The sequence below is a fragment of the Cupressus sempervirens genome, chromosome 3, assembly GCF_028749045.1.
Source record: "Cupressus sempervirens isolate cs-2001-9-10 chromosome 3, ASM2874904v1, whole genome shotgun sequence".
Classification (NCBI taxonomy): Eukaryota; Viridiplantae; Streptophyta; class Pinopsida; order Cupressales; family Cupressaceae; genus Cupressus; species Cupressus sempervirens.
In genome coordinates this window covers 819,520,425-819,592,513 of record NC_143120.1, presented here as the reverse complement: position 1 = coordinate 819,592,513, position 72,089 = coordinate 819,520,425, and positions in this window count along the sequence as shown.

The following is a 72,089-nucleotide window of genomic DNA, read 5'->3' as shown; positions in this document are numbered from 1 at the left end:
TTCTGCTATGCAAATGAAGCAAAGTTTTAGTAAGGGATGTTTGATATTTTCTATTATGGTAAATGATCTTGATGAGGAAGATCCTACGAGGAAGACTTTAGATCACTCAATTTTATAGAAGTACTTAGATGTCTTTTCAAGTGAGGTTCCAGGCATGCCTCCAAAGAGGGACATTGACTTTAGTATTGATCTGATTCTTGGAGCGGAGCCTATCTCTAAAGCTCCTTATCACATGACTACATAGGAATTGGGTGAGCTACATCTTCATCTTGAGGAACTTTTGGCCAAAGGGAGCATTTGACCTAGCCTATCACCATGGGGAGCTCTAGTGCTCTTTGTGAAGAAGAAAGATGGTTCTTTGTGCCTTTGTATCGACTACAGACAGTTGAATAAGGTGACTATTAAGAACAGGTATCCCCTGCCTAGGATTGATGACTTATTTGACCAGATCAAGGGAGCTATATATTCTCCAAGATTGACCTTAAGTTAGGATACGACCAGCTTCGTATTAAGGAAGCTGATATTCACAAGACCACTTTTTGAACTCGCTATGGGCATTATGAGTTAACAGTGGTACCTTTTGGATTGACTAATGCTCCATCAATTTTTATGAGTTTAATGAATGATGTGTTGTTATCTTATTTGGAAAGGTTTGTACTTGTGTTTCTTGATGACATATTGATATATTCTAAGACTGAGAAGGAGCATGAGGAACACCTGCAGTTGGTATTGCAGTGTTTGAGAGACAATAAGCTTTATGCCAATGCAACTAAGTGTGAATTCTTCAAATCAGAGATTTAGTATTTAGGGCATGTCATTTTAGGTGATTGTATTTTAGTGGATCCTACAAAGTTTAGGTGATAATAGATTGGCCTACATCGACTAATGTGTCAAAGATTTGTAATTTCATGGTTTTAGCTAGTTATTATTGCAGATTTGTCTAGAACTTCTCTAGGATAGCACATCCTATCACTTCTCTTTAGAGGAAAGGAAAGAAAACCTAATCTAAAGGGTGATTTCATGGTGTGTACAGATGCTTCTCTTCAAGGGATTGGGGCAGTGTTGATGCAGAATGGACGAGTGATTGCATATGAATCATGCAAACTCAAGGATCATGAGTTAAATTATCCTATGCATGATCTTGAGTTAGCAGTAGTAGTTCATGCTTTGACAAGGTGGAGACACTTATTTATGGGGCATAGATTTGAGCTACACAGCGATCATCACAGTCTTTAGTATATTTTCACTCAGCCTAATTTGAATGCTCGCCAGAGATGATGGATGGAATTTCTATGCGAGTATGATTTTGAGGTTCAGTACATTTAGGGTAAGGAGAATGTGGTGGCAGATGCTTTGAGTCACAGGAGACATGTGGTATCATCTATGATTCTTAGTGTCGATTTGAGGAGTCAAATTCTTTAGGCACTTCCTACAAACTTTTGGTATCAGGAAGTGTGTAGAGAAATGGATTCAGGAAGACCATTGGAAGGTAAGTTTGCAGGTTACATTCGAGAATCAGATGCTCTATTGAGACATTTGGGAAGAATTTATGTGCCATTACTGGATGAGCTTCGCACCTTGATTCTAGTAGAAGCCCATCATACACCTTACTTAGCACATCCAAGTGTCAAGAAGATGCATGCTGATTTGAGACATTTATTCTTTTTGTCTGGGATGAAGTGAGATATTGTTTATTTTGTGGCTAGGTGTCTTGAGTGTCAGAGAGTTAAGGTAGAACACTAGCATTTAGCTAGACTTTTGTAGCCAAATCTCATTCCTTCTTAGAAGTGGGATTACCTATGACAGTTTGACGTCATGATGCTATCATGGTCACCATTGATCGGTTGACTAAGGTGGCACATTTCTCACCGATCAACTCTTCCTACACAACAACTTCTATAGCTAATGTCTTCATGCATGACATTGTGAGATTGCATGGTATTCCTAGAAAGATCATTCCTAACAAGGATCCTATATTCACATCTGCATTTTGGACATCATTGCAGAATGAGCTTGGAGCACAATTAAACTTCAGTTCGGCATATCATCCAAAGACTAATGGTCAGACAGAGAGGGTGAATAAGGTTTTGGAGGATATGTTACAGATGTATGTGATGGATAGGCAGACACATTAGGAGGACTATCTCTACCTAGTGGAGTTTTCTTACAACAACAGGTATCATAGTTCTATTAGCATGGCACCATTTCAGACATTATATGGACATCCTTGTCATACACCCTTGAGTTGGGATAGTCTTGAGGATTGCATCTTGTTGGGTCCTAAGATGCTTCGTGATATGGAGCAATAGGTAGTGTGTATCTGTGAGCACTTGACTACAGCATAGGATAGGTAGAATAAGTATGTTGATGCTCATAGGACTGATAAGCAGTTTGTTGTGGGTGATAAGGTTTTCTTGAGAGTACATCCACAAAAGAGTCTGATCTGATATGGAAAGGGTTCTAAGCTAGTACCTTTCTTTGTGGGACCATTAGAGATTTTGGAGAGGATTGGCCTAGTTGCTTACCACCTTGTTCTACCGCCCAACCTAGCTCGCATTCATGATGTTTTCCATGTTTCAGTGCTTCAGCAATATATTCTTGATATTGCACATGTTCTTGATTTGAATGCATTGTAGGTAGAGGTGGGTAGCTAGCTTTGGAGCCAGTTTGTATTCTGGAGCAGCGAGAGTTGCCCCTCAGGGGTCAATCTATTGAGCAGGTAAGGGTCCAATGGGACCCTACTAATGATTCTTCAGCTACATGGGAGGATGCAACTAGATTATGGGAGTTATATCCTTACTTTTTTGTAGGCTTCCATGAGTAAACCTAACCCAAGGGGGGGTGGATGTAGTGCCTACCCTCGTTCACATCTTTTCTGGACATTGTTGTTGTTATTATTAGACTATGATAGACTAGTTTTATGTTGATGGATTAGTGGTATTGTTTTGAGACTATCACACATTATGTTATAGATTCAGTGGTTACATGATGAGATCATTCAGACTTTACATTTCATGTATGTCTGATGATCATTATATTGCTTTTAGTTATTGTTGATGATTAGTTAGATGATTTATTATCTCATGTGTTTTATTATGGATACTTACCCCATACTTGCATGTGTATGGTGTGCATGTTTTCTTATTGTATGGCATTTTTGATATGGTTAAGGAAGGGAGTCATAGTCACCTACTTAGTCAGGATCTACACGATGCACCACTTCCTGCCATTACCTATTTAACTTAGCATTATATATATTATATGTACATGCATGGTTTTTATGTAGGTTGCAAGTACCGGATATCAACTTTTATGAATTGCCAAGATGAGCGTACCCTATTATACTATCTCAATGATAAGAGAAGGGAGATAAATTCTCAAGTCCAAATCCCAAACCCTTAAACCAATTGTCTTAGTGAGGTAGGACAAGTATCTAGATATTTTACCCACCGAATGTGTCGGATGACATATTTCGTGATTTTTAACCCTTTAGACTGATTTTGTGTGAATTTCTCTATGATGGGTTTTCATATTTTATCTTGGAGGTCTATGGTGAATTTTCAATTAATTAAGTCTTAATAAATAGATTTAATTAATTAATTAATTATTTTGGAGAAAATTAATATAAAATATCATGATATTTGATATTTTGATTATAATTAATTAAATGTGAATTAATTGAGGAAAAAGGATTAAATAAAAGAAAATTAGAAATTAAAATTAATAATAATTATAAATAATAATAAAAGTAATAAATAAATAATAATAATAAAAGTTATAAAAATTAAATTGAAAGTTATAAAAATTTAAATAAAAATTATATAAAAAGTAAATTGGAGTTATAAGCTTGCCTAGGAGTTAACACACCTTTCTATTTCTCTTGTGTCAACAAAACAGAGGTTAGTGCATCAATTAAGCACATGGTGTCTACAACCTTATGATTGATCTAGAAGGTTGGAAAAGACACATGCTTAGTTGGCGATACCTTCTAGCTATTTCTAGAAGCATTCTAGGTGTTTCCTGAGAGCTCTTTATATTCAGGCATTCTTAGAAGCTTAGACATAGCGTTTGGAGAGAAATTGGAGCATTGGAGGACTCGAGAAATCTGAAGAAGGGAGGAGCTTGCTGTACGGGTATTCTGAGGAAGAGCGAATTAGCATCAGAATCCGAGTGGATTCTTGTGATTTTACTTGTGCTATTTCTGCATCTTGCATTCCCTATCGTCTTCGTGTCTTCCATATGTTTTCTGAGGATATTTCTAGTTAATTGTAAGCATTCTCAATATGGGTAGTTATATTTATTTGAGAATCTTATGTGTATAGATTGAAAAGAACATGGGGCTAGGGTTTAAATTGTAGCCAAGCTATTAGAAAAATTATTGGATAAATTTGAGATCAAAAGTTTATAGGAAAATTCTGAAAATTGGAATTTATAAATAAACTGTGTATATACATGTTTATATGATGTGATGTTAAAAAAAAAACTCTGCATGTATATATATACACACACACACATATATATATACATATATATACCTTTATATATACATACATATGTATATATAGATATATATTTATTTAATTAAAAATTAAATATCATACCATTGATTGAATACATCTTAAAAATGTTAAACTTTGTTAAAATCGCTTATGTGATTTAAAAAAATGTAATATGCATAAAATGGGGGGGGGGGGGGGGGGGGGGCGAGACTCGCACCCCCATGCCCACTGTAGTCACAGTGTACTGGCTATCATAGGTATTGCGATGGCAGGGGTACACAGTACCCACTAATGTCGCAGGCCTTGTGACCGCAGGGTCCTACGTACCGCCAGTGGTACATACTTATATATATGTGTTATAACAGTCATTTCGTATGAAATCGATTTTCATTGTTATTAAATTTTCATATGCTATATTGTATCAATCAAAATTATTAATTTGATTTTATAAAATGCAATAATAATAATTATTTATATATTTATATATGTATGTATATATATATATATGTGTGTGTGTGTGTAAAAATGTTATTAATAATTTTGAATTATTATTATATAATTGATAAATGATTTATATCAAAGGTTCATTTTTATAATGGTGAACTCTTGTATAATTTTCAACTATTAAGATTTAATTAATTGTTTTAAATTATTAAATAAAGTATATGAAATTTAATTGATAGTTTGGTGGGGGACGTTTTCAAACAAATATTATAAATGTAAAATAGATTTTAGTCCTATTAAGGAAAACTTTTATCCATCCAAAACAATACATGTGTTAGGAAAAAAAAATGTACAAAATGTTCCTCCATTCATTCTCCAAACTTGGAAACATAAACTGAGACCTCTACATTTAAATTCAAGTTTTTAAATTTAGCAAAACCAAAACATGTGTTTGCATTGTGTATTTAAAAAAATGTAATATGCATAAAATGGGGGGGGGCGAGACTCGCACCCCCATGCCCATTGTAGTCACAGTGTACTGGCTATCATAGGTATTGCGATGGCAGGGGTACACAGTACCCACTAATGTCGCAGGCCTTGTGACCGCAGGGGTCCTGCGTACCCACTAATGAAATCGCTTATGTGATTTTAAAAAATGTAATATGCATAAAATGGGGTGGGGGGGGGGGGCAAGACTCGCACCCCCATGCCCATTGTAGTCACAGTGTACTGGCTATCATAGGTATTGCGATGGCAGGGGTACACAGTACCCACTAATGTCGCAGGCCTTGTGACCGCAGGGTCCAGTGGTACATACTTATATATATGTGTTATAACAGTCATTTCGTATGAAATCGATTTTCATTGTTATTAAATTTTCATATGTTATATTGTATCAATCAAAATTATTAATTTGATTTTATAAAATGCAATAATAATAATTATTTATATATTTATATATGTATGTATATATATATGTGTGTGTGTGTGTGTGTGTGTGTGTGTGTGTAAAAATGTTATTAATAATTTTGAATTATTATTATATAATTGATAAATGATTTATATCAAAGGTTCATTTTTATAATGGTGAACTCTTGTATAATTTTCAACTATTAAGATTTAATTAATTGTTTTAAATTATTAAATAAAGTATATGAAATTTAATTGATAGTTTGGTGGGGGACGTTTTCAAACAAATATTATAAATGTAAAATAGATTTTAGTCCTATTAAGGAAAACTTTTATCCATCCAAAACAATACATGTGTTAGGAAAAAAAAATGTACAAAATGTTCCTCCATTCATTCTCCAAACTTGGAAACATAAACTGAGACCTCTACATTTAAATTCAAGTTTTTAAATTTAGCAAAACCAAAACATGTGTTTGCATTGTGTATTCCTTATGCTAATGTTTTGGGTTTTTGGGTTTACTAGTGTTGACTAGTTATAGGACGTCTACAAGAGGCTTGGGGGTTATGTGATTGTGATGTCATGATGATGTTTTAATCTCAATCTTTATGAACCCAACCATGGTTATCTGATAGAATGCTTGATGAAATATGTGTAATTACTGATTTGTATAGTTGAGATTCTTATGTATCAAACACTTGACTTAACCATTTTTGGTTCTTCGATTAGTTATCCTTGGTTATTTTCTAGTCGCCATGATGGGACTGTAATGTGGATTTATTCTTAATGATGTCATGTTGTGACATGTTTTGACTCAACCATTTTGGAGTCTTCGATCAGTATGATTGAGATATATTTTGGTTATTGAGAACCACTAGATATTTTTTATTATCAGTGATACTTCAGTTGCCAATAGAGAGCTGTTGTGATCATGATTTTCTATGGATGCTTGCTCATGGAGATTTGATGCTTTTATGCATATTTGATGATTTTATTATGGATTATCTTTTGTGATTTTGAGATTTATGATTCCATGAGCTTAGGTTAGGATATTTGCATGTAGTGTCGAGAAGTGGCTTGCAATGGGGGCCAGGGCCCTAAGAGGCTACCAGGGTAACTCATTGTAAGTAGCATTAATAAGTGAAAACATTCACTCCTAATACTAACTGAATGAACCTAAAAAGATAAGTGTTTTGGTTCTCGCCCATGCCTTGAGTTATTGTATAGACTAGGATGGGAGTAGAGAGAATGCATGGTTATGACCTTGCATTCCATAGTATGCCTTGTCAGTATGAGAGGGTACTAGTGGCCGCATGAGATCAGTATGGACCCATGGAGTTTAGCTAACTGCCAAGGTAACTTGTACATGATAAATGCAATGACACTTTCTCAATTGCATAGTAGGTTCCTACATGTCTTTATGTGCCTCTGTGATTAGATGTCAGTTTTGTGATTGGAACCTTTGAGTTAGTATACTTTTAGGATTCCTGAACTTATTGAGATTTATGCTATGTGTTATTGGATAGCCTGTTTGGGACTTGAGATTATCTCCTTAGCACAGTGGGAGTGGACCACTCAGGTACCACACGGTCGGGTGGTAGTGTTTTTCCACTCTTATCATTTGAGATTTATTGAGACATCGTGGCTGATGTGTCCTTCATGATGGTGGATATGTATCCTTTCATTGATGATTGGTATATGTTAGATGATGTTATCTTATGTTTATATTTACATGTTAGATTACTTTCTGCATATGATATAGTATATGTTAGGAGTGACATTCCTACTATGCTAATACTGATGATTTCTTCGATGATTTGGAAAGTTACACACAGAGGGATGGCTAGGGCCCATGATGGTCTAATGATGCTATTAACGATTGGGAGGAACCGTGCACTTAGTTTATTATGTTTTATTTTTATGATAGATGTATATCTTCTATGATCATGTATCATGTGTATCATGTGATTATCTTTACTTTGATGTATCATGGATTAGAATAGGATGATGTACTTTATTCTACATATGTATATTCTTTTAAGCTTTTCATACTCTATGACATGTATAGTGGATGATTGAGCATTTGGAAATGTAATGTATAAACATTGGACTTATCATTATTATTTCATGTGGTGGTTATATTAGATGGATTCAATAATGTTAGTTGATTTAGATGTAATTCAATGTTAAGGGATCTTAAAGAATGTAATCTATTATCTATGTTATGTTTACTTTCAGATGGACATTGTTATTGCTTCTGTTATTGTGTATAAGTTATATGTGGTATTTATTTCATGTTATTTTAAAAAAAGAATGCTACCAAACTTAGTGAAAGTCTAGGTTAATTCTTTGGATCCCTTGGCGGGGCATTACACCAGTTGTATCATTGTTGCTTCAAGCTTTTTCTTTGATAGGATTAATTAGGCCATTTTTATTGCATCCAATAGGGCCAGTTCCCTTGTAACCGAAATGCTTCATAAGCCTAAGACTAGGTCCATATTTCTTAGGAGTTATTTCTCAAGCTTGTTCTGTTAGGTCCACTGGAGCCTCTTCTCTGTAAAGTCATGTAGCAATGACTCTATTTTCACTTTCATCTTCTAAGGGAACTGTAGCCTTGAAAAAAGTGCCATTATACTTGGTCTAAGGTGTCAACACGACTGGATTCTTTGCTTCTAAGGGTCTCCCATAATGTCAAGGAGACTCTAGGAGAGACATTAATGACAACACTGGTTCAATGTGGTACTCTCCCATACAAGTTTCTTTTAGTTTGAATGACTGCTCAATTTGTTTCAGCTTATTGTCATGATAATCATTAGACTCATAGTTAGCGAGGATGAAAGTTTCAGCAACTTTGAGCATATTGCAAGTGTAGCTAGTAGTGGCAGGAATAGTAACTTCAGGGCCATAAAATGGGAACTTGATGCATTGGTGGTAAGTGGATGGAACAACGCGCATCTCATCTATCCATGGCCATCCCAACAAAATGTTGTAAGCCAAGGGAATGTCAAGCACCTGACAGGTGACATCCCTCTCTACAGGACTGACACGAATGGGTAAAACCATAAGGCCTGGAGACTTTTGTTCCACTTCATCATATGCTTTGATAGTGATCTTTCATTGAGGATCAATAGAGTCCTCAGAATAATTCAATTTTCTAAGAAGAGTAGTAGAGATAATATTTAGGCTAGTGCCATTGTTAATGAGTGCCCGACGAACACATGTCTAGTGGATCATAACCTCAATGTGTAGAGGCTAATTGTGTGGGTGATTCAGTGAGTTTTCATCCTCCTCATAGAAGGTCATAAGATAAGGTGAGGTCAGGTGACCTACCATGGATTCAAATTTCTCAAGATCAAGATCTTGAGGAACATTTGCCTTAGCAAGGGCTTTTTCCAGAATCTGCCTATGAGTAGACGAGATTTTAAGTAGCTCAAAGATGGAAATTTGAGCATTAGTTCATTTTAGTTGATCGAGAATACTATAACTAGTTGCAGTCTAGTTCGTTGTGGGTTTTGCACCTGTACCGAATGGACAAGCAAGGGCTTTGTCTTTGTGTTGTTCAAGATTTGAAATAGGAGGTGCAGGGCCTTTGAGCACCAATGTGGCATGAGAGCGAGTAACAACATTATCACAGTGTTGTGAAGGTGTATTATCCATTTTATCAGAAGTAGGGCCCCTCAAGAAAAATGGTGTCTTGGGTTTGTCATTATCTTGCTTGCCCTTAATGGTAATAATGTCACAATATTCAAAACCCACAAGTTCAACCATGTGAATGACATTGTCATCATTGGAATATGTATAGTTGACCTTGTTGTAGGGTTGTGGTTTCAAAGTCTCTCCTTTTTCATAAGCTAGGAAAGGTCCTTTGAATGCCTTGTGATGCGAGTTTTTGTTATGTCCATCCACCACAAGATCACCAGCATCAATCATGTCCTAGACTTTATGGCACAAGTTTATACAATTGCTAGTTTTGTGTCCCTTATTTTGGTGATACTCAAAAAATGAGGTATCATTCCATCACGGTGGATGTGGTTGTGGATCATAGGGACGAGGGTTGTCCATTGGTGAAATAAGCTTATGTTGTAACAATGTCTTGTAAACCACATCCAAATGTTCTCCCAAAGGTGTATACTCTCATTTGGGACATGTTGTCCAAGAGTTTCTCAATTTTTTCCCATATGTCTTATTGTCAAGAGGAGGTTTCTCAGCATTTTTGGCTACTTTGAGGCCACCTATGAGATTAAATGTAGCTTTAGTAGGTTTAGGTGTGACATTGTCAACAAATCCATCATGTACAACTTCTCAGTTCTTGTTGACATGTTTTGTTTTATCCCTATAGGAAGTGGAACCTTGTTTCGTGTCTCTCTAAAGAGTAAGTTCCCCTTTCTTGACCATAAATTCTTTGATATAGATATCCTATGTAATCATGTCTTCAAAGGTACGTGGACCTTGTAGTTGGACTCTATACTCGAAATCAGGTAAGAGGTTATCAGTGAAAATGTCAAGTTTCTCCATTTCTAGGATTTTACGAGAATACTTAGTGTATAGTTGTCTCCACCTTTGGAGGAAAGTTAGAAAAGGCTCACCAACCTTCTATTTAAGGTTGCATAGATCCCGAATATTGACAGTGTGTTGTATGTTATGAGAATATTACTTAACAAAGAGATTGGTAATTTCGTCAAACATCTTGATACCAGGAGGTAAATGTGAGAACCACTCCAAAGCCTGACCACCTAAGCTTCTAGGGAATAAATGCATGAGGTAGGTTTGATCGTGTATAAACTCCATAGACAAAGCACCAAATTCCTGCAAGTGATCTTGGGGATTAGTAATATCAAAGTACTTGTCGTATTTGGGTAGTTCTATGCCTTGTGGAAAAGGTGACATGTTTATGCTTTTGTCAAATGGAAATGGACAAAGAACGTCTAATGTGTATGTCTTTGTGGGTTTCTGTTTCTCATGCATCATCTGAGCCAATTGGTCTTGCATAATTTTTAGTTATTTTTGGAGTTTAGAGGTCTCAATTTCTTCTTCAAGCATGATAATGGTTTCCACATTAAAATGAGAAGGCAGTTTAGCTCCCTCATGGGCGAGTTTGAGAAAGTACTTTTCTTTCTCTTCGTTGAGTAGGATTCCCATGACCTTTTGGAAGTTTTTGTCTCTTCAACATTTTAGTATGTGTTCAAGGAGTATTTCCACCTCTTCCTATTCTTCATCATTGTCATAGTCTTTGTCTTTCTCTTTGTCATTTTTAGGTGTGTCTTGATGTCGACTATGACTACCATGTTTAGGTTCACGATTAGTCATTAAAGGAACGTGTTCAATTTTAGTGTGTTGTGTTTCAAAAGATCCTTTGAAAAAAGGATCAGACATCATTTTTGGTAATATAAGATATCTACCTATCTCAGTATCCTCTTTGTACAAAGGATTCCTAATTTGTTGTAGGTTTATGGAAAATATTCACTAACTCTGAGGTGACCTGGTAGGTGAGGGGGATCGTGAAGATGCCTCACTAGCTTAACTAGATGCAGATTGTGTAACGAAAGGTAAGTGACCTCTGCCATGATTATGACCCCTGGCATGACCATGTCTAAGTCTAGGAGGATAAAACACGTTGCTACTTCTGGTTGCAATTATCATAGACAAGGATAAGAAGCTAGAACTTGGAAAAGGACTACACTTAAGACTGAGTCTCAAAAATGACAAGACAATAGCAAGAATGTTGTACGCTAAGGCACAAATGGTCTAATTTAAAGGCTAGAATAGCCAGAGATTATGACCAATGTGACACAAAGTGTGACAAGGATCAAGAAGCAAAGACAAAAGGTAACTTAAGAGACGAGACCAGTCAAAGTACAAGACACAAGTCTTTGGCTAACCAATGTGTCACTATTTTAGGACTGTTTGCTGATAGAGAGTGACAAACAGATGTAGAAAAAGATAGTATGCAAGCCACAAATAGCTAAAATATACCCAAATTGGTAATGCTAACACAAAGTCTCATGCAAAAAACTTTACAGGCCATGCGAAGAACTTTTATAGGCCATGCAAAGAAGTTTTTTGGATCGCGTAAAGGTCAGTGACAATGTTTTAATTTCATGCAAGAAAGTTCATAGGGTCGCACAAAGACTCATGACAAAAGTTTAATTTTGCTTCAGGACAGAATGATTTTGCGCAAGGACCAGATGATTCCATGCGAGACTAAAAAAGTTTTCGCGCAAGAAAGCAGACTAGTTTTACAACAGTGACTGAATTTGACAAGGTTTCTAGACTTTTTGGACAGATTGGGAAGATTTATTAGGCAGATTTGATTGGATGGACAATAGGGTTAAACTAGTAAGATGTTTGGACAATGTTTTGAGTTTACAATTTTAGGCAAAGTGTTCAAAGAAGATAGTGGGAAGCAAGCAATAGTCAGAAATAGTCCTGTCGAGGACAAGGCAACTCAATAGGATAGGGGACTCTTGACTTTTGTTTGTTGTAAAAAGGTTTTGACTTTGTTGATGACTCGATAAAAAACATGCTTTATCTCTAGAAAGAAAAATTGGTAGAGAAGGCAAAACCTTTTTCCAACATCTTATGTGAATGCGTGTACCTCACACAGTCGTGTCACCCCCTAGAGGGCGCTCGTGTTTTTGGTATATTCAAAGGACTCAATCATATATGCTAAATGAGTGCCCTTGTGGTAGGGGACGAGCATGTATACCACCTTTGAATGTCTAGTAGCATGCCTATGGTGAGTTCTATAGGAGAGATTCTTCCCCCTCCTTGCACAAAGGTTATGCCTCTTTTCAGAGGTGAACTAGGTAGCTTCTAACTAAGAGGTTTTTACTTGGCTTCCGTTCATATTAATTCTCGGTGGCTTCGCAAGCAGAGTTGAGACCAGCAGCCCAAACCAACATCTAAAAGTGCACACTACTTGCTTAACAAGCAAAGGGTTGGTGCCGACCAGTGCACAGATAGAGCCTCCTCTTGATATGCGATATAAAGAATCAAGGGGAAGAAATTAATCTGGCTTTGTAGTCTTTTTCTCTACAAAGCATCTTAATTATAGTGAGTTGGAATCTTTGGCAAAAGGAGTGTTCTCACTTGGGTCATTCCTGAAGGTTGGATAAGTCTGGCAAGCCCTCTAAAGGATTGACCTAGATTGGTGGTTTAGATCTAAGGGTCTGAGTTTCTGATTTCCCTCAACGGGAAAGAGCATAATCCTCTACCTTATTTCCTCACCCAAACACGCAAGACAAATTAATTATTGACTTGTCTTAATCAATCAAAACTTATTCTTCCCTAAAGATTTTGATTCCCTAAAAGGAAATCATTGTTTTATCATAGAAGAGAATAAGCATTGGAGAACCACCAAGTTGCTTGCCTCCCTCGAAATGTCATCTTTCAAAAGTGTCTAGGTTTCTAATTCACTCTCAGTCATGACCTTCAAGAAGTGAAGAGAATATTCCCCTATTCTTCCATCTTGCATCCTAAGAAGTTCACAAGCACTAGTTAATCTAATTTTGAAAGCAAGAAAGGAAGACACACATTATTTTGTGTGTTTGAAAATATCAATCTTTGACAAGTATATCTTTCATAACATCCTGCAAGAAAAATGTTAGTCTATTTCTGAGTGGATTTTAAAAGGAATCTTCAACAATACATCCTACAAAAAATGGTTAAGCTGCAAGAAATCCAGAAAAATAGATCAAAACAAGTATGTTAACAAAATCAGATAAGCTAAAGATAAAAAATTCTCAAAAAACAAAGTTGTTGTTACAAGATCTCGCACGAGATCTCTAACAGAGCCATGCAAAATTGTTTTAGGCTTGTGTGAAATTCTATTAAGGCCTGCACTAAGAAAATAGGTGTTGCACGAAGTTTTGCGCAGTCAAGCACTTTCTCACATGACACGTAGAGAATCTTTGTGAAAAGATTCAAAATCTTCACCCAAAAATAAACAGTCTCACATGAAGATTCTCGATTCTATACAAAATCATATGAATAGAGAACTTAAAATTTGATTTAAAGAAATGAAAAGAAGCCTTGAGAAATTGATTTTCTCGATCTACACGGTGGGCGCCAGAAATGTATATGTGAAAATGCGGTCTATGCTAACACACACACTTCAACATGGTCCTTACTTGCAGATCCATCCCAAAATGAACATTGGATTGTTCATCCAAAAATCAGTCGGCAAGGCAACCTATTGCCTTCTATCTAGAGGGATTTTGGTTGTTAGATATCCCTAGATTTGAGGTGTTAAGCAACCAGACCCTCTAAGAATGAAGGATTTAAAAGAAGATGTGACTAATCTATATGATATGCAAGTAATCTAGATGAAGTGCAAGCAATTAATCTAAGAAATAGAAGGCATTAATCTAAATGTATGCATTGTTATTTTAAATGAGAATTTAAATGCAATAACAATATGAAAGCTAGAAATTTGAGTACTCAATTCAATAATATTCAAATTCCAACCCCCGTAATGAGGAAATGACTGTCTCTTAAATAGACTTTCCTAGAATCCATCAATGGTTGAGATCGATTTCAATCAATGATCTGGATTGAAAATGAAGTTCAGTCATAAAGGAAGATTCCCAAATCAAAGGGAGTTAACTGGCTCAGATTTGAGTGTAAAAGTCAGTCAACTTAGATAGACTTTAGTGTAAAAGCAAGTGATCCAAGTCATTTCTAATTTGATCAGCAATGAACTAGAAATTTCCCTTTTTTGAACTGAAGAGAGATTATGGAGAGATATTTAATTTAATAAAATGAGATATTCTCTCATAATTAGCTTTTCTTATTAATTAAATAATTCTATTTAATTGATTAGAGACACTTTTCTTATTTAATTAAATAACTTCATTTAATTAATTAGGAATGGCTTCCCATTTAATTAAATAATTTTGCTTAATTAATTATAAATAGCTTCTCCATTTAGTTAAATAATTTTTTTAAATTAATTAAAATAGGCATATTTATTAAATTTAGTAAATTTAATTCCATAGTACATTAGCCTTAGGAAAGAATTTAATTTAATTAAAGTATAAATACTTTAGATTAAATTAAATTGTAATCAGTAGGTTTAATGTGACTAATATGAATCAATACTTTAGGAATTAAATAAAGAGTATGATGAATGCAGATTTAGCTTTTCTGCATTTGACAATTAAATCAAGTAGCGAGTAGTAGAATGAGAGTTGCCTGGTGACATAGGAGCTAAGAATTGATCAGAAATAGACCAGAATTGGTTGAGATGGCAATGAGCCAATTTTGGGGTATTATAGGAACAACACCAAGGTAGGAGATAACATGATTCTTTATTGACTCATTAAGATATCATCATACATGCCTAGGTATAAGGCCTTTTGGGTTATGACCTTTACAAAGAAGAATAGATCTCTAAACTCAAATACAAACTTCTTCCCTTAAGCTACTCCACCTAAGACTCCTCTACCAAAATTATTTCCAAAATATTATGATTAAATCTCTACCCAAGATCCCTATTTATACTAATCTAAGCCACAAGTTGGCCCAGAATGCAAAAAACTAACATTAAATGCTCAAAGAGCCATATGTCGGCCTCCAACAAAAATTAAATGTCTAAAAATTAAGGCCCAAGAAAAATTGTGATATCTCCTAGATCTTATTGAATTAGAACTTATGCTTCAAAATAAAGGTATTAGCTTAGGTCCTCTACAACCACTTAAATTTTCAAGGGCTAATTTTCCAAGGATAAGTGTGCATCCATCCTAGAAGTCACATACAAAAATCCATAGTACAAACTAGCAAAAATTGATACTTCAGGAAAGTTTCCATATCCCCCAATTTATAATAAATTAGTACTTGTTCCTTTGATAAAAAGGAGTACTCTAGGTCCTCTTCTATTGCTAAAAATTTTAGTCTTTAACACATTGCACAAAATTATTTACACAACCCATAATAGGCTTCAAAAAACTAGAATAACACATCTCTAGTAACAAGGTAAAAATGGCTCAAAAATTGAAACTTACAGTATAGCAGTGCAACCCAAGATGCTCCTGTATCAGAAAGCAATGGTTGGAAGAAATTATTCTCCTTAATAATTGAGATGTCACAACCTCAATTGAACTTGAATAAGATTGAGGAATCCATGAAGCATCTTCCATAGGTTTGTTCTTCCACTTCACCACATATTCATAATAATCTTTTCCCCGTGTGCTCTTACCAACTCTCTGATCCAATATCTATTCAAATTCTTCAAACTTATTCTTAGGATAATCCTCTAATACAATAACCTCATCATATGACTCATGATTTCATCAAGTAATTCAATTTCATAAGCGTTTCCACTATCAAAATTATTCAAGATCTTACAAGGTCCAAACTTTTTCATCTTCAACTTACTATATTTTCCAACAGGAAATCTTACTTTCATCAGATGAACCATCACCTCATCACTAACTTAAAAACATGATGTCTTCTATACTAATCAACATTCTCCTTATACTTTTGATTACTTTGGTCTATCCTCAGCTTCACTCCTTCCTTATGTAAACATTTCATACAATCAAAACATTCTTCTCCTACAACATTTCTCTTTTCTTCACCAGTAATATCCCTTAAATCTAATACTCCTCTAGGTTGCATTCTAGTAATAGTCTCAAAAGGTGTCTTCCTTGTACTCCTACTCACAAAATTATTATATACAAATTTAGCTTGTGCCAATACTATTTCCCAATTACTTGGATTATTCCTAACTAAACATCTCATCAAATTACTCAAGCTTCTATTCACAACCTTTGTCTATCCATTTTTCTATGGATTGAATGTAAAACTAAACTTTAACTCAATACCCATCTTCTTCCACAAATTCTTCCAAAAATACCCAACAAAATTATTATTTCTAGTAGAGCTAATACTTCTTGGTAATCCATGCAATCTCACAATCTCTTTAAATAAAAGTTCAGCAACATGCTTAGCATTTGATATCTTCTTACATGGTATGATATGAGCCATCTTGGAAAATCTATCCATAACAAAAAATATGGAATCATAGGCCTTCACTATTTTAGGTAACTCAAGAACAAAATCCATATTGTTGTCACTCCAAGGTTTCTCGGGAATAGTAATAGGTGTATACAAACTAGTATTTTGGCTTACTCTTTTTTTAACTTAAAAAACTCAACAACTCTTTACAAATTTCTAACCATCTTTATACATTTGTGGCCAATAATACTTCTCTTTTAACAAACTCAATGTCTTATCAATTGCAAAAAAATTAGCCAATTCACCACTATGATTTTCCTTAATCAAATCCAACTTCATAGAACTTCTAGGGATACACAATTGAATACCTTTGAAAAAAATACCTTCTTGAATGAAATACTCATCATACTTATTTATGTGATATATCATGTTTGGTGCTCTGTACTCTCTCCACACCTCAGAAAAATTAGGATCAACGTCATAAAACTCTTTCATTTCATCAAAACCAAGAACGTCAACCTTCATTTTAGTCAACAATTCTGTTAGTAACTCCAATCTTATGATTAATTACAAATGTAAAATTCTACAAGTACTCAACCAGCTTTATATGTCTCTCATTTATGTTGACTTCCCAAGTATTATAAAGCTTTATAATTAGTATACAACACAAACTCCTTAAGAATAAAATAATGTCTCCACTTCTTCAATGCTTGGACAATATCATAAAAGTATTGATCATATATAGAATACTTCCTTTTAGCATCATTGAACTTTTCACTAAAGAAAGCAACATGTTTACCTTCTTGACTTAATACAACTATTGCATTACCATTTGTATCACATTCAACTTGAAATACCTTATTGATATTAGGTAAAGCCAATATAGGAAACTCAACAACCTTTTGTTTCAAAGTCTTGAAACTGTTGTTTGTTCCATGTGTCCACTTGAATTCCTTTTTCTCTCCCCTCATTCTCTCAATCATAGCATTATAGATATGACTGAAATTTCTTATGAACTTTATGTAGAAGCTAGCCAAGCCATGCAAAGATCTTACCTAACCCACATTCTTAGGTGTAGGCCATTCCAAAATTACTCTAACCTTCTCAGTATCCATCTTCAAACCATTAGCTAAAATTATAAATCCCAAATACACAATTTCTCTTGCATAAAAGAACACTTTTTCAAATTAATCATCAAGTTTTCATCTTTCAACCTCATCAATACTTGTCTAATATGCTCAAGATGTTCTTCCTTGGTCTTACTAGATATTAGAATGTCATCTAAAGAATCTTTTTAGAATTTTATTCATCAACCTCATGAAAGTACTAGGTGCATTAGCAAACCAAAAGGCATAACCAACCATTCATACAAACCATCTTTTTTCTTGAAAGCAATCTTTCATTCATCACCTTCTTTGATTCTAATTTGATGATAACCACTCTTCAAATCAATCTTGGTAAAATAATTTTCTCCACTCAAACAATCCATTATGGAATTCATCCTTGGCATAGAAAACATATATTTCACTGTGATCTTGTTAATAGCTCTAGAATCAATACACATTCTCCATTCTCCATTATTTTTTTGTGCTAATATAGTAGGGATAACGCATGGACTCAAAATTTCTCTGATTAAACCCTTCTAAAATAACTCATGCGCTTTTCTATTAATTTCCTCATTCTATGTAGGTTTCAATCTATATGGTTCTTTGTTTGGCAAACTAGCTCTAGGAATCATATCCATACAATAACTTATACTTCTTACTAGCTGTAAACCATCAGGAATATCTTCAACAATGATATCTTTATACTCATTCATCAATTCTACAATTTCTTTTGGTACTCAACTACTACTATCTATGATTACTCTATCATTACTAGCTTCTGCAACTCAATCATTATTACCAACACTTGGTACTCTAGGAATAATGGAAAAATAGACTTGATTCTTCTTTACTTCTTTTTCAAATTGTTTTCTATTAACTATGCAAGCTTTTATTGCACTGCTATAAGAGTTTTTTTTAGGGAAAGATTCACCCAGGATCATAGAACTCAAACACAAGCACAAATATAGACCAAAAAAGAGTATGATCAATACATAATAGCATGTCATAATACATCACTATGTATTGTTTGTTATGTAAAAACACACTAAGATTGCTTGCATATAAAGGCCTCTCAAGAAGCACTTAGAATGGTTGTAGAAAGAACCATGAGATAAGATAACCATGACAACTAAGTATGTAAATCTTATCCATCATTGTAGATGAGAAGATAAGAATGACAAGGTGTATCTCAAGTGGAGATGTTTTAGACACCATGTGCTTAATTAGTGTTCTAACTCCTATTTTCTACACACGATGTGCATAAAAGAGGTGCAAACTCATGTATTGTCAACATGACAACTCACAAGAGTATGCATACTCCTAGGTGACTAATAAATAAATAATAAAAATATGCATTAACCTAAGTAAACTTAGGTAAGTGTAAATAGTAAATACTTATTTACACCAACACCCCCCCTTAAGTGCAACTTAGGGGAATGTACTTAAGTGTACAAAAATTCAGATGAAATGGATGATGGGTCCTAGCTACTAGGCCATGTTAGGTACCGATGTACATAATAAAATGTAATCTCTCATAAAGTAGAGAAAGAGGGAAAGGAAAAACCCTCCCCTAAAAAGAGAGATGAAATATTTATGAATGGATGGAGTAATCAAGAACCCCCCATTACAACATACATCGAGTATATACAAGAGAGAAATGGGAGAAGGACAAAACCCCTTAAGAGGAAAACTTCCCCTCCAAAAATGAGAAAGAGACAAGATAGTCCCCCCCCACCAAAGGTAGTGTGTCAATCAGTGAGAAATGCTCCAATATAGAAGCTGGTCCATGACCACTAAATGATGTTCCTCCCCTTTGAAAGAAAAAAATGCAAGGGTACAAAGGAGATGTGTCCCCTGTATGGAGAAAGAATCTTGATGATGTAAGGTATCTCTAAAACTTGTTCAAGTGTCCTTGTGCCGATACTAATGATGGCTCCCTCCAACAGTGCTGAGAAGAAGTGTAGATCGAGCAAGGAGTGATGTTGAACTTTTATTCAAGGAACCAACAGTCTCCTCAACTAATAAAGAGACCTCCAACAATTGTTGTACGTAAGTATACACAATCATATTAGCTTGTAAAGATTGATCATGTAGAGAATGGACATGAGGGTCAGAGCGAGACCTTACAACAAATGTAGAAGGGTCATCCTCATCAAAGAGGTCCTTCAAATCTATTGTGTATGAATCTACAAAAAAACCTAAAATGTTACTCAAGAAGTCATCACCTGAGGTTGGAACTAGAAGAAAAAGTGCACCCTGCTATGCTTAAGTACATGAATCTATCACTATAGAAATAGATGAAGAATTCACCTTAAAGAGAAAATGAATATCAGCTAGGATGTCTCCAACATCTTCAATGTGAGACTCCACGAATAGGCCTACAATGGTAGGAAGGAAGTCATCGCATGAGGGTAAAGTAGGAAGACATGAAGGGTCCTACTACACTAAAACTAAAGCATCTATGGCTAGAACAAGATCAGTAGGAGAAATATGAGCATCTGGAGGTTCAATCTCATCTAGAGAGGATGTAGTTGCAACTAGAGGTATAAGATTCTTTAGGAATGGAGGAAGGTGTGGATATCTATACATCTCTCAAAGATGAATCTAGTGAACATATGGATCAATTTCCTTAAGGTTAATAAGTGAATCCAAAACCTCCATATGTACATGTAGAAAGAGAACACTAAAAATGAAGGAAAAAGTCTCAATATCATATGTAAGTCCTCTCACATATTGTAGTCCATTGTGCAGACTGAGATATTTGATAGCCAATTGACTCCATTCCTAATAGTTTTATAGTGTCAACTAAATTAAATCTTCCTCTTCCATGATGGACTAATCAATGTAACCCCCAAAGAATCAAAGAACCCCCCCTAATGAATGATTTAGTGCTTTATAGGTGGTGCATGTACAATATGCCACTTGTCAAAATGAACAAGATGGACTTTTGATTTTGCTAGTTACAACTGCCTTTTAAGGCCTAAATCTAGAACTTTGCACTGTAGCTTAGATATACAATAATTATGAAAAGTAATATAACGTAGAAAAGGCCCTAATGCTAAAAGTGATATTTTTGTCTGCAAAACCCTATTATCTAAATGCAGATCTAGAAAGTAGACAAAAAATTAGGTACTTTCAAAAAAACATAACCTATTTTTGAGTCCAAGTGAGCTCGTACGGAGCATTTCAAGTTGCAAAATGTAGGATTAGATAGGTATAGCCACGAAAAGATGCAATTTTTGACAAATCCATGCACCAAAACTAGAAAAGAATAGTACCAATGAAGATTTCATGAAATTCTACCCAAAATTTAAAAAATCATACCTAATTTGGAGTCTGCATTGTTGAGTTATGGCCTCTGAAAGTCAGGCTACCAAATCAAAACTAAATTTGAAGAGGAGTCTAGGCAAAAAAATGGGAGCTTAAATTTGATGTTCAAAAAGTCGTTATAGTAGTATACGACTGGCATCAATGAAAAAATAGTTGCTTGGATGATGTGGCATAATAGATTACTAATTGGGTGTGTTCATATAGTACAGTCAATCCATGTGGAAAAATGTATGATCCACATGGTGGGCATACATTTGGTATAAAAGGGTGATTAGGCAGATCTTATGTGGTTGAGTCACTGATGACATGTACAATTAAGCTGGAGGTACCCATAGCTAACTGGCGATCTACATGTAGGTATTTGGAGTTGACATGTTTGTAGATGCCACGTGTCACACAATAGGGCAAGGAGTCGTTATGACTGGGCAAGTGGAGGTGACAATTTATTTGAAAATAATGTCATCATTAAACCTTCACTGGGAGAGGATAGTAAGCCACATATTTAAACATGTTGATATGAACTAGTTTGGCAAGGGCTAGATGTAGTCTAATAGTGGGCTGGACATACTTCATTATGGGCTAGAATAACCAATGCATAGGCTAGAAGAAAGGAATGCAGTGTTGAAAAGTTGATGTTGCCACCAACGGTGTTCAGATTTAATCCCACATTACCTATGTGGCTATCTTTGGAGTAGTTTAAAAAACACAATGATTTTATAATGAATAGCAAGCAAGGCCAACTAGATGTTATGTGTTCAGTCAGATTTGGTAAAACTATCATGTTCCATCATTAAGTGGAAGCTAGACTATAATGTGATGCCCTCTGAATGATGTAAGCTCCCAATTGGTGAGGAATATTCTAATAACTATAAATATTCCTTGTGGGAGCCAGGGTTTCACTGCATGGTTACTACAAAAGTAAATTCTTTGAAGGGCTGCCTAGCCAAAAGAAATTTAAAATTCTATAGGAAAATAACAAATATTGATATGAATAAAATGGAATTGCAGATCTGAAAGATGACCATACGAAGATTGCAAATCGAGCATTCAGGTGCTAATTTGCAAAAAAAAATTCCCCGCGATTGACTTTGGCCTAGGGTAGTTGAATTTATTGTTGACTTTTGCTGAATCAACATTCTAGATGCAATGGTGAGGTCAAATCTAGCTTTAGCCAATCCTAATGATAGTGATAGTCTAGATTCAAGCTACAATGTTGAAGCAAGAAGATGGTCTTGAATGACTATGTGAAGAGAGATTATCCAAGAGCTCTAATACAATGTAAGAATTTTCCTTATGGAAAGATTCACCCAAGATCATAGAACTCAAATACAAGCACAACTATAGAACAAAAAAGAGTATGATCAATATATCATGGCATGTCATGACACATCACTATGTATTGTCTATTATGTACAAGAACACTAAGAGTGCCTATATATAAAGGCCTCTTAGGAAGTACCTAGAATGGTTCTAGAAAGAACCAAGAGATAATATAAGTATGAAAAATAAGTAAACATCTTATCCATCATTCTAGATAAGAGGATAAGAGTGAGAAGGTGTATCTCAAGTGGGGATTTTGTAGACACCATGTGTATAAAAGAGGTGCGAACTCTTGTGTTGTCAACATGAAAACTCACAAGAGTATGCATACTACTAGGTGACTAATAAATAAATAATAAAAATATGGATTAACCTAAGTAAACTTTAGTAAGTTTAAATAGTAAATACTTATTTACACCAACAAGTACAACTAACCTCATCTAGACTTTCAATCAAAGGCAACAATATTTTCTTCTTCCCATTTACCCAAAGAGTATATTGATTCAATCTTCCATTATGTACTATAAATCTATCATATTGCCAAGCTGTAACCAAGAAAATATGACAACAATCCATAGGCATAATATTACAGAAAACTTCATCAAAGTAATGTCCAATCTTGAACTTCATAATACATTGCTCACTTATCAATATCTTATGCTCATCTTTGAGCCATGAAACATGATAAGGTTTGGGATGTTTCTTCCTTTTCAACTGCAACTTGGTAACCAGCTCTTTTGATGCCAAATTTTTAGAACTTCCACTATCAATTATTACTTTGCAACATTTTTGAGCCATCTTACATCTGGTCTTGAAAAGAATTCTTCTTAAAATAGGCGCCTCAACGCTTCCCTTATTACTTAAGGTTCTTCTCATTATCAAATTTTCATTAGCCTCAGGTCCACTTGGTGAACTCTCAATGTCTTCTTGAATCACAAAATTTCTATTATCTTCCCACTTTTAAAATATCTACATTCAAAATATTTATGTCCTTCTTTACAACATCGAAAAAAATTACCATAAAAACCACCTCCAAGATAAGAATTACCTTTTCCTTGGTAAGAACTAGTACCTCCTCAATAAGAACTACCACCTTTCCACTCAGTCTTATCATTTTCATCATTCTTCCATTAATATTTTTCTTTATCTTGCACAAAACTATAAGATCTACCACCTTCTCCATAACATGTACCTTTGCCTCTTTGGATTCTACCACCTTTACCTCTTCTTCTTTTTCCATGCTTCTTTGTCAAGATCTCCTCAGCTTCCAAGGCATAATTATATGTTTCTTCCACACTTTCCAACTTCACAAAACTTATTTCATCTTGAATTCCATATCTAAATCCATTTATGTACCTTTCAATTTTCTCAACATCATCATCCACATGTCTAGATTTGATGTCCAATCTATAGAATTCCTCAGTATACTTTTTCATAGTCATGTCCTTTTTTCTCAAATTTTGCATCTATCTCAACAAGATAACTTGGTAATCACCAGGAAGGAATTTTTTATTTACCTTGTTAACCATCTTCAACCAAGTTCTAATCTTCTCTTTTCCTCTCCTTTGTCTATTAGTTTTCAAATGCTCCCACCATAGTGAAGCATGACCTTTCAACCTAGTAACTACAATCTTCACCTTCCTATTATCAAGAGTAATTCATACTCAAAGAAATTTTCCATATCAGAGATCCAATCCAACATGGCATTGGCATCCAATTTTCCATCATAAGGAACTACTTCTATAGTAGGCTTTGAATTTTCCCTAGACAAGACTTTTAGTAGCCTTACTTCATCTTGATCTTCTTCAAGTTTTGGATTATGGTTTGGTGCTACTACTTCATAATCACTCACATCCTCAAGATTCACTCCTCTCCTCTAGGTTTTCTCCACACCATCTAATCTAGCTATAACTTGTCTTAATTGATCAAATATAGCATTATCGGCATTTCCTCTACCACTAACCATGTTTACAAACTAGGTTCCTACAATATCATAACCCTTTGCAAGTTATAGGTCAAATCTATAGATCTACAACCCTAAAACCAAATCTTAAAAAAAATTCTACATGATCCAATTACCACAAGGATGAACCTCAAGCTCTAGTACAACCTACTGTAGGGAGAGAAAGGAGAACAATGGCCAAAGTCACACCCAACTATCCAATCCACCCTCCAAGAGTTAACACAGTGGAAAAAAACAATAAGGAATAGCACCAAGCAGGGAGAGAACAAAATTATTTATTGATTCATGAAAATATCACCATACATGCCTAGCTATAAGGTCTTCTAGGTTATGACCTTTACAAAGAAGAATAGATCTCCAAACTCAAATATGAATTTCTACCTCCAAGGTGCTCCACCTAAGACTCCTCTACCAAAATTATTTCCCAAATATTATGATTAAGAATCTACCCAAGATCCCTACTTATACTAATCTAAGCCAAAATTCAGCCTAGACTACTAAAAGTTAACATTAAATGCTTGAATAGCCACAAGTCAGCCTCCACCATAAATTAAATGTCCAAAAATTGATGCCCAAGAATAACCATGATATCTCCTAGCTTCAATTGAACTAGAACTTGTGCTTTGAATTGGTAGTATTATTTTAGGTCCTATGTAACCCCTTAAATTTAAAAAGGTTGATTCACCAAGGATAAGTGCATGACCATCCCAAAAGTCACACATAGAAACCTATTGTGCAAACTACCAGAAATTGGTACTTTAGGAGAATTTTCGTATCTCTCAATTTATAAAGAATTAGGACATTCTCTTTTGAAAAAATGGAGTACTCTAGGTCCTCTTCAATTATCGAAAGTTTCAACCTCTAAATAATTCTGAAAAATTAGTTAAATAGCCCACAACAAGCATCTAGAAACCAGAAAAATAGAACTCTGGAACATCAAGTTAAAAATAAATCACAAACTAAAACATGCAAGATAGCAGTGCAACCTAGGATGCTCCTAAATTAGAGACATCGTTTAACACCTAAGGATTTTGAGTTATATACTACTCATAAAGATTTAAATTATTGGGGAAGTCAACATAATTTCAACAAGAGACATATGAAGTGGGTTGAATATTTGCATATTCTCACATTTGTCATCAAGCATAAGAGAGGCACTACTAACTAAGTTGCAAATGCATTCAGCATAAGAAATTATTTGTTGATCAAGATGAAGGTTGAAGTTCTTAGTTTTGATAAGATGAAAAAGTTGTATAATATTGACCCTAATTTTTCTATGCTGTAGAGAGAGAGTACATAGTACCAAATCTATCAAGTCAACTAAGTATGATGAGTATTTCATTGAAGAAGGTATGTTGTCCAAAGGAATTTAGTTTTGTATAGCAAGACATTCTATGAGGGTGAATTATATTCAAGAAAATAATTGTGGTGGATTGGTTGGATGTTTTAGAATTAATAAGAAATTGAATTTTCTTAAGGATAAGTATTATTGCCCATATATGTATAGGGATGTTCAGAAGTTTGTAAGGAGTTGTGCAATTCATCAAGTTGTGAAAGGAGTGAGTCTGAATATTGGATTGTATACACCTATTTTTTTCCCTAAGAAACCTTGGAGTGACAAGAGTATGGATCTTTTCCTTGGATCACCTGAGATAACAAGAGGGTGTGATTTCATATTTGTTTTTGTTGATAGATTTTCTAAGATGGAACATTTTATACCATGTAAGAAGACATTATATGTTGTTCATATTTTAAGATTTTTTTCCAAGAGATTGTTAGGTTGCATGTATTGCAAAGAAGTATTATTTATGATAGAGATAGAAATTTTTTGGTTATTTTTGGAGGACTTTTTGAAAGAAGATGGATACTGAATTGAAGTTTAGTTCTACATTATTCCATCCAAATACTAATGGACAGATAGAGGTTGTGAATAGAAGCTTGGGTAATTTGTTAAGATGTTTAGTTGGAGAGAGGTTGAGTAATTAGAATATGGTATTGACACAAGCTGAGTTTGTATATAATAATTTTATGGATAGGAGTATAGAGAAAACACTTTTTGAGGTTGTTAGTAGCATGTAGCCTAATGGTATGTCAGATTTGAGGATATTATTGGTGTAGAAAAGAGAAGTTTGAAAGTGGAGAATTTTATGGTTTTATGAAGTCATTGCATGAGGATGTGAAGTTTAGATTGGAACAAAGTAATCAGAATATAAGAAGAATGGTGAAAATTCTAGAAGACATCATATTTTTCAAGTTGGTGATGAAGTGACAGTTCATTTGAAGAAAGACATATTTCCTATTGTAACATATAGTAAGAGTAAGATGAATAAGTTTGATCCTTGTAGAATTTTGAGGAAGTTTGACAATGCTAATACTTATGAAGTTAAGCTTCTTGATGACATGGTTATATCTCCTATATTAAATGTTTCCTATTTTCATAAGTATCATGAGTTGGATGATGAAGTTTTGTACTATATGATTATCCTAAGAAGAAGATTGAAGAAGTTGAATAGATATTTGATCAGAGAGCTTGTAAAAGAATAAGAGGAAAATATTACTATAAATATTTGGTGAAATGGAAGAACAAGCTAGTTGAAGATACTACATGGATTTCTCAATCTAAGTTGGATTTAGCTCAAGTTGTGACATCTCAATGATTTAGGAGAATCATTCTTTTCTACACCAATTATCTAATGTAGTAGTATCTTGGGTTGCCTTATAATCCTACTCATTTTTTTCATTCTATGTGTTAGTGTTGAGTTGAAGTTAATGTTGAGTTCTAATGATTCTCAAGCTATAGTTGTTGTCAAGTTCTTCAATATTGGCCACATTATTTAGTGTTGGCCAACTTGTTTAATATCAATTGAATGCTTTGATGGTTTTATTGAGATCTGATTGAAAAGATCATTTCTAAAAGAGATTATTGAAAGAGGGAGATTGTTGAAGAAAAAAATGTGTTTCAATCATTGTTGTGTCATTGATGTCAAACCTACTATTTTACTAGTAAGATAATTGCTTATAAGATTCAAGTACTATCGCTTAGTTGATTGATGAAGAGGATTTGATCAATAAGATGTAATAATAGAACCTAGAGGAAAAGTTGTGTTATGATTATGAAATGAATTACAAGGATCAGTTAAGGCAATGATGACTGATGTATTGATAATCTACTTAAGGTTATAAAGGCTTCTTACACTTAGAACCTTTAGAAGGAAAAGTTACACAAAATTTGTTTGCCAAGATTGATCGAGTTGATGATAGGTGCCAAGAAAATTTAGTGCAAGATGAGTAGAAAATTAGTTGGAGCTAAGTAAAAAAAAATTCTAATGCATACCAAGTAAAACAGTTGATGTCAAGTAAATTCACAGTTGATGCTGAGCAATGCAGTATGTGTCAAGCATCACAAGATTAATAATGTTGAGTTGTTGCATTATTAGAAAGATCTAAAATTAATTAAATCTAAGAAGAAAATTTTATTTTCTTGAAGTCTATAAACTAGGTGGAAGATAAGGTTGATGAGCTAGTGGCATAAAATTTGAGGTAAACCATTTCTAGGAAAATTACAATGGATTCTAGGAGAAGTCTCTAGAAAAAAGATGGAATATGAGGTAGATACATTTTATCTTACCTAATCCATCCAAATCCTAAAATGGATAATGGAAAATGAGAAAATATCTTAATTTCCTTTTTATAGGTATGTCTAATCATGAAGAAGAAGAGAGGAGAAAGTCAGAGAAGACAAGGAAAAGAATAGAGAAAGGAAGGATGACAGGAAGTCAAGGACTTTGCTTCATCAAGTGACCTAAAAGGTGACTGCATTAGTGTGCTAAGAAACAAGGCTCAACAATATATATATGCTTGAAGGGTGAACAAACTATTAGAATTGCAAAGTGTGAAAGTCAAAAAAAATTGAGGACTAAACAATGATCTATAGTCTACAAGAGAAGTTGCAAGTTGTATCGAATCAAACCTCTACTATTACTCTCTAAAAATTGTATCAGTTTAGGGTAAATCCTTTGGATTAAGGTTGAGCTAACAGTCATTTGAAAACCCTTTAATTGGGTGGCAGTCCAAGTGAATGGCCTAAAGTTCTTTAACAAGGCTCACTTCTAACAAGGTGATTGAAATCCCTTAGCCTAGTTACATTTAATAGCGTGTGTTTTAATCTTTATGTTAGTGTAGCTTTTTATTTTTACTATTTTGCTAGGTTTTTTCGACACTTTTAATAATCTCGCTTAGGTTAATAAAGCATGTCTTATTAGGTGAATGGTTGTGAGGTGTCACCTTCCTACATGTGATCATCCATTAGCTATCTTGGGAAGATACTTTTCTATCTTTAGTCTGATAGATGGTCACTCCTCATTGGTTGGTGTTGCCACCTCCTCCCTCTTCCTAGCCTATATAAGCATGCTACCTGGCTTGTATTTGCATATCTTATTTTTGCATCCTCTTAATGCTATTTTGCTTCCAGCATTTGCATTACTCTCTTGGAGACTAACTCTATGATGCTATTTTGATTTTGTATCATTTGCATTCATAGTTTAGATATTTATTCTTTGCACTAGTTTTCTGAGTTATTAATCTTATCAAATTCTAACATGGTACCAAAGCTTTTCTATGTGCAAGCGTAGATTTTAGTTTCCTTATTTGAGAGATTCGGGAGGGGGGGTGCTAATAAACTTTATTGTAGTTTTTTGAAAAACAAAGTATGCTCTTCTCTTGCATCTTTGGATGATCCCGAGAATCAGAAAAGCTTTGACAAAAATAGTTTTTCTTTGGGGTTTCAATCTCAAATCTGACAACCAACCTGCATATTTGGAGTTTTCAATCAGTATTATAGGTTCCAGCATGCCATTGATGGACTTAGGAAGCTGATCCAACATTTGCATGTCATATTTTGGTTGCTGGGGTCAGTTTTTGATTTTTGGAGCTATTTTTTATTCTTAAAGGCATCTAATTTACACTACAACAACATCTTCTGTACATCAACAAGAAAAACCCTCTCTAAGTTTTGTTCGCAGCCCTAAAAAACCATCTGGGTATCTTTTAGATTTTACATGCAAGCTGTATATTTTGTAGAATCGAGCATGAAAGGCTACAACCATACCCCTCTCCATTGGCAGTCGTAGATTTGAATGCAGTTTTCAAATGTCTTGTTCTTGCTCATACGGACTCTGATTTTGATGATTCTTGTTATGAACTTGGCTACTTTTTTGTGTTCTATCCCCTAGTGGAGTTGTTTTTTGATTTCCATGCATGAATACTTCAAAAATTGCAGATTCTCAATCGTGACTATGCACAGTTCTTATTTTGGAATTCGAAGGATCATAACTTTCACATATGACCTCGTATCGAGGTGATTCTTTTTTTGAAAGTGCATGATTTTTTGAGTAGATCGCAGTGGTTCTATTTTTTTTCTTGATTATTGTGCCCAAGTTTCACTTTTAGCATATGCTCTTCATGAGGGTTTGTAATGCATTGAAATCAAGACCACTAAGTATTTCTTTCTAGTGGTAGTTGTAAATGCACTAAAATAAAGTGCAAAATTATATTTCTTTGAGGGGGTTCTTTGATTGAGTAAAAAGGGGGGGGCATTGTTGTGGCTAGGTTCTCTTCTTTTTAGCATTTCTTCTCTACATTTCTTCATCATGGATCAAAAAAATATGCCCATCTTAACTCCATACAATTACTTTGAGTGGAAATCATGCATGACAATTCACTTAAGAAAAGCTGGATTAAATAGGATAACTATGGGACTTGAAACTGAACCTACTAAAGATGAAGATAAGCCTAAGTGGTTTAACAAATGTGATGAAGCATATGGAACATTGTATTTGTCTATTTCTCCTGACTTCCTATTTCACACTGAGTCTTTGGATACACCAAATGAAGTATGGAGAAAGCTAAAAACACTATTTGGCACACAAGATTCAATGAGGGGTCATATGTTGTAAAATGAATTAATTAGTTTGAGTCTAGGAAATTTCAACACAATCCAAGACTTTTTCACCAAATAGAAATCACTAAGGCTGCAGTTAAAACAATGTGGAATTGAAAAGAAAGATGAACAACTGATTCTTAGTGTAGACACCTAAAAACCTTTAGAAAATAAAGTATTTTTATTTTCTAAAAAATTTTTGATGACATCATCATTTATTAATTAATTAATTATTTAATTTATTTATTTATTTTTATGCCATTAAATCCCTTTATCTTAATTAAAAATATTTAATTAAGGAATCCCTCCCAAAAATGTTTAAATCTTATTTAAACATTATTTTCTTATTTATTAATTATTTAATTAATAAATTGACCAAAAAATCCAAAATAAATAAAAAATATATTTTTTGCCCAAAACTTGGCCAATTTCTTTAAGACCACTAATCTCTTCCAAAATCTTCTAATCCTTCTTTAATTTTGATTAAAGGCTAATCCCATCATTTCCTACCCCTAATCCCAACTCAAAATATTTAATTAAGATTAAATATTAATCCTCATGTTTATTAAAAAAGTTTTAATAAATATCTCCTCAACCCAAACCCTTGAAATAAATAAAACATTATTTATTTCCTAAAAATCTCTTCTAGAAAGTCTTCATCCTCATCTTAGGAAATTCTAGACTATTCTAGAAAGTCTTTATCCTCATCCAAAGTCTAGACTCTTCTAGAAGATATCTTTAAACCAAATCCTAATCCCCTCCTAACCTTGTCACATTCCCTAAGAATGGGTTAAGATTTACTAACCCAAGCCAAAGTTAACAAATATCTCCTCCTTCACCCACCCTCATTAAATGCCATCCACTTGCCTATCCCTAAGCTAATCCTAAACCATCCTAATCCATCCTCTAATCATTTGCACAATCCTAAGTAAGCTTAAAACCTTCTTAATCAAGCCCAAGTCGAAATTCCTCTCATCTCCCTCAAAATATCCCAACCATAAAACTTTATGAAGTTCACTAGGCCATAAATGACTTTTCCAAAGCCCTTTCATTGCTCTTACAAGCAATTATGAGGGTCTTTATGAAGATTTTATCCCTTGAGCCTCCTTTGTTGACTCATCTTTCCCCTTTCCTCCATCCTCTCACCCTGTGACATGTGTCACTCCCTGATTGGCTATAAGGAAGCACAATCCATGTGCTCTCCTCTCATGCAATCTGAGCCTTCCATAACCTTTTTCCCATCCTTGCATCCTAGCCCTTGATCCCTCAAGCCCTTTTCCTATTTAAGGAATCCTCTCTCAAGCTGTTTTAACACAATCCATGAAGTAAAGTCATAATGCCATTTTAAGAAGCCATTTTACATCAAAACCATACACTCACACCCAAATTCCAACTCTATTTGAAGCCCTTTTTGAAGCATAAGCTTGAGCATACATCCTATCTATTTAGACAAAGCCACTCGAAAAAAAGAGCTTCTCATTGAGAGAGCCCATTAATGGCTCATATTCTCAATTGGGAGTTCATCTTAGTCTATCTTGAAGTTTATGAATTTTGTTTAGTTTGTAGAAGCTTTATTTAAATTTAGTTTCTATTAGCATACTAACATTGCTCATATACATTTTGGCATGCCCGGTGGGACCCCACATAGGTCATCTTCATTAGCTTTTTTAGTCAAGTTTTGTATGTCATTTACTAATTTTGGCTAATTTTGCTTGATTTTGTGATTGGTAGGATTGTATAAATTGGTTTCGTAGGTCCACAAGAGCATGAAGAAGACAAAGGAAGTCATAGTCTATCTCATAGTATTTGCAGATTTTTCAAGCTTATAGGTGGACAAAGCACTTGAAATTATTCTTCCTCTTCTTGTCTATATTCTTCTTATTCCATCTACTTCTTCTTCTTCTTCTTGTGGGAGATCTTGGCTATTCTTTTTTAAGGAAGAAAAATCACACACACTTCTTTTTAGTGCTTAAAATGAACCCCCAAATCATACTTAAGTCCATTAAAAAATTAAAAATTTGCAAAAAAGAAAAAATCTTTTAACAAGTGAAACTAAACCAATCCAATCATTTGCATCCTTGCAACATCAAAGTTTTAGATGCATTGATGCAAAGTTAGGAACACTTCATTTTTGGGAATTTAAAAAGAACTTCAAGTTTCCATTTCAAAAGGTTCAAAATCAACTTTAAGTGCAGAGTAAAAGCTAAATCAAACTCAAAGCATCAATCAAGGATAAAATGAACCTCATTCACAAATATTTTAAAGTTCTTTTAAAAATCTCATGAAAACTAAGATTCCTAAATGGTTTCCAAAAATTGTCCTAAAAGCTTTGTTATTTGTTCCAAACAAATGTCTTGTTGCAAAATCTTGAATGTTTCTTAGGTTTTTCATGCATCAAAACAATCTAGGAATATCATTTTTGGGCTTAAAATATGAAAACTAGAACACACAATCTTGAATGAAAACCAAAGTCCAAAGAGTTATTTTCACTTTTGAGTCAAAAACAATCTTGAATGATCTAAGTTTAAAACAAAGCACTTCAAAGTTCTTAAAACAACACACAAAATCTCAATCTTGAATGCTCAAAGGAAACAACTTGAATGTTTAATCACTTGTCTTTGAATGCATGTTGCTAAAATCACTCTTGAGTGCCATGAATTAAAATCAAGTTTTTTTTTTTTATGAATGCATGATTAAAACAACAAATCCAATCTTGAATGCCATAGATCAAATAATCATCTTTTGGGGCATTAAAAAGAATCCACATTTTTGAAATCTTCTAAGTTATAAAAACTAATAAAGACGCTTTGAGTAAGTTTGTAGTTGGACTCACCCTCTTTAATCACCCATCAATTTAACCATTAGTTGCAATTTTAGTGCCATCTATGGGGATGGGTCTACCTAAGAGGGTGTTAAGTGCTCCGCAAAGATCACACTCCACTCATTTGGGTCTTTAGTGGTTTTTCTAAGTTAAAAAATTCTTTGAGTGCACATTAATCTCGCTCACACTTCATTTGGGCATAAAAATTGAACAAATCTTGACGTGGAGGGCCTCCAAGAATGAGCTTGACAAATCAAGTTTCAGACATCTTTTCTTTGGGCTTCAAAAAAAAAATCACACCAACTCTTGAATGCTTTAAAAGAAATTAATCGATACTTGATGTGGAGGGCCTCCGGGCACGCGGGTTTACTTTGCTGTTGACCCTAACTCTTCTTCTTGTATTCATTCTTCGCTTGATTTTGCTTTTTTGGCACCTTTCAAAGTTGGTATTGAACATTGTCTCTTAAACATGAGTGCTTGAAAAGTCTAGATCAGCACACATAAGAGTTAGTTGGTAAAAAGAACAAGCATGTTTTTTAGCCCAAGGTCATCCAAGTCTTCTCTCCCTTTGTCGTCTTTTGAGGCCATTTTGGGTGCATAAGATTAGGATCCAAAACCTTGTTTCTTTTTAGGAGGCCTACTTGGGGATTTCATCACCCCTTGGATGACCTCAACTCCAACATTTTGGTAGAGTATAAGAACCGGGAGGTGAATCGAAAGACACCTCTCTTGGGATCAAGATTTTGTCACTCGGGCTAAGCCTCAAGGAACTTTATACCCTTGAGAAGTGAAAGAGGAGAAGTGGGTTTCCGCTCCTCTCAGCTGTGTGACATCTTTTTGGTTTCATCTATAGATATGGGCCTCATGTACCTTGCATATATCGAGGACTCCCTAGCTATAACAAATTTCATCCTTGTAGAAAGCTTCCTAGGATGTTGGTGTGTTTGACATGCTTGCTCCAAAAAAAATTCTGTTTGTTTGTTCATAGCTTTTGAATGAATGTTTGCCAACTTTGGTCAAAATCCAAAAAAAATAAAAATCTTCCAGCTCAAGGCATACTTAGCGTAGTCACTGCCTCATCAGAAATTATCCAAGCTCCCCCGCTGCAACTGAATCTATCTAGTTCCTTGCTTTAGATCAATCCCAAATCCAATGTTTCTCCAAAGCATCCCCCCCAGCCAGCTAGCAACCCAATCCAAAATCACACCCAAGCCTTTAGAGAGTTGTTGTCATTCTTCTAGAATTTTCTATCCAATCAATCCAACCAATCCACAAACCTCGGCAAGCTTATCCCTTTGATAGAGCTTTGTCTAGGGTAATCTAGCTTTGTCACTTGTTATCCCTCATCACCTTGAGCTAAAGGTTGAGATCCACAAGTGGTCAATCTTGTGTCATGCCCATAGGATCATTAGTCTATCCTTAAGTTGACACAATCTCCACCAATCCAGCGCATAGGAAAGAAAAACTCTCACTTTTTGACAACATGCCCTTGAAGTCTTCCATCCACAGGAAAGCCAAAAATCTCTAGCCAATCCTCCTTAGGTCTTTCATATAGCTTTGACTCTCCCTAGGAAATCCTTCATCAGCCAATCCAAAATCTACGCTTAATCCAAAATCCAACCATGAGCTTCCATGTTCATCCATATGCAAGACCCCATCCCCATCTGACTCATCATCAAAACATGAAATCCCAAACCTATCATGATGTGTTCAGTCATAGTGTGATTGCTCCCACCACCTCCTATTCCAATGATGATGAAAATCTTGTTGACTATGACGAGTATATTGAAAGCCTTAGAAACATTCCCCCAAGCATCCCACAAAATCCATGCATTCTTCCAAACTATCTAGTCATGCCATCTGATATCCTAGCTTCTCCTCCATCACCCAATCAACCAAGCTTCCAATCTTCCACCCCCATCACACTATCTATTCTTGTCAATCCACCTCCACCTCCAACACACGAGTCTCCAAGGAATCTCCTAGAGGAAGTACAAAAAAAGTCATCTCCAATAGTCAATAAGCCATGTCATCTAATCCAACCATGTGAAGTAGTCAGTAATCAAGCTTCCCCATCTATAATATCACCTCCATCTCTTTGAAGTATCCCCCCGCTCAAAAAGCTTCAATGGTTTTCCTTCATCTCCATTATCCCCCATCCATATCTAGCATCGGTCTCTCCTACCCTAGCTTATGCATTAGTATCTCTTTGAATCACTCCTCATGCTTAGCTTTAGGGATCCACCGAGCCTCATCTTTCGAGATCCACAATCCTAGTCCTAGGGATCTCTAAAACCCATCTTCCGTCAATCTAACTCTTTGAAATCCTATTGCATCAGCTTTATAATCCCCTCATCCATCTCCCTATCCTAGATTCTTTTTTATAGTGCTCCGCTCCTTCATCCTCCACCTTCCCTAAAGTCTTAAGCTTGCTTCCTCTTGTGCATCTGATTCTCCTTTATCATTCTCCCATAGTGAGAGTTTGAGCTAATTCAGCCCCTTCTCTTTGCCAATCTGAGTTTCCTTGCTCATCCAAGATTCTTGTACTTTTCAAGAAGCCATCGAGCCTCACTTTCTCTCCCTACTGCCTTCTTAAGGGGGCATCTTGTAGTCCATTCTCTCCTCTTCCGCTCTAGCCTTGGGCATCTTATTTTCTTATCTTTGATGCCATGCCACTTGCGGCATCACATCAAAGAGGGGCAAAATGTAGACACCTAAAAACCTTTAGAAAATAAAGTATTTTTATTTTCTAAAAATTTTTTGATGACATCATCATTTATTAATTAATTAATTATTTAATTAATTTATTTATTTTTATGCCATTAAATCCCTTTATCTTAATTAAAATTATTTAATTAAAGAATCCCTCCCAAAAATGTTTAAATCTTATTTAAACATTATTTCCTTATTTATTAATTATTTAATTAATAAATTGACCAAAAAACCCAAAATAAATAAAAAATTTATTTTTTGCCCAAAACTTGGCCAATTTCCTTAATACCACTAACCTCTTCCAAAATCTTCTAATCCTCCTTTAATTTTGATTAAAGGCTAATCCCCTCATTTCCTACCCTTAATCCCAACTCAAAATATTTAATTAAGATTAAATATTAATCCTCATGTTTATTAAAAAAGTTTTAATAAATATCTGCTCAACCCAAATCCTTGAAATAAATTAAACTTTATGTATTTCTTAAAAATCTAATTTATCCTCATCCTAAGAAGTTCTAGACTCTTCTAGAAAGTCTTCATCCTCATCCTAGGAAATTCTAGACTATTGTAGAAAGTCTTTATCCTCATCCAAAGTCTAGACTCTTCTAGAAGATATCTTTAAACCTAATCCTAATCCCCTCCTAACCTTGTCACATTCCCTAGAAATGGGTTAAGACTTACTAACCCAAGCCAAAGTTAACAAATATCTCCTCCTTCACCCACCCTCATTAAATGACATCCACTTGCCTATCCCTAAGCTAATCCTAAACCATCCTAATCCATCCTCTAATCATTTGCACAATCCTAAGCAAGCTTAAAACCTTCCTAATCAAGCCCAAGTCAAAATTCCTCTCATCTCCCTCAAAATATCCCAACCATAAAATTTTATGAAGCCCACTAGGCCATAAATGACTCTTCCAAAGCCCTTTCATTACTCTTACAAGACATTATGAGGGTCTTTATGAAGATTTTATCCCTTGAGCCTCCTTTTTTGACTCGTCCTTCCCCTTTCCTCCATCCTCTCACCCTATGACATGTGTCACTCCCTGATTCGCTATAAGAAAGCACAATCCATGTGCTCTCCTCTCATGCAATCTGAGCCTTCCATAAGCTTTTTCCCATCCTTGCATCCTAGCCCTTGATCCCTCAAGCCCTTTGCCTATTTAAGGAATCCTCTCTCAAGCCATTTTAACACAATCCATGAAGTAAAGTCATAATGCCATTTTAAGAAGCCATTTTACATCAAAACCATACACTCACACCCAAATTCCAACTCCATTTGAAGCCCTTTTTGAAGCATAAGCTTGAGCATACATCCTATCTATTTAGACAAAGCCACTCAACAAGAGAGCTTCTCATTGAGAGAGCCCATTAATGGCTCATATTCTCAATTGAGAGTTCATCTTAGTCTATCTTAAAGTTTATGAATTTTTTTTAGTTTGTAGAAGCTTTATTTAAATTTAGTTTCTATTAGCATACTAACATTGCTCATATACACTTAGTATTCTCTCTAAGCTAAGTTCAGAATATTCTGTATTTGACTCTACCTTCTATGCTACTAAGGGTGCACTTGGTACTCAATTCACCATGCCATCTTTAGATGATTTTTCTATCAATCTCACTCGAGAACAGGACAAGCTAATCCAAATGGGCACTCTTAAGTCCTCTAAGTCACATGTCTTGGCTGCCAACCAAGGCACAAAAGAAACACAAAGACAAAGTAGTAACAACAATAGTAAGGACAACAAACAAAAGAATAGCGAGGAGAAGAAGGATCAGATATCAATTTCTTCAAAAGCAACTATTGATACACCATCTTCCAAGGGCGATAAGCCTAAGAAAGAAAAGGTCAAATGTGCCTATTGTGAAAGAATTGGTCATGATGAACATAAATGTTTGTAGAAACAACTTGATCACTTGACATACATTCTTGAGAAGAATAATATGAGTGTTCTTGAGTCTATCAAACAAAGTTCTAATGAAGGGTCTAACAAGGAAAAATAAAATAGCACAGGGAAAGGAAAGGGCAAGGCCCTTTTTGCAGTTGCTTCCTCACCATCCACTTGGGTTCTTGATTCGGGTGCTTCACACCATATGGCTTCATCTAAGGAAGAACTTGCATCCTTGGGGTCATGTAATATGCCTTCTATTTTGATGGGTGATAACACTCCTATTGAGGTGTGTGAGAGAGGGTCTGTTGATGTGGGGGATGGCACATTCCATGATGTGCCATTGTGTACCCTCATTGTCAACTAATCGCCTATCGATATACCAGATCACTCACACAAGTTTAGGAAAGTGGGTTTAGTTCACTCCTAGTTTAGTGGAGATTCATGAGTTGCACAATGATTCTATAGTTGTAGTTGGGAGAGTAGATCATCAGTCACGACTCTATATGCTTTCTCACTTTGTTCTTGATCCTCCTTTGACTGTTTCACTCACTCACTCTAATGATGTGAGTAGATTATGGCATGAGTGATTTGGCCATCTTAACTTCCACTACTTGCATCAGCTTAACCAATAGAGAATGGTCATAGGGTTGCCTTCTACTTTGACATTAGAGTTACTTGGAATACATGATAGATCTTCTAATGGGTTAGACTCACTTGAGCAGTCTTCTACCTCCACTTCTGATGCAGGGAGTGATTCAGAGGACTCACCTCCTTCCTCTCCTAGTCATCATTCACAGGTTGATGATTCTCCTCTAGATTCTCCATCTTCTAGTCCAATTTGGGCTAGACAAACCTTGCAATTTGTAGGTGATTGGGTTGGGGATCCATCAGACACCAAGCAGACTCATTCACAATTCCAGGATGCTTTGCATATCTTCATTGCTACCGCCTCAAATCCACAGTCTTTTCATGAGGTTTTTTCTATTTCTGAGTGGGGTACAACTATGTAGGAAGAGTAAAGTTCCTTGATGAGGAAGCACACTTGGGATCTTGTCCCTTTTCCTAAGGGAAGAAAACTTGTTCGATGTAAGTGGATCTACCGGACAAAATTTGCAAGCTTTGTTGGGGCTGCAAGATGCTTCATCTTTTGGGGGGGGGCAATTCCTCTCACTTGGAGTCTTAATTTTCTTTAGGGAGTCTCTTTTTTCTCTCTTTTTGGGAAATTTTATGTACATGGGTACCTCATCAGGCTTGACTTGTCAGGACCCATTTCTACATCCACCTAAGCTTCGCTTATGTGGGGGTGTTAGTGTAGTTTATTATTTTTCCTATTTTGCTAGGTTTTTCTGCCACTTTTAATAATCTCGCTTAGGTTAATAAAGCATGTCTTATTAGGTGAATGGTTGTGAGGTTACACCTTCCTACATGTGAGCATCCATTAGCTATCTTAGGAAGATACTTTGCTATCTTTAGTCTGATAGATGGTTGCTCCTCATTGGTTGGTGTTGCCACCTCCTCCCTCTTCCTAGCCTATATAAGCATGCTACCTGGCTTGTATTTCAATCTTTTTTTTTTGCATCCTCTTAATGCTATTTTTCTTCTAGCATTTGCATTACTCTCTTGGAGACTAACTCTATGATGCTATTTTGATTTTTTATCATTTGCATTCATAGTTTAGATATTTATTCTTTGCACTATTTTTCTGGGTTATTAATCTTATCAGATTCTAACAATTTAATAGTGTGTGTTTTTCCCAAATTGAGTTTCCACATTAAATCATTGTGTCAAGTGTTTTGATGAATCTTTTATGTTTCGTGTTTACTTTTCTATAATTTGATCTAGTAGTAACCTACAAGTTTTAGTGATAAGATTCAATTCATGCATAGAGATGAATCTTTTATGAATTTAGTAAGCCAAGTGAAAAAATTTTTTTGTACATCTAGACCTTGAATAATTGATTTACCCCCCCTCTCAATTATTCTAAAGAATTATAATAATTGGTGTCAGAGTCATCTTCTAAAGAGGACTAATTTGAAGGTACTAGAAGTACAAAGATCAAGATGTCAAAAAGAGAAGCACCCAAGCTTAATAGAGATTAAATTCCTATATGGAAATGTCTAATGAAGTTGCATCCTATAGGAATAGGAGATCATGCACAATCCACCATCTTATTGAAACACATTGATTCTACTAGAGTTCCAACTACTAAAGATATGAAGAAGAAGAAAGAAAACAATTAGGTAATGTTGGATATTGCCTCTTCCCTAAGCTATGCATAATCTAATGATATCAAATGATATGAAACTGCAAAAAAATGTGGGATGCCTTGCACACCATCTATGGAGGAGATAGAAATGTTCAAAGAGCTAAATCTAAGAGCAAAAAGGTAAATTTGATGACATAAAAATGGAAGGAGGTGAGAATATTACTCAATATGTTGCTAGGATAAAAGAAGTTGTTAGTGCAATAAGATGAGCTACTAGCAATATAGATGATGATGCTATTTTAAGAAAAGTCTTAATAACACTATTGCCTGTCTATACTATTAGAGTTTCTACAATCCAAGAATTGACATCTATTCTAGGAAATAATCTAATTCTTGAAGGTCTAGTAGGTAGACTCACTACTTTTGAGCTATCTAACTTTGACAATTAAAAACTAAAGAGTCTTGAATCTACTTTCAAGGCTAAGTTGTTTTTGAAATATTTTGATGAGAAGAAGTAGAAGAAGAAAAGAAATATAAAACATGTGTCTAGTGATAGTGATATAGATGAAGATGTTGAACAAATAAAAGCACTATTGGCAACAAGATTCCACAGAGGAAAAGAAAAGTTCAAAGGTAAGTCACTTGTCATTTGTTTTTATTGAATGAGATTGGTCATATCACTGCTAGCTATCCAGAGAAGAAAAACTAAAGAGAAAGTGATAAATACAAAGGTAGAAGAAATGAAGATAGCAAGGATTACAAAGACAAAGGCAAGAAGTTCTACATTATTGAAGATGATTATTTTTATGAACATGATGATGAAGTAGTTTATGTTGCAATGAAAGACGAATTTGATGAAAATGAGGCAACTACATTTGTGAGTTGTGTGAAAAAAAATGATAGATGGATCATTGATAGTGAATGCTCACATCACATGATAGGAGATAAAAGTAAGTTCACTACTTTAAACTCTTATGATGGAAACAGTGTAAGATTTGGTAATGATGTTCCATGCCTGATAAAAGGAAAAGGTTCCATCAAACTAACATATAAGATCTCATATGACAATGCTTACTATGTTGAAGGAATAAATTATAATCTGTTGAGTGTGTCACAACTAAATAATTTGGGTTGCATGGTTGAATTCAAAAGAAAGATTGCTAAGATACATGACACAAATGGGAAATTGATTGGAAAAGGTGATCAAACTAGAAAAAATCTATTTTACTTTGATATAGAGGATGCTACTTATCTTGTTGTGAAATTTGATGATGTATGGCTATGGTACAAAAGGTATGTAATGTTAACTTTGATAACTTGATTAATATCAGTAAGATGAAGAAAGTTAGAGGTTTTTCCAAGTCAAAAAAGCATAATAATGTGATATGTAAACAATGTCAGCTAGGTAAAATGACAAAGTCAATTTTCAAAAGAAAAACTTATACCTCTAAAGAGATACTAGATATTTTTCATACTAACTTGTGTGGACCAATTGAAGTGCTAAGCTATGAGGGAGAAAAGTACATAATTTTACTTGTAGATGATTATTCTAGAATGATGATAGTCATGTTTCTAAAACAAAAATTTGATCATTTTCAAATGTTTAAGTGGTTCTTGGAAAGAGTTGAGAATGAAATAGGTAAAAGTATGAAATGTTTGAGATCAGACAGAGGAGGAGAATTCACATCAAATGAGTTTGAAATTTCTATAATGATAGAGGAATCAAAAGACATATATTTGCACCAAGAACCCCTCCACAAAATAGAATTGTTGAAAGAAGAAACAAGTCAATCATGGATTGTGACAAGACACTTATGATGGAAAAGAATGTTTCTCTAAAATATTGGGGAGAAGCTGTAAGCACAACTGTCTATACCCTAAACTGTGTACAAATCAAGAGAGGTACTCATTCAACACCTTTTGAACTATGGTATGGATAGTCACCCAATGTAAAATACTTTAAGGTATTTGGGAGAAAATGTTACAATCTTGAAGATGTTAGAAATGGTAAGCTTGATGCAAAAAGTGAAGAAGGTATATTCCTTGGCTACTCCACAAGAAGTAAAGCATACAAGTGTTTGAATACTATCACCAACAAAATTATGAATAGTACAAGTGTGAATTTTGATGAATATACAAAAGTACATGATGCTAAACCTATGAAAAATCCAAAAGAATACAAATAATTTCTATACTTTTATGAAGGAATGCCTATTGATGAAGAAGGTTCAAATCAAGTTTAAAATCAATAGCAAGTTTTAGTAACTACCAAGTCACATCCTATGAATGTTGAGTTGAATTCAAGAACTAAGATGCATTTAGATGTCGAGTTATAGAATGAAGGAATTGTACATTTTGATTCTAATGTTAGTGTACATGAAAGATATGCTCAAATACCTAACATAAATATACATATAGACTCTAAAGCTGAAAAACAAAATGAAGGATTAAGAGATGAGCCAAGATTGTCCAAATATGTTAGAAGGCATCATCCTGCTAATCAAATCATTGGTAACAAAGATGCTAGACAAATGAAAAGAAATAGATTGAGAAGTGAATCATGTTTGTTGAGCATGAAAGAATCCAAAATAGTAAAAGATGCATTAGAAGATGTAGACTAGTGCAAAGCCATGGAAGAAGAGATTGAGCAAATAGAGAAGAATAAAACATGGAGTCTATTTCTTAGACCAAAAGACAAAAATGTGATTGGCACCAAGTGGGTATTTAGAAATAAGCTAGATGAAAATGGTGAAATCACAAGGAACAAAGAAAGATTGGTTTGCAAAGGATATACACAAGAGGAAGGAATTGACTGTGGAGAGAAATTTTTCCCTATTGCAAGATTGAAAGGAGTAAGAACTCTATTTTCTTATGTTGCATACAAAGGATTCAAAGTCTATCAGATGGATGTTAAATCTAGATTTGTCAATGGCATACTAGAAGAAGAAGTTTACATAGAATGTCCAAAAGGATTTGTTGATGATAACAATAAGAATATAGTATGTAGACTACAAAAATCTCTTTATGGTTTGAAACAAGTACCAAGAGCATGGTATGAAATACTTCATAAGTATCTAGTGAAGATTGGATTTGAACAAATGGATGATAACAACAATCTATACATAAAGACAGAAAAAGGTAAAGGTATTTTGTTATCTAAATTATTTGTTGATGATATAATATTTGGAGGACAAGATACTTTATGTAAGGATTTTACAAATCAGATGAAATGTCAATGTTTGGAGAGATCAAATTCTTTGTGGGATTTCAAGTATATCAACCGAAGTATGGTATATTTATCACTTAGTCAAAGTACATTAAGGAAATATTGAAAAAATTTAGACTAGAAGATTTAAAACTAGTAAGTACACATGTTGACAGGACACAAAATGTCAAAGAATGATAATTTTGTTGAAGCGAATCAAACATTGTACAAGTCTATGATTGGAAAATTGCAATATGTTGTACATATTAGATATAATATTGCATTATCTATAGGGATGGTTGCAAGATTCTTGAAAAATCCTAGGGAGAATCATTAATGGATATGAAAAGAATAATGAGATACTTGAAATGAACATAAGAGTTTGGCATATGGTACAAGAAGAATGAGAAGTTTGATTTGAGAGCCTACATTGATGTTGACTAGGCTGGCAACATAGAAGATAGAAAGAGCACCAGTGGATGAGCACTCTTCTTAACCAAGAGACTAGTTACATGGACTAGTAAGAAACAAAGTTGTACCTCACAGTCTATTACTTAAGCTAAATATGTTGTTGTTGCTCCTATAAACTGCACAAACATTGTATGGATCAAGTAGCTACTCAAAGGAATGAAGAAAGAAATAATAGAACCAATGATACTTTATTGTGTAACTTAAGTGCTATACATATATCAAAGAATCCAATGATGCACACTATGATAAAGCACATTGCAATCAAGTATCATTACTTGAGAGAGCTAGTTCAAGATAAAGAGGTGAAGATGGAGTATGTTAACATAAAGGAACAAATTGTTTATATCTTCACAAAACCATTACCTAAGGATGTACATGAATATCTAAGAGGTAAAATAGGGGTGATACCAGTATAAAAGGCCATCTAAATAACATGAGTAATGCCTTTCATCAAACAAGTTAATTTCCAAATGTCACAAATTAATGCAGATGATCTCACTTTAGGTTTTTCTTGAAGTAATCAAACTTTTGAAACTCCAAAACAGTCACAAGCAAGGTGATAGAGGAACAAACTAGGGATCCTACAAAATTCTACATTTACATGTTAAGATGAAAAGATGATATGTCTTTGGCATTGTTGTCAAAGAGGGAGAAAGAGAATTAAACTGATCATCATAAGAGGAAGTTATGAGAGCTATTCTACTAATCAAAAAGTAGCAAGTATATTAGAGGAGGGTATCAAGAGATTACTATCCTAGAGGGAGTTAATTTATAATATTGGTGAAGAGAGAGAACTCTTAATCTACCTAGTAAGAGGGAATTATAAGAAGAAACTCAGAGGGAGTCGTAAGAAAGAATTTTGTAACCTAATAAAGAGATGGAAGTTGTTGATAGAGGGAGAAATATTGATACAAGTTTTCTTTTTGATATTGCCTTACTATTTTAACTTAGTCAGTTTGGTTGAACAAAGTGTTTTACCACTCAAGTGACTTAGTTGTTCAATTTGGTTTTCCATTAATGCCAAAGAGGAAGATTGTTTAGATCTGATTGAAAAAATCATTCCTAAAAGGGATTATTGGAAGAAGAAGATTGTTGAAGTAGAAAATGTGTTCCAATCATTGTTTTGTCACTGATGTCAAACCTACTATTTTATTGGTCAGACAATTTCTTATGAGATTTAAGCTCAATTCTATCACTTAGTTTATTGATGAAGAGGATTTGATCAATAAGATGTAACAATAGAACCTAGATGAAAGGTTGAGTTTTGATTATGCAATGAAGTACAATGATGAGTTAAGATAATGATGACATGATGTATTGATAATCTACTTGAGGTTACAAAAGATGGTTACACTTAGAAAATTTAAAAGGACAAGTTACACAAAGACTATCTACCAAGCTTGACTGAGTTAACAATAGGTGCTGAGAAAATTTAGTGCAAGCCAAGAAAAAAATTAGTTGGAGCCGAGTAAATAAAAATTATAGTGTATGCCAAGTAAAATAATTGATGCTGAGTAAATTCATAGTTAATGTTGAGCAATGCAAGTGTCAGGCATTAGAAGATTGATAATGCCGAGTTGTTCCATTATTAGAAAGATCTAAGATTCATCAAATATGAGCCGACAAGTTTTTTTTCTTGAAGTCTATGAACTAGGTGGAAGATAAGGTTGATGAGTTGGTGGCACAAAATTTGAGGTAAACCATTTCTAGGTGAATTCAAATGGATTCTAGTAGAAGTCTCTAGAAGAAAGATGGAATATGAGGTAGATACATCGTATCCTACCTAATTCATCCAAACCCTTAAATGGGAAATGGAAAATGGAAAAGTATCTTAATTTCCTATTTATAGAAATGTATGGTCATGAAGAAAAAGAGAGGAAAAGGTTAGAGAAGATAAGGAAAAAAATAGAGAAAAGAAGCATGACAGAAAGTGAAGGAGTTTGCTTCATCAAGTGACCTAAAAGGTGACCACATTTGCATGCTAAGAAAGAAGGCTCAAGGAGATATATATGCTTGAAAGGTGAGCAAGTTGTCAATACCACAAAGTATGAAAGCCAAGAAAAATTGATGACTAAATAGTGATCTATAATCTACAAGAGAATTATTAAGTTGTGGTCTGCCTCATAATAGGTGTATAATAATCATGCTCTAGGCCATGCTTAGAAATAATGTATTCAACGTAAGGATTATTTTTCCCATTACGTAGTGCATTTAATCTTGTCAATGTAGGTATTTATACTTGAAATGGTTGACATAGTATGTGCACTAGGTCTCTTAATGAGTCATTATGCTTATGCTATAGGAAAGTAAAATGCAAGGAAAATAACCTACACTATCACTCTAGGAAACTAACACACTTACAACTTATGGTGCTATAGGAAGGAACTTACAACTTCTATGTGCAATACTAGAAATGCTTGCAAATAAATCTATACTACTCTAATCAAATCTAATCCACCTCCTAAGTGGGCCCCCTTGGTTGGCTTCTTCTAATCTACTAACACAAAATAGAAACCAAAAACTATTTCATTATGTTTTAGAAATTCAGTACATGGGAACAATACATAGAACTGTAAAAACAACAAATCATTGCAAAAGTTAATAGTTCCTTGTCATAAAATTTCTCCTTCTAGTCTGATCTCTATAAATAGAAGATTGATATTTATTCTAAAATAGAAAATTAAACAACCTAGCTATAAATCTGTAAGAGAGAAAGAAGGAAAATAACAACTTATGGTGGGAATAGAAGATAACGGCTTTAAGTGAGAATAATAAAGTTTGGACAACCGCTTTGACATAGCAATAAATGTAGAGAAATAAGAAGTCTTCATGTCTCCTCCATACTAATAGCCATGTCCTTCGGTACCATTATGACTTTTCCACTATGGTTAAACTTCAACATCCTTCTACTTGAATGTTGTTGGCTATCTTCAACATTCATCTTTGAATTCTGCCAATCATCTTCAACTTTATTGCTAATAGGTTAGTTATAATGTAGAGATATTTGCAAATAAGAATTATCAAATTAAATTCAAATATAAGAACACACATTCTAATAATTATATGAAATACTACATCATATATATGATATTGAAAAAAGATGACATACTATCTACCCATAGGTTAACAATTGGTTTAGGTAAACATAAGTTCACAAATGTTTTGATGAAAATGAAACAGAGTATTTAGCAAAGCGTTTAAAAACTATCATGAAATCTAAGCAATAATTTGCCTTATCATTTGCCTCCTGGTAAATTAATGCTTGTCCTCAAGCATTTCATTTCTTAATCAGTGAGTTGAACTCCCCAACTTTTGTCCTTCCTTTCCTAGTGCTCTTGAAGGTATAGTAGAATACTCTTGTTCATTCCCACACTTCCCTTCTATTGTCCTCCTACATATTTTCAAGTCTATTAGCATTAATGTTATATAAAGGCCACACAAGCATTGGAGGTTGCATAGTGAGTGAGCACCATAATTTTGGTCTAGCCTGTTTCCCTAACTCTAGATAATTTTGAGCTTAGTGAAGGACAACCTCCAAATTGTGACCTTTTAAGTGACTTAGGTAATCTGGCCCATCTACTTCTAGCACTAGTCATAGCTCTCTGGAAGGCAAAGTAGGTTAAGTTCTCATAATCAGCATAGGCCTTGGTTTTGGTAGCCAAGATTCTATCCCTTACTTCCTTGTCCTTATCTCCATAAGTTAATGTGAACCAGTCCCTAAGAACTTCTTCTAGTTTACTGCTCTTAGCTCTTAATGGCAAGGGCTCTGTCCTTTCCTAATCTCTGTAATTATTCAGTTTCTTATCATAGTTAGCATCAATAGACATCTAGGACATTAAAGCTCTTAAATGTATATCCCCTATATAGAGTAAAGGATTCCATTTGGTTTCTCAAGGGATAATAAAATTATGCACATATAATTCATAGAGAAAATTCTACTAAAAGGATGGTAGAGTCCGGTATAAACCATAGAATACCTAGGCCAACTTGAATTCTGCATTAATATCCTTAAGACTTATCATAAGTTTGAATAAAATAAACTATTCCTTTAAACAAAGAGCATAGATCTGTGGTGGTGGTCTACAAGAAAGTGCTTGATCAAATAATTTGAGAGCATGATCCATTTGTTATTTTTGATTTGCTAATTGCTCCTTCAAATCTGCGATTTCTTCACCTTGGGATGCTATGACTTTCTTCATCTCTTTCCTCTCCTCTTCCCATAAGACCTCAACAAACATATGTTGTCCAAACAACTAAAAAAGGAGTTTCTATAGGGTAATCGAGCCATTTTCTTCTTTATGATTTATTTTTGTCTTCCTCTATTCCCTCGATGAATGTTCTACAAAATCAATAAGCCATGTTGATTTATAGGGAACTAGGGTAGTGTTTGGATAAACTTTCTTAGGAATAGTTTTACCTTTGCTACTTGTACCTGGTTGGCCTACTAGGGTATCACTTGGATTTTCTTTAACTCCAACCCTACATTCCTCATTAGGGTTTTCAAGAATGTTTGTAGTTTTAGGATGAGGAGAAGAGTGGTCAAGAATAATTTGTACAGGGGATTCTTTAGTAGATAGTTTGGATAAAGTGTTGTCTTTAGAAATTTTCCCTCTCATTCTAGGGCTTCTTCTTATGAGGCTTTCTTCTTGTATCACAGCCTTTTGCCCACCTTTTCCTTTTGGTGTTTCTGTTATAGGAGTAACTACTATAGGACTCTTCTTAGTTCTCTTTTGTCTTACAACTGTAGGGTTTGGCTCTTCTTTTACTAGAACAGATATTTCTTCTTTCAATTTTCATTTTCTCATTGTTTGGCTAGAGGTAGGTTTCTAGGTTTCTTGAATAGGTAAAGGCACAATCTCTTGCACATTTTCTTGGACATTTTCTTGTACATTTTCTTGTACATTGCCTTGCACATTTTTAGCTTTAACATCTTGAGTGCTTTTCTTAGTAGGTTCATTAGTGGGAACTACATTCTCCTCAGTAGGCTATTTATTAAGGGTAGCCTAAGGTTGTAGGGTTTTAGCTTGGAAAAATTCTATCCATGACATGGGAGAAACATCCCTAGGTGACCTTTCTATGAGTAACTTAATTAGGAAATGATGGGAGATAGAATTATCCTTTCCCTTTTGGGTTTCTTCTCTACTAATACACAAGATATTGTATAAGAAATTGGGAACATTTACTAGATGATTATGCCTTATACGACTAAGAAATTTAAAATGGTGTGTATGTAAATATGAAAATCTTAATTCACATGTGAGGTATCTAATAATGTGTATGGCCATCTTGAATGGCAGAAAAAGAGATGTACTTTTGCAACCTTGCTTGGTAATGTCCATCTGAGGATCAATTGGTATGACAAACTGAGCTCTGGCTAATCTTGTATCATGCATATTGGGATAATGTTCTCCTATTGCTAGTAAGCCAATTACTTCTAATATATGGTCTTTGGTAGCAATTACTGTTAAACCCCATATAGAAGCTTCTCCTTCACCAAACATCCTTGTGAATTCTGTGTCCGGTTCATCATCAAATGAAATCAAACATAAGAAATACCCTAACTAGCAACACATATTAAATCTCCTTATGACCTCTACATCTGAGAGCAAAATGGTATGTTCCACTAGTTCTCGTCTCTGCAATTGTCCAGCCATTTGTGCTTAACACTTTCACTTTCTTAACCCTTTCACTATTTTCACTGCTTGCACTATTTCCCCCTTATGAATTTAGGCTTCTTTTGTTGTTTAATAGACCCATTTTACATTTCATTTTATAGGAAATTAATGTCATAACGATTTGTTATGAACAATAATATGGCTTTAATGAAAGTAAATCATGGATGTATGTGAAAATATCCAAAAATGGAATTCAGAGCACTTAAAATTTAAATGCAAGTCACATCATAGCATGACAATAAAATCATTCAAAAATAAGGGGTATGACACCTAGAGACTTGTGTACTTCTAACAATTGAATTCCATGAATGAAGGAAATATGAAGATTTTAAAAAATCTTTACTAATAAATGGAAATTTCATTGGGTTTTAGCAACCTCTCTACCCCATATGAAATATGGACAAGTGTCCACACTTGTCAGACTTAGTATGAGGTATGGAACTGGCATAATGTTGCCATAATATAAAGAATGAAGTATTAAATATAATCAACAAAATATACATACTGTAAATGAATAATAATTTGAAAATATTATACCTATTAATTGATCATTGCAGATACCAAAAGGTGGTAGAAGTTACATTAGTAGTGACAACATCTGTTAGAAAACTTGCAGTGTTTATTGAAAGTATTAGAAAATGATGATGTGGAAAAATGGGTAGGTGGAAGGTACAAAAATGAGATGAGGTGGATGGGTGGAAAACAAGGAAATGAGATGAGGTGGAAAGTGAATGGAGAAATTTAGAAATTTATGTAGGCATAAAGTTTTTATTGTGAACATGCACAAAGAAATTAGTGTTGAAGAGTAGTAGATGGAAGGTCAACACCTTCAGCTACAGGAAGAGTTACCTAGTTTATATTTGAATTTGGTCACTGGAACTACTATAGGTAGTCCTCTTTTGTTTGGGGCCATTTATATAACTTGAGTTTGTGACCATTGACTAATGATTTAAAAGGCACTAGATCAAAGATATGATTAATTTCATATGGACTTATCAATCTCATATGTAGCTTTCCTAGCATATCTTTAAATTTGGAATCATATAGTAGTGCCTAGTCATCAACTTGAAATTTTTTATATATAATGTGGGAGTCATGTCATTGCTTTCTTTTTTTTGGTACAATTTTAGTGCCCTCCAAAGCAATTTTTCACAATTCATCCAAAGAGTTAAGATGTAGAAGACATTCTTTTTGTGTTATAGGAAGTTCAATGTCCAATTCCAATGTAGTTCTTAAAGTTTTATGCTCAAATTCAATGGGGAGCATTGCTACTTTACTATATAGGAGCTCAAATGGTGTGAATCCTATAGTAGTCTTCCATGTTTTTTTGTATGCCCAAACTACTTCATGTAATCTGTTGGTCCAATCCATATGGTGCAAACGAACTATTTTTGTTAGGGTGTTCTCTAGCTCATGATTTGTGACTTCTACTTATCCATTATCTTGAGGGTGATAATAAATGGATTTCTGGTGCTTGATGTTATATTGTTTCATCAATTTTGAGATCAGATTAGAGGTAAATTTTGTACCTTGGTCAATGACTAGCTCTTTAGGTACACCATAGTGAGTAAAAATTTCTTCATACAAAAATTTTGCAACTTTTTTATCACGAGCATTCTTCATGGCTTTGACTTCAACCCATTTCATTAGGTCAATAGTACATTTGGACCCAATTTTCAACCAAGGTTCATTGCTATTTTTCTTGTCAAAAATTTTACCAAATTGCACGTTGGTCAAAATTTTGATGAATGTATTTATTCATCAAAATTTTGACCAACCTACAATTTGGTTAAAATTTTGACAAGAAAAATAGTGACTAACCTTGGTTGAAAATTGGGTCTAAATTTACTAGTGGGCAATTAATACACACAAGGATATAGGATTTCCCATTGGATGGAGGATCAATTTGACCAATGAAGTCCATGCCACATTTTTTAAATGGTGTTAATGCCATCTATGGATTAAGAGGCATTACATCTGTTTGTGAAGTGTAGGCCAGTAATAACCAGTTGTCAAGATTTTCAAGGCTATTCTTTTTGCTACAAAGTGCCCTCCACATGGTTCATTATGACATGCATGTAGAATGCCATATGTCTCATCCTCTCTCACACATCTTCTCATAACTTGAACAAGTCCAGTATAAAATAAAAGATTATCTATCCAAGAGAAATGAAAACTTTTCTCTACAAGAAACTTCTTTTCCTTATAAGAAAAATGTTCTAGCATTTTATTAGCTACAATATAATTAGCAATATCTACATACCATCGAGTTTGAATAGCAATATGAAATAAGTTCTCATATGGAAATGCATCATCTACCAAAGTAGTGTCATTATCATCATGGTGGACTCTTGATAAATAATTAGATACAACATTGGCTCTTCTAGGCTTATCAATAATAGTTATTTCAAATTCTTGCAACAATAGTAACCATCTTGCTAACCTACTTGTTATAGTAGGTTTTTTCATGAGATATTTAATTGTTGCATGATCATTATGAACAAATATGGGATACCTAGTTATATAGTGACAAAAAAATTTCAATGCATAAACTACTGCTAATAGTTCTTTTTGTCACTATGTAGTTTAATTCAAGTCCATGTAGGCTCTTGCTAATATAATATATTACATTTTAAAGATTTTTAGATTGTTACCCTAGAACAACAGCTATAGTATAGTCAAAAGCATCTGTATATATATGAAAAGGTAAATTCCAATTAGGGCCTTGTAAAATTGGGGCTGTAGTCAAAACTTTCTTAAGCTACAAGAAGGTTTCATTACATTCGGTTGTCCAACTGAATTCAACTTCCTTTGTGAGTAATTTATACAAGGGACTAAGCTATTTTTCTGAAATATCTTATGAAACATCTATAATATCTAGCATGACCTAGAAAAGATCTTACATCTTTTGATTTTGTAGTTATGGGTAATGTTTGAATTACCTCTATCATAGCTGGATCCACTTGTATTCCTACAACTGATATGAAATGACCAAGTACTATAGCTTCATGCATGAGCATGAAACATTTTTCACTATTAAGTTCCAAATTATGCTCTTGACACCTTGCCAAAATTTTAACAAGATTTATCACTGCTTCCTCAAATGTGACTCCAAATGTTGTGAAATCATCCATATATATTTCTATACAATCATGTGATATATAAGCAAAGATGCTAATAACAACTCATTGAAATGTTGCAAGACCATTACATAGACAAAATGTTAAAACAAAATATACAAAAGTACCCCATGGGCACATGAATGTGGTTTTGTCTTGGTCTTTAGGAGCAATGCTAATTTGATTATAGCCACTATACCCATTTAGAAAAGAGAAATACTTCTTGTCAGCTAGAGTGTCTAGAACTTGGTCTATGAATGGTAAAGGAAAGTGATGCTTTTTAATAGCCTTGTTCAATTCTCTATAATCTACACAAATTCTCCATTTTCCTCCCTTTTTAGGCACTATTACCATGGCTGAAACCCATCTACTATCAAATATAAAATAAATCAAACCAACATCAAGCAATTTTTGTAATTCAGTTTTAACTATTTCTCTAAGGCTTGGATTTATCCTTCTTTGGAGTTGATAGAGTGGTAAACACCCTTCATTGATGTATATCCTATGAGTGCACAATGTAGGACTCAACCCTTTCATATCACCATAGTCCCATGAAAAGACCTTTTCATGCCTTTGAAGCAACTCTTGTAACTGTTCCATTTGTGTGGGTGTTAATTTTGGATTAATATGGAGATTATGACATTAAAATAGTTCAACAATAGTGGTAGACTCTATCATAGAAGCTTTAGAGATTGGACTTTCTTCCAATTCGCCTGGTAAGAGTTGATGAAGAATATCAGGTTCTTTGAGCAGAGTACAATTCTCACCACATTCCTCATATGTGATTAATTCCAACACAGAACTTTCAGATACATTTTTTTCTACCACACAACTATTAGTAAGAATAATTTGAAGTATTGAATCTTCCTCCTACATCTTTAGAAAGGATTTTATATGTAATACCATGAGCTATTCTATATAATTTAATTCTTCTTCTTCATCCCCTAAATATGGCCAAACAGATGTGCTCAAATTTGGTAATGGTTGTACTAGAAAGTATAGATCAAATTTCTTTATTTCTTAGCCATTGGATATGGTCATATTCCCTAATCGATAACTTATATTTGCATTAGCTATAGCTAACCATGGTCGACCTAGTATGATAGGGTAACCAAATAGATTAACTTTGGGGGACAAAATCATGAAGTCTACAGGATAGTCTAGAGAGTTTAAGGTTACAACTATGTTTTCTATCATCCCATTAGAGGTGATAGTAGAACTGGTTGCAAGTTGTAGAATTGTTGGAGTAGCCCTTAATCCCTCTATTTTAAGCTTCTTCATAGTGTCTTTGGTCATGAAATTTATAATAGTTCCAAGATCTATTATAGCATGTTTAACCAACTAAACATTTATACTAACATCTACAACTAGACTACCTATATCAAAATATTTTGGTGTGATTAGTTTTCCTAACATAATGTCAGCCAATTGTCCCACAATATGGATTATGGTGGGGTCCTTTTTATTCCTTCTAGGCTTCTTCAAGCAGGCTTCTCTAATGGCTTTTTCATATATTGGAACATATTTAATGAATTAGAAGAGTGGTATTTGGACATGCATGTTCTACAACTGATCAATAATATCAAAAGGTTGTTCCTTTGTTTGTATAGGTTTCCTTTGTATAAGATTTTTTGGAAAAGGAGGTAAAGGAGGCTCCACTGCTAATTGAGCTTAGGTTGAAATAGTAACATTGATTGGGTCAACCACTTTAGCAACTAAGGATTCTAATGCTAGATGAGTAATTAGTATTTCAGTTATAAGAGGTGATTTAGGTGTTGGTAAAGTTGTAGCAGATCTCAAATGTATGTCTACAATATTCAGAGTGTAAGTAGGATATTGTTGAGCATCATCACAATACATGGGTTGCTATGGCTATTGGCTACTTTGATTTGGCTAAGGTTGTGTAGGTAATTGTGTCTATTTTTGAGGTCCAAGATTTGTAGGTGGTGGCATTAAAGCAGGTTATTGAATTGGAGGTGGTAATTGTGGAGTATTGGTATTTTGATTAGGCCACTATTGAAATCCCCTTCATTAGTTTGTAGACTACCAATAATTCCCTTGTGGTTGTTGCCATTCATTTTGCTAGTTTTTCCAATAGTTCTATTCGTTCTACCATTAGTTATTCTATTGGTTAGGCTAGGATGGTTGGGAATTCTAAGGCCATTGGGGTTGTTGCAGATTGTTTTGTCTAGCATTATTACAATTAGGTTGGTATTGTGGAGGACCTTTGGAATTATAGTTTTTCCATTGATTACCATATGAATTTGAATTTTGCAAAGGGTCCTAAGGCATACCTTGATGTTGGGCCCATGCCTGGTGTTGAGCAATAAAAAATACTTTCTCATCATCTCCATCTATCACGAGGTACTCAATTGGAATATGTTGGTTCTCCATGTTTGCAACCAATTTGCATTAGAAATCCTTCTTTTGCTTCCAACACTGAAGGCATTATTTAGCTACTTGTAATTTATCTTTTGCATGCTTCTTCTTTGTAGCCATCGTGTCCAGATGTGTAGCGACATCATTTATAATGTCTTGCTTCAAATCTGACAATAGATTAGATATCTCGAGCTTTGAAATACCTTGACTAATTCCTTTAGTGACTGTAGAATGAGGTCCTTGGCCTTTCTTCATAGTTGCCCTTGAATATTTTTCACAAATCTTCTTGAGGTCATCCTAGGAAGCTTGATATACATCACCACTAGCCATCAGGTCCAATGCTTTTGGATAGTCATCATTCACACCTCTCAGAAAGATTAGCATTTGTGAATCCTCAGATAACACATTCTAAGGGTTTTTCTACAATGTATACAAGAAATGTGAAACATAGTCTTCTAATGTTTCTTCCTCCTTTTGTGATATCCTAAAGACATCATCTCCTCTTGAACCAAATGCTTTGCAATACTCCTTATATTTTATCTAGAAAAAAAGTTTGCATTTCATTCCAAGTTCTTATTGTACTAGCTCCTAAGCTAATAAACCATCATAAAGATGACTCTTTTAATGTTGCTAATTTGAGCTTATGGGCATCACTATTGTAGTCAAGACTATGAAAGAGTATATCAAACTCAAACAAGAAAGTATCAGGGTCTTTAGTTGCAAGGCCATAGAACTTTGGGAGAATAGTTGGAGGTATGTTTCTAAAATTAGCATTGGTTACAAGGCTTGGAAGAGGGAATGGAAAAGTAGGTTGTGCCATTACTAGAGGTATTAGATTTTGAGGTTTCTATTAAAAAGGAACATTGGGTATTGGGTTATTAATAACTGGTGGATTCAAGGCAGTGTTATCAAGGAAATTGGCCAAAATTTCAGCAAAAGGTTGAAGACCACTTGTATCTATAATTTTTTCTCTTGAAGATGATTCTATAGGAAAAATAGGGCTTACATCTTCAAAATGTAACTCAACTTCTTCTTCTTCAATTTCTTTATTCAAATTAACAGACTCACATGGAAGAAATCTGCCATACTCATCTCATTGTCTTCCTCTTCGATGCATGCAATTGAGTACTTCACACTGGTGAAGAAATATTTAAAACTAGAAATTTCTAAAAACTTGATCTAAGAACTATGACACAAGAATGCTCCTAGCTTGACACCATCCCCAACAACGATACCAAAAATGTTTCGCCTCACAACAGGTGTATAATAATCATGCTCTAGGCCATGGTTAGGAATAATGTATTCAATCTAAGGATTATTTTTCTCACTATGAGGGGCATTTAATCTTTTCAACCCAAGGACGTATACTTGAAATGGTTGGCACAGTATGTGCACTGGGTCTCTTAATGAGTCATTATGCTTATGTTGTAGGAAAGTAAAATGTAAGGAAAATAACCTACACTATTGCTGTAGGAAATTAACTCACTTAACTACAAAAAATACTAGAAATGTAACAAAATGTTAAAATCTATTTCAACTCAATTCATCTACTATAACTATTCTCACAAATGTTGTAGGAACATTCACAAAGTATGATGCTACAGGAAGCAACTTACAACTTCTACATGCAATACTAGAAATGCTTGAAAATAAATTTGTACTACTCTAATCTAATCTAATTCACCTCCCAAGTGGGCCCCCTTGGTTGGCTTCTTCTAATCTACTAACATAGAATAGAAGCCAAAAAATATTTCATTATGTTTCAGAAATTTAGTACATTGGAACAATACATAGAACTATAAAAAAAACAACTCACTACAAAAGTTAATAGTTCTTTGTCATAAACATTCTCCTTTTAACTAAACTAACACACATTTTTTGATCCCTATAAACAGAAGATGGACATTTATTCAAAAATAGAAAAGTACACAACCTAGCTATAAATCTACAAGAGAGAAAGAAGGAAAATAATAGTTTGAGGTAGGAATAGGAGATAACAACTTAAAGTAGGAATAATAAAGTTTGCATGACCACTTTGACATAGCAATAAACATAGAGAATATAGAAAGTCTTCACGGCCCCTTCATACTTGTAGCCATGTCCTTTGGTAATATTATGACTTTTCCACCATGGCTAAACTTTAGTTTCCTTCTCCTTGAATGTTGTTGGCTATCTTCAACATTCATCTTTGAATTATACCAATCATCTTTAGCTTTATTGCTAAAAAGTTAGTTATAATGAAGAGATATTTGAAAATAAGTATTATCAAATTAAATTCAAATATAAGAACACTCATTCTAATAATTATATGAACTATTGCATCCTGTATATGATATTGGAAAAAGATGACATACTATCTACCCATAGGTTAACCATTGGTTTAGGTAAACATAAGTTCACAAATGTTTTGATGAAAATGAAATAGAGTATTTAACAAAGTGTTTAAAAACTATCATTAAATAGACCCAATAATTAGCCTCAACAAGTTGTATTAGATCAAAGCTCTATTGTTACTCTCTAACAATTGTATTAGTTTAGGATAAATCCTTTGGATTAAGGTTGACCTAAAAGTTATTTGAAAATTGTTTAACTAGGTGGAATTCTAGGTGAATGGACTGAAGTTCTCTAACAAGGCTCACTTCTAACAGGGTGATTGGAATCCCTTAACCAGGTCACATTTAATAGTATGTATTGTAACCTTTAACTGGGTTGGCCCTTCACAGGGCATCACTTCAGAAGAGTGAAAAGGAATAACATGTTACTAGTGGTTTTTCTGAAATCGTGTTTCCATGTTAAATCATTGTGTCAAATGTGTTGATGAATATTTTACATTATATGTTTACATTTCTATAAGTTGATTTAGTAGTAACCTACAAGATATAGTGATAAGCTTGGATGCATGCACAAAGATGTATGTTTTATGAATTCACTAAGCCAAGTGAAAAATTTTATTTGTACATCTAGACCTTGAATAACTAATTCACCCCCCACTTAGTTATTCTAAAGAATTCTAATAGGTTGAGTGATCCTTCATGTGTTGACTAAAATTGATATTTGTTGATGCTTAGTAACTTCTTTAACAAAGTTTGTCTATGATTGGTTCTTAGTGTGATCCAACTTATGTATTTAATTTGGATAATGAATTTAATGTAAGGATCTTGTCTTGGGTGTTGATATCTCTAATTCTTGTTGTCTATTAGTGTCAAACACTTATTCACATATAAGGAAGAGTTAGATGGTAATCACTATGACCAAGCTAGTCTATATAGGTTATGTCATGTAAAGATTTATAAATAATCATGTATGTGTTGAGCCCTATAGGAGCTAAGAAAGTCTTTGGTCATCGAGTATTTTCATTATAGGTTGAGTATATAGATTTTGAGTTATATAGAATGAGTGAAGTATAATTAAGGCTGAGCAAAATAATGAAGAATATTTATAACTGAGCATCAAAAATAGTGTGTTGAGTAACACAAAGTGAACATGAAAGTCTAGAAGGATATAATTTTTAAGGAAAACCAATTCAAGCTTACAAGGACATGACATTTAATGATCCTAGATTTTTTTTTAATAGAGGTTGTTACATATTTTGACATGGATCACTGATCCCTATGAGGAATTAACAACCAATCAGATGAAGAGGAAAAATAAGAAACATGTAGAAGACTCCACAAAAGTTTTTAAATAGGAAGATCAAAACTCTTATTTTATGTAGAGGAGTAAGGTAATGTAGAAGAGATAGTAAAATGTGTGAAGGAAGAGAAGAACTTAAGTTTTGGATGCCACATGCATGAGAGAATTGTGAAGAATAGAGCATAATGATCTTATGAAGTGATAAAGGACTAAACAAAGCTATATCAAATCAAAGATTAGAAAGAGGAGATCTATAATAAAAATTTATAGTGTAGACCAAAGGATTATGTACTGAGTCTATTTTAATAGATTAAATTATGAAAAATCTCTTAACATAGTGGTTTTAATAGACCTTTGTAAATCTCCTTACAAAGTCCTTACTTCATTATAAGTGAAAAATCCTTTAATAAGGTAAGATCTAATAGTCTTAAATTCCTTTAGTAGGGTAGGACCCTAATAGGGTAGATCATCAGAAGTGATCAAAATTTTAACCCTAACAGGTCAACTCTATTACTATAGTAGTGAAGATTTATGGGTGTCATCTCCACCCTAGTTTTACCTTCACCTTCGAGGATTTCTGGGTAACCAAACATTTTGTGTTATGTGTTTACATTTCATGGATTTCATTGATAATTAGATCTACTTATTACAAAATTTTATTTACGAGTTATGTTAAGCATAAACTAGATATGAGAAGGTCAATATGGTAAATGCAGTAAAGTTTTTTTAAGGATAAAAGTTTTATAGATCCTAATTCACCATTTGCCCCCCGCCCCCCACAACTATATTAGTTTAGGATAAATCCTTTGGATTAAGGTTGACCTAAAAGTCATTTGAAAATTGTTTAACTAGGTGGAATTCTAGGTGAATGGACTGAAGTTCTCTAACAAGGCTCACTTCTAACAGGGTGATTGGAATCTCTTAACCAGGTCACATTTAATAGTATGTATTGTAACCTTTAACTGGGTTGGCCCTTCACAGGGCATCACTTCAGAAGAGTAAAAAGGAATAGCATGTTACTAGTGGTTTTTCCCAAATTGGGTTTCCATGTTAAATCATTGTGTCAAGTGTCTTGATGAATATTTTACATTATATGTTTACATTTCTGTAAGTTGATTTAGTAGTAACCTACAAGATACAGTGATAAGCTTGGATGCATGCACAAAGATGTATGTTTTATGAATTCACTAAGCCAAGTGAAAAATTTTATTTGTGCATCTAGACCTTGAATAACTAATTCACCCCCCACTTAGTTATTCTAAATAATTCTAATAGGTTGAGTGATCCTTCATGTGTTGATTGAAATTGATATTTGTTGATGCTTAGTAACTTCTTTGACAAAGTTTGTCTATGATTGGTTCTTAGTGTGATCCAACTTATGTATTTAATTTGGATAATGAATTTAATGTAAGGATCTTGTCTTGGGTGTTGATATCTCTAATTCTTGTTGTCTATTAGTGTCAAACACTTATTCACATATAAAGAAGAGTTAGATGGTAATCACTATGACCAAGCTAGTCTATATAGGTTGCGTCATGTAAAGATTTATAAATAATCATGTATGTGTTGAGCTCTATAGGAGCTAAGAAAGTCTTTGGTCATCGAGTATTTTCATTATAGGTTGAGTATATAGATTTTGAGTTATATAGAATGAGTGAAGTATAATTAAGGTTGAGCAAAATAATGAAGAATATTTATAACTGAGCATCAAAAATAGTGTGTTGAGTGTCACAAAGTGAACATGAAAGCCTAGAATGATATAATTTTTGAGGAGAACCACTTAAAGCTTACAAGGACATGACATTTAATGATCCTAGAGTTTTATTTAATAGAGGTTGTTACATATTTTGACATGGATCACTGGTCCCTATGAGGAATTAACAACCAATTAGATGAAGAGGAAAAATAAGAAACATGTAGAAGACTCCACAAAAGTTTTTAAATAGGAAGATCAAAACCCTTATTTTATGTAGAGGAGTAAGGTAATGTAGAAGAGATAGTAAAATGTGTGAAGGAAGAGAAGAACTTAAGTTTTGGATGCCACATGCATGAGAGAATTGTGAAGAATAGAGCATAATGATCTTATGAAGTGATAAAGGACTAAACAAAGCTATATCAAATCAAAGATTAGAAAGAGGAGATCTATAATAAAAATTTATAGTGTAGACCAAAGGATTATGTACTAAGTCTTTTTTAATAGATTAAATTATGAAAAATCTCTTAACATAGTGGTTTTAATAGACCTTTGTAAATCTCCTTACAAAGTCCTTACTTCATTATAAGTGAAAAATCCTTTAATAAGGTAAGATATAATAGTCTTAGATGCCTTTAGTAGGGTAGGACCCTAATAGGGTAGATCATTAGAAGTGATCAAAATTTTAACCCTAACAGGTCAAATCTATTACTATAGTAGTGAAGATTTATGGGTGTCATCTCCACCCTAGTTTTACCTTCACCTTCGAGGATTTCTGGGTAACCAAACATTTTGTGTTATGTGTTTACATTTCATGGATTTCATTGATAATTAGATCTACTTATTACAAAATTTTATTTACAAGTTATGTTAAGCATAAACTAGATATGAGAAGGTCAATATGGTGAATGTAGTAAAGTTTTTTTAAGGATAAAAGTTTTATAGATCCTAATTCACCATCTGCCCCCCCCTGCCCATCTTAGTATCTTAGTTTCCCAATTAAAATTCTCAAAATTTGTATCAAAGAGTTGGTTCTCTTGAAGGAAGTCTAATAGCTTGTGAGTTTAGATCATGGAGATGAAGGCTTATCCATTGGGAAGGTTATTGATAATCAAGTGATTGGCATCTAGCTCATACTACATCAACTTGATATAGCAAGAGAGGACAAAGGAAATACCTTAGAAAGATAAAGGATATGATCATTCAACATAATGACACACTTTACAAAGAAGTTGATACACAAGGATTCTTTGACACTCGAAATTCTAATGAGAGTGATGCAACCATTGCATATCTACTAGAGAAGAACATTATCCTAAATGAAGAAGTCGAAGGAATGAAAAGAGAGCATGAAATATAGTTAGTAAGGCTATGTAAAGTGGTCAAAGAGAAGAAGAAAGATGAAGAAGACAAATTTTTAGCTTTGGAAGACAAAAGACAACTTACCATTAGACTTGAAGAAAGGTCATTTGATGTGAAAAATCTTACAAACACTCTACTACACATGATGAATCAATTGATTCTTGCAAATTAGGAATTAAATATAAAATACATTGAGATAGAAAATTATGAGATCACAAAATATCCTCTTGAGAAATGAGTTATGATATAAGAAAGAACTTGTGGAAAGAATGAAAAAGCCCACTGAAGCATTAAGGTACTTTGAATCTAACTTATGAAATTACCTAGGTCATTTGGCAGAAGTTTAGGACTAGGACATACAAGGAAACATTCACCTACTAAAGAAAGAGAGTAATACAAGAGAGGAGAGATGAGGAATGTAAAGTCAAAAGATAAACCTACATGTTGTCATTATGGTAAACTTTGACACACTACAAACATTTGTAGAAGTAAGATCGATATGAAAAGACCTAATCCTAAGTTTATTGGGTATTGCTTTTACTCCAAGAATCAAGGACATCAAATACATGAGTGTAAAAAAAGAATAAAAAATGCACCCACTAGACCTAGATTTGAGGGATATTGTTACAGTTGTTGAAATTTTGGACATAGAGCATATAAATGTAGATCATAGGAAAAAACCTACTAGAAAAACATGAATGCACCTAAAAGAATTTGTTCTAATTGTCACAATATTGGACATGTGGAAAGAACTATGGGACCCAAGCACCAACACCAAATAAATAATAGAACAAGGATGAAAGAAAATTTGATTTTGATTAGACAAAGAAGGAGATGAACCAAATATGGAAGAAAAAGGTAGAAGAAGGAAATAGTGGAGAAAACGAAGTTAAGGTCACCCAATCCAATGGAGAAGGTGATCACACCATCTCAAACTAACAACAAACTATATATTTAAATTTTTATCTTACATCATTTCCTAATAGAAAATGTGCCAAAATTTCATATCAACATGGAAAAATATGCATAAGAATAGATCTATGGAAAGAATAGTGCAAAAGAATCATTTATACAATAAGTGTCAAACATTAGTAAAATTATCTATATTGACCAAGTATTGCAATATGGACCAAGTACTCCAATGCAACATTGATGTATAGGTTGACTAAGATGAACTTGATCAAATTCCACCTAACAACAATAATAAAAATTTAATTAATGGAGATCCTAACTTGAATAAATGGAGGTATACATCAATAATTTGAAGATACTTTACACACCTTTCATTCAAATTTTGAGAGCATACAACAATTTGAGAAATTTATAAAGCTAGTTTAAGGAAATTGGGAGCAAACTACCAGTGAAATAAAAATTTAGTTTTAATTTTTAGTTGTGCCAAATAGTTTGTAAATAATTTTTTTAGAACCCTAACATGAAAATATGGCTTCTCCATCATCTACAATGAAGAACCAACAAGTGGAGGTAAGAAATGTTCAATTGGTCATGAGTGATGCTTGTCCTCCACCTAAATTTCATGTTATTCAAGACATTACTATGAAATGAGATTCAATGCATGTATTATCATTGATACCACCTAAGGCACTTATGATAGATGAGGTATGTTACATGTGCAAAATTGGCAAAGTTGGTGATTATGAAATTTGTGTTGTGTGTGAGAAATTATGTGATGAAGGTATACTGAAGGATAAGTTAAAAATTGTTGAGAGGAAAGGGTTAACTTATGGCCTATATTTTCCAAGGAAATTTAAGATTAAATCATTTAATGTTGTTCTAAGTAGAATTCATGACAAGAAGGATTAGAAAATAGACCTATCAAGATTTTGAAGAAATTAATTAATATTATTATAAGTTATCCAACAATGGATAAGAAGAAGACCATGTGTTTCCTAAGTCCATAAGAAATTGAGGATAATGAAAAAGTTGGATGGAATGGACAAGGATTTTATATTTCAAACATTATAGATCTAGTGATTTAGTTTGCAATGATAATCATCTCTCACAAATCTTATCAGTCAAGTAGACTAAATAGTGTGCCTTATATGGAAGTCAAACAAGCATGAAAGATTGTGATGAAGAATCAAAAATATGATCTTGCCAAGTTGCAAATGTCATAGTTGGAAGAGAACCTAACATTAATCAAGAAGGAAATAAACTTGATATGTAAGTTTGGATTATTAATTATGTACATTTTCTTCTTTGTTCATAATTATTTTCCTATTATTGGAGATCTAGTTTCAGAGCAACGCAACATTATTATAGAATAGATTAGTGATTACATAACATAGTTGGGAGAAAATTTTGAAAATATTATGGATAAGTACTTTGAGGAATTCAAACAAAAGATGAGAAAGAGAATGGGAATCCCAACATCTTTACTGATGAAGCATTACAATAATGTATATTTTCTAGTAGATATTGATAATACATTTGTATAGGTAGTTAATCATAGGAAAGCATGGCTTAAACCTTTTGATTATGAAGTTGAAGGTAATAATATGAGTGCAAGAATTGATGCACTACTTAAGAACAAACTTGAGATAGATGTTGAACCATTTTATAAGTATGAGGAAGTAAAGGTTAGAATTATAATTGATATCAAAATTGCTTGTACAGATAAGAAGAGAAAGAAAACAATTGAAGACCTAGAAGAGAAGCTAGGAAAATAGAAGAAAGGAAAATTATCTTTAATGCAGACTCTAGGTCTTGGATAGGATGAAGAAAATAATAGTGGTGATGAGGAAGAAGAAGAAAGTGTAGAGGAAAAGGGAAAAGTCCTAGCACCAGTCCCCCAACCAAAAAAGAAGGCTTAAATGGTAAAAATCACAAATCTTAAGGTGAAGATGTGTTATGAGCCCTAGTTAACATTTGACTATTGTTAACCATATTTTCCTCTCACCAAAAATTTGAATTCAAATACTTAAGCCCACCCAATGGTCACTTTCCATATTTAAGTATTCAAAATGCCATGGAAATACGAAAGTAAATGAAATCAAATCTTTCGTGATCTATGGTGGGCGCTTTCCTGCTTTCTCAAAATGCACTACCTTTACCTAATATGGGCAAGGGCCTTTATGCCACGTAGCCCCTGCTAACGTTCAAATCTCATTGTGCCATGAAAGTTCTTTGTTGTTACAAGTAGTTAGACCTATTGTAGAGTTGTCAGTGTTCCTCATGCACATTTTGAATTTCCTACAATGCCATTGGTTGGTATTTCAATGATATTAATACTTCATAGTTCAGGCGTTGTGATCATTCATTTAGCAAAGATCAAGGGTAGGCACAGTATAATGAAGATCTTTCATGATCATTGATCTTTTGAAGATCAATGATCAACACTTTCATGCATTATGAATATGCAAGGATGTTAAGGAATGTGGGAAAGTGCCTCATTGTTGCTTGTCTTTGTGAGGTCAAGTTGATTTCATAAGCCGCAGGGTGAGGCCAGGTGGGGCCAGGTCATGCTAAGGTGTATGCTAAGTGGTTCATGGGCCCATAAGTATTAAGGGGCACAATATAATGAAGATTTTTCATGATCGTTGATCTTATGGAGATCAACAATCAACGCTTTCTAGTATTATGAAGATGTAAGCTAATTAAACAATGCAAGAAAGCACCTAAAGGAAACATGTCCTTATGGGATTGGCTAAGGCATTAATAGTTAAGGCTGATGGTTATGTGACATTGCGATTAAGTTGGGAAGGTGGCTCAGTTAATTGAGAAGATGTGGTCAACCATGTGGAAACTTTACACGGTGGCAAAATGAAATGAAATTATTGGCCCGCATGGCCCATTTTGGTTGCAATATTTAGTTGACTTTTGACATTGCTGAATGATGAGCCAAAAATGAAGGAAATCAAGTTTTCTTGCATGATTTGATCCTCACGATCAATTCCAACTAGTCTTGAGTGAATGTTGAACCTTGTAAATAGTAGGAGAACACTCCACCACCCTAGTTTATCCATCTACTTGGTCAAAATGGTTTAATGTTGTTATTTCTATTAGGGCCCTATTTCAACAAAATATCATATTTCATTGTATCTGAATCTATGCCCAGATTAGATTTTCTCCAAATCTCTAAAGACACTTAATTTTTGTAGATTTTTTTGAGGGTGACTCTTCTCTATTTTCTCTGATATTGCTCTGCAATTTCAATGTAAATCCCCTTTGCCTCTAAATTGTATAACATTCTTATCTCCTTTAGCTATTGATTGAAGTACAAGAACTATTTGCCTCTCATTGGTATATTGTAGATATCTACAATCTTGCATGACTATATCTCTTTTGGCCTATGAATGGTATAGAAGTGAATCCTCTCCTTCCTTGTGTCATTCATTTGGGTTTTTCTGATCTCCATGCGATTGTTAGATTAAAGTAAGTCTAGACGTGTATTTTTTTGGTGTTATGATGGTTCAACAGTGCATGTATGGGTAGAGATTGGTTTGAACACTCTATTTTTGGTGCATCACCCCACTTAGGTTAGAATAGGTAGATTTGCTTCTATGCATTCCTTCTCCCTTTTCCTCTCCAAGAGTAATTAGGTGCACCCTGATAGTAAAGGAAGCCAACCTTCTCCAGAGACTCAACCTCATAGTTCAAGTCCCATAGCTTGGAGGTTGTTTCCATGTTTCACAAGGTTGTCCATAGGTAAAAACTTTGGACAAGAGTGCAAACTTTTGTAACAAAAAATATATAAAATATACTTTAAATATACATTTATATATTATTTTCAAACTTTTTGAATCCCAAATATCATATATTAATAAGATAAGAATGTATATGGTTGTGAATTAATGTTACCTATATCAAATAACTATAAATGCTAGGAAAAATAGTAAATAAACACAAAATTAAATGAACTACATTATCTAAATTAAACAAATTATTCAATAAATATACCAAAACTATACAAAAATTTAAAAAGGTTTAAATAAACAACTAATTAAAACTGAACCCTATACATTTATAAACTTTTGAAGGGACATAACTACTCTAACCAACTTGTATAAATGAGTAGGGAGGATGCCACGTAAGGAGGATGGAGATAGTTTTTTTTATGAATGTTGGTGGAAGATCAGAGCATAGAGATCGTACGAGTTTATTGGGACATGGACAAGTTAGGAAAATTGCAATAATGCATACAAATACATAATGCATGTTAAAGACCTTGTTACTAAGGTATGACAAGATTCCACATAGATTAGGCATTGGACAGTACAATGTAGAGGTGGCCAATATGCATGTGTTCAAAAGAAAGGGATGAGATTTATAAATTAAGTTAAAACATAGTACTAAGAGCCATAATCTATAAGGAACATTTGTCATATAGCTAGGAAAGAAGAAACTTTGGTATTAAGGTATTAGTTTAAGCATCAATGTACACCAAGTATTCATCAAGTATTTCTTGTACCGAGCCCATTAAGGTAACTATTTAGTTAAGCTTCTATTCATATATTTGTAATATATTATTCATCAACACTTATATATTAATGGATATATTGGAGGTATTATCTCTCTCTCTCTCTCTCTCTCTCTCTCTCTCTCTCTCTCTCTCTCTCTCTCTCTCTCTCTCTCTCTCTCTCTCTCTATCTCTATAAATGTGTGTGTGTGTGTGTGTGTGTGTGTGTGTATAAATATATATGTATATATGTATAGGATAATGTTTAAAATAAATTAAGTATAATGTTCAATAATATGAGACTTAATGAATTAACATTATTATTTGTTAAGGTTTAATTGAGATATTTCAAGATAGGCATGAGATTCTAATGGATCTAATTAGTTAATTAAAAATCTTTAGTGCTAGTGTAGAAACTATGCTCATCTCTATATGAATGGTTGTATGCCAATATAGAGATTGAGGGTGTTTCTATATGAATTACTAGATGAGTAAATTGAATCTCATAGTGCCAGTATAGAAAGTGAAATCCTTATATGAATGGCTATCATGCTAGTACAAGGGATGAATAATATTATATGAATGGCTGGATGAGAAATTGTTAGAATATTTTAATGGTGTCAACACATGCATATGTGAACCTTAAAGGTGCACTCTAGAAAAGATAGTTGAATAGTTAAGGGTTAGGTAACATGGTCTAGAGATGTCTTTAAGGATGGCTTAGGATAGAGGGTAAAATAGTAAATATATTTTATTATTGTATAAATTCTAACATTGGTTTTGCAGGTGTTAATGTCCTAGTTAGTGGAGACATTACAAGATGGTTACAAATAAATCAACAATGATGCCCGGCTCTCCTTCTGCATCACAAAGACCAAGGAATAGGGTGGAAACAACAGTAAGTGTTGAGCCAAAAATGAAGAGGAGTTGTGAAGATCACCAAACCTAGTGGAACCAATGCAAAAGAGAGGAAAGTGCTAGCTAATATAACCCAGACAAAGTGGAGAAGGCTAGTAAAGAAGAAATAAGTTGAAGAGGAAGATGCAGAGAGGACCAAGTTTGATGAACTTGGACATCACCGAGTCATTGTACCTACAAAGAAAATAAATATTCATGAGGTATGTTCCAATAATAGAAGCTCTATCGGTCTATCAAGTTTTAGATTTGTGAAATATGATATATTGAGCAATGATGAAAAATCTAAGGTACGAGAAGCCATGATAGATATGATCGCTAACAATAAACTTTCTCCTATTAAATTGGAGAAAAAGATTCCAAGTAATTTGTATAGTGCACTAGAAAGAAGATGGATAGAAGCAAGAAGTTGTTTCTCAATTCCATGGAAGTTCACGAATTGAGATCATGCTCTTCTAGAAACAAGTACTCGTTTTAGGCTCGAGTGCTTGATCAAAAATATAAAAACTGGGCACCCATTTTTTATTTTCAAAAAATGGGTACAAAATTTTGAAAATATAAAAAATTAAATTTTTTAAACATGGATACCCATTTTTGAAAAGTAAAAAATAGGTACCCATTTTTTACTTTTAAAAAATGGGTGCCTATTTCTAAAAATTCAATTTTCTTTTTGGGGGAGAATTTTATGTGCTAATTTGAAATTTTCAAAATGGGTACCCATTTTTTGAATTTAAATAATGGATTCCCATATCTTAGAACATTGGGCAAGATTTTTTCCTCCTACCTCAGATTTTGATTCGGGATAGGCTGAGAGACCAAGCCTATGTTTTGACCTCTCATGATTTAGCCAAGGCATTGAACTAACAAATTCACGCCTTGCCATAATTTTTAGAGGGTCTTAACAATCAAATTTTTTAATGAAACAAAAACCCATTAGAGCTCTCATCATCCTAATTTCAGAAATATTATTTTTATAGTGCTATGATTTAATTTACTATTTTTTCTTTATTTGTTAATGAAAGGTGGCACCTAAATGTAAAATAGTGAAGTTCACTAAAACTTTAATAACCTTTTTATTATATAATTTTTCTTAAATTAATTTATATGTCATCAATCTCCACACAATTTTTTTGAGGTTTAAAAAGAGAATTTTTGAAAAAAAAAAACTTTGTTCAAATGACGGTGTCTGTACATGAGACGTTTTGGAATTGACCTTTATAGCCAATTAATAATTAATAATAAAAAAATTATTCAATAAAAAATTAAGGGAAAATATTGTTGCCAATCTTAGGTGTATTAGGTAACTCCCTTTAAAAATATTTATGAAAATTCATTTATCTACGTCAAATTATAGTGTTTGTACATGAGTGTGGTATGGTCCTGAAATAGGCATTTTGAAAAAGTGGATTTTAGAGATTCATACCATAAATAAAATCTATCATATGGGTACACAAATAAACTACATATTCAAAAAGTAGATTCCTAACTCTAAAAATTTTGTTTTTGAAGTTTTTCTATATTCAATATCTAAATGAATCAAATTTTGACATCAATTGACAAGAAATTTCAAAAATAGGAAAAATACTTTCACTTTTTGTTATGATTAACCTCAAATAGAAATAATAATTACATGCAAATATAAACAATATCATAAAATAATAAATTGCAAAGAAGAGAACACAAGACACCAAGCTTTAACATGGTTCATGGTAACCCTGGGCTACGTCCACCAAACAAAAATTCTAATATTATTATGATCTAGTGATTACAACATGATTACAATATGTAATCCCTTATAGCTCAATACCACTATAAGAAGCAAATTGCATATCACACATTATCTGATAAATACCTAACCCTAAGCCCTTTTATACAAGTATTTTTACCAATTTAGGGTTACAACACATTGATCACATGTTAGCCATACACTAGCCACAACATCGTCCATGACCCAATTTTTCTTTGAACTGTGATGTATAGCAATTCCCTAATTAGTCATCACAAACTAACAATCTCCCACTTGGGGACTAATTAGGCTCCATACTAAAATACACAAGATTACACCTAAATTATCAAATAAATATAAAACAATTTTTTTGGAGAAGCATAGGAATTGATTTGTTCCTAATTTAGAACATTCATGATTCTACAAAATGAGATTAAGGCTATTGTACAGAAAAATGAATTACTATGGAAGAGTATTTTTGGATTAACTACTAAAGTAGTTGATAGGAGATAGAAGTGGAAATAGTGACCATTGATGATGATCAAAGTGATGAAGAAATATTAGGTGTATTGAGTCCACAAGGAAACATATCACATATTCATGACACCACACCTAACACTCCTACTAATGAACAAAATAAGACCTCAAAAGTAGAGGAAAAATAAAAAGAAACCAATATAGAAACATCTACTATAGGTCAAGAATAACCACATGTGTTAAGTCCTCAAGATGAGGGAAATAAGGAGACTGAACAAGATGGAGAAAAAATAGAGAATTTAGTGCCAAATGTTACCATTGTTGTTCCAGTTATTGAAGTGCAAGAAAGCTCAAGTGGTGACACCCCATCACCTACTCTTACTATAGCAGTGTCAAACAATAACCCTCCAAAGAAAAGTAAAGGGGAAGATATAAAGGGAAATTCTCTAGATAATACTGGTAGTAAAGATAAAGTAATTGATATACTAGAATGGGATCTATCTAATATCACTTTTGCACAAATTATCATCTTATAGGGCATATTAGTAAGAAAGAAGAAGCAAGCAAAGATGAAAAGAGAACAACAATAGAAACAAGTGTTACGTGACATTAAAGACATATTTGTTGATTCTTTTGATATTCAAACCATCAATGAGAAGGCCCCCATTATCTCTCTGTTAGTGGAAATTAATTAAAAATGTCAACACAAAAGATATTGAGGCAAATGAGAAACTAATGGCTTTGTCTAAAAAGAAATTTGAAAAGAAAGTATTGGAAAAAGTTTCTACTACTATTGCAGTTAGAAAAGTTGAGATGCATGCACTTGTATAGAACATAGAGGAACTTGTAAAGAAAGCACAATATTCATACAATATACTTTTTGAAGTTCCTACATTTATGAATGAATTTTAGAAAAATATATAGAGGATTCCAGTTGACATGAACCAATTAGGAGGATCAATCTCTCAGCCAGATGAATCAAACTAAATGAACTATGACAAATTAATGTTTTCACAAGGGAAGTTGGTTAACATAAAAATAAAGGATAGTATAATGAGGGCCAAATTTATCTTTATACAATAAATGTTGATACTAGTGGTTTCACACTGCATGCCCCATTTTGCTTAGAAATGGGGACTGCCAACTTTTTTTTTTTGGCTTTCCAGATCCCTAGTCTGGGCTTTGAGTCTTTTTTTAGGGTTTTACATAATGTCTTTGGTTGAATATGGGCATTTTCCTAAAATCCTAGGTTCTAGGATTAGAATTCTAGGGGATAAATTCATTTTGTGCAAATAAAGTGTGCACCTAGTGCATCTTCCCAAGTGCACTAGTGTGCTTCTCCCCAAGTGCACTAGTGTGCTAAACATCAAAGTAAAGCACTTTCTCTTGGAAAGTGCATAGCTGCACACCTCCACCCTTTCTCACCTTCATTTCTTCCCTTGAGCATCACTTCTCACACTTACACAAAAGCAATAGGTGTGATAATGTGCCTCCCCTCTTTCGCTTCACCTACACACACTAACAGAAAACATGTTAAACACCAAAAATGCACACGTATTTAGGTGCACAATTGTAAATATTTATACCTTACAGAGACCCTTTTCGCACCTAAGTACCATAAGGGTACATATCAAGTGCACCCCATGAGGTTCTCTAGTACACACTATCATATACTAAGGTTTGCCAACAAAAAAAGGTGCATTTAGTGCACCTCAAAGGTGCCCTAGGTGCATTCCTTTTTGCATATCAGGGTTAATTTGAGGCTTCTTGATGTTTTTTAGCACTTGAGGCCTCCACTTTTTATTTTTATCATCATTAGGATTTTTATTAATTAATTATTTTCAACTCTCCAGACTAATGTTTCCTTCTTTGTACAGATAAAAAAGGCATCCTTAACTTGTTGGGGTCATAAATTTTGACCTA